The sequence below is a fragment of the Desmodus rotundus genome, chromosome 5, assembly GCF_022682495.2.
Source record: "Desmodus rotundus isolate HL8 chromosome 5, HLdesRot8A.1, whole genome shotgun sequence".
NCBI lineage: Eukaryota > Metazoa > Chordata > Mammalia > Chiroptera > Phyllostomidae > Desmodus > Desmodus rotundus.
Window position 1 is genome coordinate 103,373,080 of NC_071391.1, and position 72,089 is coordinate 103,445,168.

Genomic DNA, 72,089 nt, shown 5'->3' on the forward strand with positions numbered 1-72,089 from the left:
ATGGCTAAAGAAAACCTCAACAAAATGGAAAGAAAACCAAATGTATGGGAAACGTATCTGATAATGACACCTTGGACAAGGGTTTGATCTCTAAAATATATAAAGAACTCACAAGATTCCACACCAGGAAGACAAGCAATCCAATTAAGAAATATGCAACACATATTTTGACCTGAACAGACACTTCTCCAAGAAGGATATATGAATGACCCATAGACATAGGAGGGGATACTCAACATCTGTAGCCATCAAAGAGATGCAAATTAAAAATGCAGTGGGATACCACTTCACACCGGTCAGAACGACCATCATTATTAAATCAACAAACAACTTGTGCCAGTGAGGTTGTGGAGAAAAGGGAACCCTCATAAGCTGTTGGTAGGAGTGCAGACGGTGCAGCCACTATGGAAAACAGTATGGAATTTCCTTAAAAAACTAAAGATGAAACTGCCTTTAGATCTAGCTTCCACTCCTGGGACTATACCCTAAGAATCCTGAAACACCAATTCAAAAGAACCTATGCACCCCTATGTTCATAGCAGCATTATTTACAATAACCAAGAGCTGGAAACCGCCTAAGTGCCCATGAGTAAATGAATGGATAAAAGAACTGTGGTACATTTACACAACGGAATACTATGCAATAGAAAGAAGAAACTCCTACCTTTCACAACAGCATGGAACTGGATGGAACGGGAGCGCATTATACTAAGTAAAATAAGCCAGGCGGTAAAAGACAAATACCATACAATTTCAACTATAAGTGGAACCTAATCAATAAAACAAACAAATGAGGAAAATACAACCAGAGACTTAGAAATAAAGGACAAAATGACAGGGACCAGAGGGGAGGAGGTAGGGGGATAACGGGGAAAAGAAGGGACAAGCAAGGGAACACGAATAGAGGACTTATCAGCACAGACAATGGCGGGGGGTACTGACCATAGGAGTAGCGGGGGAAGTGGGTAGGGGCGAGCAATGGGGAAAAAGGCAGGACAACTGTAACTAAACAATAAAATAAAAATCAGAGGAATTTTTTTCTCATTTCTCAACTGAGGATGGCATTTTTAAGACACAAAAGCCAAAAAAAAAAAGAAAAAGAAAAAGCCTTTTAAAACCTTTATATACTAGAGTATAATACAAAAGATTTTAATTTGATGGGAACAGAAATCTTAGGTCAGAAAACAGATGATAAACTGGGACAAATACATGTGTCTCATACCAAGGGGTCCTACGGACTGACCTGAAAAAGAACGATCCAAATGAAATGTGCACAAAGGATAGAGTTCTCAGGCAGAAACTCACAGCTCTTGAATATGAAGACATTTGGCATAATTCACAAGAGAATGCAAATGACCACAAGGAAATCCCATTTTTCACCTGTCACAGCAGCAAAGGTCAGAGGTACGGTGTCGGTGGAGGCGTGGGGAACAAAGACTTCCATGCAGGCTGGCACAGCCCCTATGGGGGGCAGTCTGCAAATGCTGACACAAAATATTAAATTTTAACCCAGCAATTTTGCTTCTAGGAATTTACAAATATATCACATAACCAAGTTCTTCACAGCTGTTAACAAGAATGAGACCATGCTATATGTAGTTACTCTTTACTATACATTAAGTGGAAAAAAAGCAGAATTCTGTTAGGTGTGTCAAAAATACATAGAAATATGCATAGAAACATTTTAAGAAACTCACAAAACATGGGTTGTGGTGGCCTCTGGAAGGGAGAACACGGAGCGGGAGTGAGTGTAGGAAAAAGCAGTCTACCCTATATGCTTGGATTCTTGAATTGAGCGCTGTCTCAGAGTCGTTTTGCTCATAACGCTACCACAGGAGAAGGGGAAGGTGGAGGGAGGTCAGTTCAGGTTATAGGACCCTTCCAGCTTTAAACATCAATAAATGCTAAGTTGGCTGCTTTAATTTTAGGGCTAATTTAATGAATTACACAGCTTGTGAGACTATTTTCAAGATGCGAGACAGTCCTCTGAGTGGCAATTTTAAATAATGAAGAGGTATAATAGAAGATTTATCCCTTTAGTATTTCCCATAGGGAACAATGAAGAACAGGCAATTAAGGACAGGCAAACTTTGTTCATAACAACCTGAGTCCCTGGGATGTGTTTGGGAATTTTTTTCACACAAATATAAACCCTCAAATTTGGGAGAGGGGGGAAGCTGTTTTGGCCACTTTCTGGCTTGAAGAGAACAGGTCAGTGTTTAAAAAGTGGTTTTAGAGAAAGTTCATATCCCAATTCTTCTCATGAATGTTTATGTCGCAACAGCAGCCCTGCTACACAGGGACCTTATTATGTGTGTTTTATTGAATATTGACAACAACAAAGCAATAACATGAATATATTTTGCAGACTTTTAAAAAGAAACATTTACACAAACAGTGAAAGTGGAGACATTAAGGCTCAAAATGAGCAGGGCAGCAGTTACAAAGTGATTTTTCAGCAGTGTCCATGTCTTATTTTCGAGAACGTTTGTATTCTAAGAGCAGTACAATTAGCCTATTATGGAGGGTCTTAATCTTGTTTGTATAGTGTTGTTGAAATATTTTTTTCAGCTTTTGCCTTAACAAATCCAAAGATGGAAGACGATGACAATCTGGTATATTCAACATTACGTGAAAAAATTCATTCCACATATCCAGATGAGGAAGCCTGAAGAAACAAAATAAAGGATAAAATGTAGCATTCAACATGCAGGGCAACCCCACTCTTGCTCTGACTCCCACAGGCTTGGACAGCCGAATACAACAATTTTCACCCCCACACAACTCAATGCACCAGAATAGGAATGGTGGATCTACTTATAAATAAGAGATCTAATTAAATGTCTACACACACCTTGTTCCCAAAAAGTGATGTAAGTACTCTTAGTAATTACAACAGCTCTTTGGTGGTTAAAAAAGGATGTTGATTTGCTTTTTGCTAACTGCATTTCTGTACTGCCAGGATCTGATAATCTGGTCAATGGCTCCGCTGGCCTCACTGCACAGGTTCCAGGACCAGGCAGATGGGCTGGACCGCCCAGAACAGAGTTCTGAAGTTAACTGTGAAAACTCCAGAACATGGAGATGATGCACTGGGGGAAAATTTGTGTTCCAGGCAGGAAGTCCAGCCCATTATTATCAGGCCTGCTGAGGGTTAACTTGAGGTTTCTCTGGTCAGAGATGGAAGCCTTCTGAATAATGCTCTGTTCCTTCCATTATGAGCAAGAGAATGAGTAAAGTAGTTGCTAAATTTGATGACTCATGTAGAATAAAGCATAGTTGTTATAAGTTTTCTTCTGGGGACCCTAACTTCTGTACAGACGCTCCATTTAATAGAATTACTGCTGACTGGTCTTTTTCTTGTCAGGGTATGTAAAAATCCATCAGGGCTGTACATTTAGGATGAGTATATTTTTCAACATAGTTTTTATACCTCAAAAACATTTATAAGAAAAAGTAAAAATGATACAACGTACATGTACCAAATGCTCAGCTTATACATTACCAACAGTTCACACATTATTGAGAGAGCTGTCCATGTTGAAATGAAGAGTCCTAGTTTAGTCACTAACTTCCACTGATTTAATGGATGAGGAAATAGTCTTTTCCCTGCTAAATATTTTTAATAGATGAGAAAAGTCTTTTCCCTGTTAAATATTTTAGTGTTTATGCTATTACAGTGGCTCAGTTTTCCCCCCTTGTGCCCCTGAGAAAACAGTCTTAGAAGCACTATAGTCATGCAGGGATGGAACCTATAAGCTGTGTATAGTCCCACAGCTTACCCTGTGATGGAGAGCTGCCTCATCTATTTATAATTTACACGGCATTTTCACATGTATTATTTCTCTTGCTTCTTATAATAAACACCTGGGATAAGCAAGATCGTTATTATTTCCATTTACACAGGCAAGAAGACAAACAAGCAAAAACCAGAGGCTCGGTGACACCAGGCAATAGGTGTGTACAGGATGCCAACTACTCAGCCACGGGCTTCCGATGCTTTGATGAGGGCACTGGCTGCCCCACTGTCACCGATGGGAACAAAGAAGTGAAGCTGTGGAACTCGCTCACTGTTCCCAGTGCCCAGGACTGTGCCATGTCACCATACTTGCCAAGGCATGGGTTTTCCATGCAGTGGTAGAGATCCATTTCCCCCCCAGACGGAACTCAACATTCTACCGTATTTACTCTCTTCTCCCTGGAGCGCCTAATGCTAATACCTACCGTCTGAAAAGACCCTCAGGCTTCCAGATTCCTCCTTCATTTTTCACTTTCATATAAGAGCCAAAGAGCATGCAGTACACCGTTGCAGCAACTCCAAAGTAATCAATCTACAAAGAAAGTATAGCTCTATATGTCTAAAATACTAATTCTCATGTCAATATACTAAGATGTCTAACTTAATGAGCAAGATACATAATCACAAGACGTTACTTCTAAAGAATTTGGACATCATCTGGTCAAGTATCCCACTGATGTGGCCTAGGCTTTGCTGGAAGCTTCCATGAACCCATCACCCACTGCTCCCTGAGATAGCCCCTTGGAAAGCTCTGTTCTCCTTGAGCTACTGGGTCCTTCCAAGTCTTTCATTTTGTTACCCACAGACAAAGGCAACACTCTAATCCCCTCTCGCAGGGACAGCTTAGAAGGCCTCCCCACTCCTTCTCCTGGGACCCTGGCCTCTAAAGCCTCTCGCTGTGGAATGTGCTTGTGACTGAACACAAGCATGGCCTAAATCCCAGGAAAGGAAACTACAGCAGCTCGAATTAACTAGATGCCCAAATTCATTTTGAAAATATAATAAGTGTAATGAAGAAAAATATTTCCAAATCTCTCATATTACTTCTATACCTGGTAGTTCCATGGTTTGTTACTGAGCATCTCGGTACACTGAAAACCAGATGTTTCACACTTTGCTGTAAATGTAGTTCCTTTTGGAAAAAGTTTCATATCTATACTCTGACCCAGGTCAATTAGTGCCAAGCCAGCAGAAAAATCATCACCTTCTCTGTCCTGTTCCAAAAATCTGTATTAAACACAAAGAAGGGTCAGGCTGCATAAGCACAAATGAAGTCTGCTGTGCAAATGGTAGAGGAGAACCCTGTTAAAAATGCAACGCTTGCCTGCTTCCAAGTATGAAGTTGTCTGGCTTAATGTCTCCATGGATGATCTCGCAGCCATGAACTTGTTCAACCATGTGCAGCATCCTGATGGCAAAGGACAGCACTAGAGCTTGAGGCATCACTTTCTCAGGGGTGTTTTTATAGAGATTAATGGCATTCTAGAAACAATGGAAAGTGGCATGATGAGTTGGCTACAGAAGATCAATGAAATTTCAAGTCAAGAGCTCTGCCCCTGCCTATGACTCCAATAAAAACATTCATGTCCACATCATCAAAGTAAATACACTTACTAGTAATGTTCCATAGCTATAGAGATCTCCCACTAATACACTGCCGTCCTGGAAGAAGTGAGCAGAATAGAACTTGATGAACATGTGTCGCACACTGGGCTTTAGTCTCTCCATCAGCTGGGTCCCAACGTAGAATTCCCATGGGTTGGCGGGCTTCTGGACCTGCAAACCAGGTATGTGACATTCAAATCCAGGCTCACATTGGGATGGAAGTTGCTTCCGCCCCAGTGAAGAACACGGGGTGGGAAGTAATGACAAGCTATGTACTGCTGTTGCAGTACGGGGCCTGCTGCAACACAATTCTAGTGGCAAGGCAATTCTGAGTCCTTGTAGGATAATTTTGGTTTTTACGTGCTGGCTGTAGACCTAAATGAAACCACTACCGTATTAAAACAGAGAAAAAAAGAAGAAGAAAGAAAAAAGAGGCTGGCTAACCCAAGTTCTAAAGTGCATTTCTATACTGAACAAAAAGCTGCTCAGATCACTTACCTTCAAAACAAATTTCTGTTTACTCTTGGTATCCTTCACATCTCCATGGGTAACTTCATAGACTTGGGCAAAAGCCCCCTCTCCAAGAAGGTGATCAATATAGACCAGCAAAGAACCTTAGGAGACAGATAGGTCAACGTGAAAATAAAGGCTCAAAACATTAAAGACTTTACCAAAATGAAGTATCTATAAAATTGTCTTGGTGCTTGAATTACTTTAATAAACAAACATAGATATAGTCCCTTCAGCAGATGCATTTCTCATCTTGCATGACAGTTAAATACCTGCCACAAAATAGCCCCCTTCTTAAATGATGTGATGAAGGAGCAGGGGCAGCACTGCCAGGCCAGCCCTGTCACTCAGTGGCTGGGACCTGGGCAGCCCCCCTCTCTTCCCCAGGGTGCTCACATTTAAAGGCGTCTTACCTGAGCTGTCTACCTGACAAGACCATTGTGACGCTAGAAAGAAACCCTCTTTACGTGATGCACGTACAGTCCTCTGTCAAGTGCTAAACAAAGCTTTAAACATACCTTGGGAAAATGTATGTTCTAGATTAGAATAAAAAGGACAGAGTGTAATTGTCCCAATGTCTCTAACAGATGACTAATTTTACTGAAGTAAACCTTTGCTTTTAGATCGGTTTTGACATGTAGAAGAGCTGCGCTGGTAGCAGCGATTGTCTGCTCTGCGTCTAGTTCCCCTGTGAAGGTTGACATAGCCGAGGTGTACTTGCCAGAAATAAAGGTCCCATACCGCTACGTTACCATTAACCAAACTCCTTATTCTGTTCGGATATCACCACCTCCCCCACATGTTCCAGGATACGGGCATCAAGTCTCCTCAGCCTCTGCTAGGCTGTTCCTAACTTCCTGTTTTTGATGACCAAGGCAGTTACAAGAAGTACTGGTCAGGCTATAGAATGTCCCTCAAACTGGATCTGTCTTGATATTTTTCAGCAACACTAAGGTTACTGTTTTGGGGAGAAAGACCACAGAGGTGAAGATGTAATAAATTTTTTAATTAATTTAAAAAATAATTCACATATACAAAACCAAAAATAAAAAAGTAAGCTTCTGGTTTCTTTTTGGGCATATAAGGAGCTTGGAAGTCATCACTCCACCTTCACAATATGAAAAAAGCTGAAGCCCTGGCTGGTGTGGCTCGGTGGATTGAGTGCCAGCCGGCAAATCAAAGAGTCACTGGTTTGATTCCTTGTCTAGGGCACGTCCCTGGGTTTCGGGCCAGGTCCCCAGTGGGGGGCACTCAAGAGGCAACTACACATTGATGTTTCTCTCCCTCTCTTTCTCCCTCCTTTCTCCTCTCTCTAAAAATAAATAAATCTTTTAAAAAAGAAAAAAAGCTGAAAAACTGAAGATCAACAATTCTTAGATCCATCGGAGAAGCAAGGTCACAGGCAAACCGTTGTCCCCCAAACCGAGGAGTCAGGCAGGAGCAGTCAAAGAATAAGAACTTGTGAGAGCAGAGGTCCAGGAGCAGCAACCCCAGTACAGGGCGGGTCATGACAGAAAGAAATGACATCTTGGGCCCATATCTAAGAACAAGTCTCTAGGGAACCCCAGACATAATAACAAGACAGTAATAAGAACACAAAGGGAAATTTTAGTTCTGATACCTCCAGTGCCAACAAACAGTAAACACAGCCTAATCCCAAGACAGATAAACACAAACCTTACACAAAGGCCTATTTATCTTAGTTCCTTTGACCAAGTATATCAGGTCTGGCCTCTAATTAAAATTACAAGGCACACTAAAGGACAAAAAAAACACAGGTGGAAGAGACAGAGCAAGCATCAGAACCAGATACAAATACAGCAAAGATTTTGGAAATGTAAGATCAAAAATTAAACAGGATTATGAATAATATTCTAAGGAATCTAATGAAAAGAGCACAACATCTAAGAATAGGTGGGTAATGTAAGCAGAAAAATCGAAACTCTGAGAAAGAATCCAAAGGAAATGCTAGATAGAAAAACACTAACAGAAATAAAGACTGTCAGATGGGCTCATCAATAGGTTTGCACATGGTTTAGAAAAAAAAATCTCTGAGCGTGAGGATATGTTGATAGAAACTCCCAGAACTGACATGCAGAGAGAAATGCTCCAGAACTGTGGGACAATTACAAAAGGTGTAACATGTACAAGACTACAAGAAGGAAAAAAGAAACAGAAGAAATACTTGGGAGTAATTTTGTCTGAGAAACTTCCAAAATTAGTGGCAGACATTGTCAGAGATCCAAGAATCTCAGAGGACACCAAGCAAGATAAATGCAAAAAAAAATCTACACCTAACCAGTCACACTGCAGGAAATCAGACAAGGAGCCAATACTGAAATTAAGCCAGGACAGAACACCACCTGCAGAGGAGGCAAGGATAAGAATCACACCAACTTCTCTGCAGGGCGTTGATGGAGTAAGGGTGGAAAGAAAAACACTACCAATTCTATGTCCAGTCAAGCAATCTCTTCAAAGATGAAGAAGAAACACTTTATTACACAAACAAAAATTAAGGGTCTGTCACCAGTATATCGCCTTGCAAGAAAGAAATATTTTTAAAAAGTTCTTCAGAGAGAGGTACGATGATATAGATGAGAAACTCAGACCAGCCCTGGCTCATGTGGCTCAGTGGACTGAGTGCCAGCCAGCCTGTGAACCAGGGGGTCACTGGTTCGATACCCAGTCAGGGCACATGCCTGGGCTGCGGGCCAGGTCTCCAGCTGGGGGTGTGCAAGAGGCAACCACATTGACGTTTCTCTCCCTATCTTTCTCCTTCCTTCCCCTATCTCTCAAAATGAATAAATTAAAATCTTTAAAAAAAAAGAGAGAGAGAGAGAGAGAGAAAGAAACTCAGACCAGAAAAGTGTAGAAAAAGGGATAAAATAAAACCTCTGATATATTTAGTAAGTATATCTTATAGATAAATGAAATGAGTGACAGGAAATGAAATCACAGGACAGAAAAGAAAACAAATAAGGGCAAGGAATAGAAAAACAGTAACAAATCCAGTAGACACTAATCCAACGACATCACCAATCACTTTAAATTATCAACAGACTAAAAACATACCAATGAAAACAGAGACTGTCACAGTTGATAAAAACCCAAGATCCAACTACATGTTGTCTATGAGAAACACTTTAATATAAAGATAAATAACAAGTAAAGTGATGGAGAAAGGCATGCCATGCTAATATTAATCAACGGAAAGCTGAAGTAGCTATGTTAACTTCAGGCAGAGCACACTTCAGAGCAAGGAAAGTTATCGGGGGATAAAAAGAGGTATCAAATGATGATGCAGAAGTCAATTTTCTAAGAAGACATAACAGTCCTTGATGTGTATGTGCCTAACAACAGAGCTTTAAAACAGGGACACAAAGTCCTAGCTGGGTGGCTCCATTGGTTGAAGCGTCATCCCGTACACCAAAAGGTTGCAGGTTCAATTCCCAGTCAAGGCACATACCTAGGTTGCAGATTCTATCCCTAGTTGGGGCACATACAGGAGGCAACCAAGTGATGCTTCTCTCTCACATCAATGTTTCTGTCTCTCTCTCTCTAAAGTCAACAAACACCCCTGGGTAAGGATCAAAAAAAAAAATAGTGAGGCAAAATTGACAGAACTACAAGAATAAATGAACTCACTGTTACAGTGGGAGATTTTTCTTCCCTTTATCAGGCAGAAAATCAGTAAGGCCAAGGTTGAACTAAACAGAGCCACATATCAACTGATCAAATTGACATTTACACACTGCTTCATCCAACGGCTGAAGACACATTCTTCTCAAGTTCTCATGGAATATTCACCATGATCAACTACATTTTAGGCCATAAAACATACCTTAACAAATTAAAAAATAAACAAATCACACAAAAAGTGCATTCAGACTACAATGGAATTAAACTAGTAGTCAACAGAAAGATAATGGGAAAGCCCCCAAACACTTGGAGATTAAACAACACATGAGTCTAAGAAGAAATTTCAAGATAAATTGAAAAATATTTTTGAACTAAATAAAAATGAAAACACAGTTTATTGAAACTGTTGGATGCAGCAAAAGCAGTGCGTAGAGGGATATCTGTAGCATTAAAATGCATGTTAGAAAAGAACAAAGATCTAAAATCAATAATCTTAGTTCCCACCTTAGAAAACTAGAAAAAGGGCAAATTAAATCCAAAGTAAGCAGAAAAAAAATTAGAGCAAAAATCAATGAAATTAAAAATAGAAAATCAATAGAGAATATAAAAAAACCAAAAGCTGATACTTTAAATCCAGTAAGCCACTAGCCAGTTTACTTAAGAAAAAAAAGAGAGGACCCATATTACTCTTATCAGAAATGAAACAGTGGCATCATTTCGGATACTATGAACATTAAAAGGATAATAAAGAAATATTATGAGCAGTTCAATGTCCACAAATTTGATAACCTAAAAGAAATGGACCAATTCCTTGAAAGAAACAATCTTCCACAATTCACACATGAATGGACTATCTAAATAGGCCTATATCTAAGTAAAGAAATTCAATCGGTAGTTAATAGCGTTCCAAACAGAAAGCATCAAGTCCAGATGGTCTCAATGGTTAATTCTACCAAACATTTAAAGAAGAAATACCAACCTTCTACAGTATCTTTCAAAGGATAGAGCCAGAGGGAAAACTTTGTAACCCATTCTATGAAGTCAGCATTACCCTAATATCAAATCAGGCAGAAACATTACAAGAAAACTACAAACCATTATCTCTAGTGAACATAGATGCAAAATTTCTCAATTAAATATTAGCAAATCGAATCCAAAAAAGTACAAAAAGAATTATACATCATGACCATGTGGGATTTAACCCAGGTATGCAAGGCTGGCGGAACATTCAAAAACCAGTTAATGCAATCTATCACATACAGGGACGAAAAATAAAAATCACATGATCATTATCAATAACTGCAGAGAAAATATTTTTGTCAATACCCATTCATGATAACAACTCTGCAAACTAGGAATAGAGGGGAACTTCTTCAACTTGATAAAGAACATCTACAAAAAACCTACAGATAACGTCATACTTAAGAGTGAGAAACTAGATAAATGTTTCCCCACTAAGGTCAGGAATAAGGTGAGGACATGTCTTCTCCTTACTCATATTCGACATCATACTGGAAGGCCTAGCTAATGCAATAAATAGGTCAAGAAAAGGAAATAAGAGGCATACTGATTGGAAAGGGAGAAATAAAAGTCTTTGTACACAGAAAATAGCATTGTCTATCTAGAAAATCCCAAAGAATCAACAAAAATCTGTAGCTAATAAGCCATTACAGCAAGGTTGCAGGATACAAGATTAACATACAAAAGTCAGTTGCTTTCCCATGTACCAGAAATGAGTAAGTAGTATTTGGAATTAAAAACACAATACATTAACATTAGCACCATAGGTATGCGAGGCTTATTAAAACACTTAGGTATAAATCTAAGAAAACATGACAAAACTCTGATGAAAGAAATTAAAGATTTAAATAGAGATATCCCATGTACATGAATAGGAAACCAATATTGTCAAGATGTTATTCTGTCCAACTTAATCTATAGATTCAATGTAATCCCAATCGAAATCCTAGCAAGTTATTTCATGGATATTGGCAAAATCTAAAGTTTATACGGACAGGAAAAAGGCCCAGAATAGCCAGCACAATATTGAAGAATAACAAATCAAATGACTGACACCACCCGACATCAAGACTTATTATAAAAGCTACCATAATCAGGACACTGTGGTAGCAGTGAAAGAATAGACAATACATCAATGGAAGAGAGAGAGAGAGAGACCCAGAAATAGAACCAAACGAATATAGTCAGCTGCTCACTGACAACACAAAGGCAATTCAATTAAGAAAGGAGAGTCTTTTCAACAAATGGTGATGGAACAACTGGACATCAACAAGCAAAAATAAATCTAGACAGAGAACCTTTCACAAAAGTAGGTCAAATGGATCATACGCCTAAACGTAAAACACAAAGCTGTCAGAGTCCTAGAAGATAACATAGGTGGCCTTGGATTTGCCAATAACCTCTTAGATACAACCAAAGCATAGTAAGTGAGAGAAGAAAATTGATAAATTGGACTTCATTAAAATTACTGCAAAAACTTCTGCCTACACAGTTAATAGAATGAAAAGACAAGCCAAAGACTGAGAGAAAATTTCTGCAAAACACTTTCTGATACGGGACTATCATCCAAAATACCCAATCAACTCTTAAAACTCAATGCTTAAAAAAATGAACAACCCAATTAAAAAGGGGGCAAAAGATCTGAACATATAACTCACCAAAGAGTATATACAGATGGCAAATAAACATACAAAAATGTTCAATACTGTATGTCATTAGGCAATTGCAAATTAAAAACGATGAGAAACCACTGCACACCTATTAGAATAGCTAAAACCAAAAACACCGACAACACCAAATAATGTGAGGGTCGGGAGCAACAGAACTTTGATTTTTTGCTGGTGGGAATGCAAAATGTTACAAAACCTTCTGGAAGACAGTTTGGCAGTTTCTTACAAAAGTAAACATATTCTTACCACATGACCCAGCAATCTAACTCCTTGGTATTCACAGGAATGAACTGAAACTTACGCCCACACAACAACTGCACTGGAATGTTTACAGCAGCTTTATTCATATTCGCTGAAACTTGGAAGCAGCCAAAATGGCCTTCAATAGGTGAATGAATAAATAAATGATGGTACATTCATACAGTGAATGACTACTCAGCCATTAAAAAGAGCTATTGAGCCATAAAAGGCTTGGAGGAAACTTAAACGCATATCGGTAAGCAAAAGAAGCCAGTCTGAAAAGTATACATACTGTATGATAACAACTATATGACATTCTGGAAAAGGCAAATGATGGAGACAGTAGCAAAAAGATGATGGCTGCCAGGATTTAGGTGGCGGGAGCGAGGGACGAGTAGGTGGACACAGGGCCCTTTTAGGGCAGTGAAACTACTCTGTATGATACTGTAATGAGGATGTACGTCATTTCCCACTTCTCAAAACAGAATGTATAATACCGAGAGGATATCCTAATACACACTTTAGTTAATGGTAATGTAACAATATTGGCTCATTAACTTCAACAAATGTACTACACTAATGCAAGATGTTAATAAGGGAGCCTATGTACATATAGGTGCGTGGGAAGTACGTTGTGAGAAGGGCTGTCCCATCGTTATCCACATCCACTGTCCCACTAACAGCCATCTTTATTAGTTTTGAGTATCTTTCAAGAGTTCTCTGGAAATACTATCAAATATGAATATATATCTGAGCTTCCCCATTTCAAGAAAAAATGCAGCACGTAGTCCTAGCCTGCCCTTTCGCGTAACCGCGTGTTCTGGAGGTCATCTCCTGTACGTACAGAGATACAAGTCACTGCAGAGGCGCCGTCCTTTATTGAAGCAGTCCCCTTCGACGTCTATGTAGCTTCCAACCTGCTGCTTTCACGTACACGTTATTTGGAATGTATGTAATTTATCTGCAGGAAATTCTCACAAGTGGTGTCCGTGTCTTAAAAGTATGTGCTTTCTAAATTTTGATTAGGTATTGCCAACTGGCCTTCTGTAAGTTAGAGCCCCAACAGCAATCAAAACGCTACGTTCTGTCACGGCCTAAAAATATGTTCTGCTTAGTCCTATGGATAAAAGGTGGTTGTGGTGCCAGCAGCAGAATCACATGCACACTGGTTACCACTGACTTCCCACAGAGAAACGAGAGTTTAAAGTTTTACTACCACATAGTTCTTACCCAGCTGAAACTCAGTCTTGGGCTTGATGGCAGGAAGCTTACACTGCCACTCAAAAGCGTTTGGATAGGAGCACACTGGTTGAGAAAGCCCGGACAGAAGTTTGAAAATCAATTGATCATCCCATGGATTTTCAACAGTGAAGTCTTAAAGGAATGAAGGAATGGGAACAAAAAAAGAAAAATTCAGTACCAAATATACACAAATAAAGCAAGTGAGACATGCATTAAATAAGCTTTCAAAAGCCTCATTGTAAAAAGCATCGATTTAAATAATAAGCATTTTCAAAAGTCAAAATGGGTGGTTCTGCAACAGTTATTTGTCATTTTAGATCTACAAATTTAGATCAGTATTCAGTTGGGAGAAAGGAAATCAACAGCAAGGTCCTGTTTCTCTCATCTGGAATTGCTAGATACTGCCTTTGGCACAATTACGGGTGCGTGCCTTTAAAGGCAGACTTGGATGTCAGTTACTTCTAACAGGCTCAGATATGTATTCTCTAATTGCTTTTCTACTCATATCTACAAAATACGTTGCCTTTTAACACACTACCTATGTACAATCTGCAAGCATGAGATACTTTGAGTTCACAAAAGAGAAATCTTTTCTAAAAGGAGGAAAAAAGTTAGTGGCAATTGTCAAAGACTAATCCAGCATAATTAACATTTACTTAGTGATAAATCTATGTAGGACACTGTCCTGAGTACTTGGCATTTAGTAGCTCACTTGGCCCTTACAATAAGACTGAAGTAGGTACAACCATTCCCATCCCTTTACAGAAAGGGGGCCGCAAAGGATTGAAATAATCTTAGCCAAGATCACATGACCTCATAAAAGGGGGAGCGAAGATTAAAACCTAGCCGGTCTATCCCCAGAGGCTGTACTTCTAACCACCATGCAAGACATTTCTGTGTAGCCTGGGGTTGGGAGTCCCTTAACCCTAAGCATGGTTACTTTCCTATAAAATGGAGATAATAGCATTATATTAAATGCTTAGCACACAGTAGGCCCTCCAATACCAATTCCCTCTTCCAACAGGTAGTTATTTTGATACTTTCTTAAATTAAAATGAACTTGCCCGCATGCATGTTATTGCTGTACTATTGCTGTACTTTGTGATACAGTATCCAAGTTCTGTCCGAACTTGTGTTCTACCCAATGATATTCGAGTCCCTGCTCTTTGAGCTTTTCATGAAGCAGCTTTTATCAGGAGACTGTCCTTATTAAGGGGCACAATGAGGACTGAGAATCTGTTCATACTTGGGGTATCGACATTGCTAAGTGAACGAGGATGCATCCACTCTGCCTGGAGCCCAGAGCTGGCGTCTGATGGCTCCCCCACAACAGCAAGGTCAGTATCTGTGAGTGTACAAGCCTTTAGGCTCCGCTCTGCTTTGCTGGTCAGCATGCCACCGGGAGCTGGCTGGCTCGGATGCAGCGAGGATGCTGAAGATGCACTGGTGGGCGATGCTGGTTCTGGGCTTTTCTCTTGAATTGTACTGGATACGTAAAAAGAATGAGAGAGGAGGCAACAAAACACCATGTGGTTACAAGTCTACTGGATTTGATCACATGAAAGTCTCAGGAAGCAGTTTCCTTTCACTCTGGGAGTGACATTTCAAAATTGCTTCACCAAGAGTGGAATAAAGCATTTTCTTCAGAAAAAAACACAAAAATATACAAATACACAGTCAGTACCATACTAGAAGTAAATTAAAGGCATGGTACTATATTAGGTAGATAGATGGGTAATGCAGGGGATATCGTTTAGTAGGAAACATTGAGAGGAACAGGCTTATTTCCCCCATACTTAGGTTATCTAAGTATCAGTACTCTCGCCAAGACCGAACACTTATCTTTATTCCAAAATGCCTTCTTTTATAACACTGAAACAAACCAAGTGTGAATCACAATCCAACAACCTAACACTGGTGCATTTCCACATATGTATATATCTACTTGTATAGTCAATCCTCATTACGCATGAATTCCATATTTATAAAGTTTCATTTATGCTAAAACTTATTTGTAAACCCCAAATCAATATTCAACCTTCAGAGATGCAGAGTGGCAAAAAATTTGAGTCACGCAAAAATGTGGTCCCAGGTGAGGGGTAAGGCCTTAAGTTCTCTTGTTTCAGCTCTCATACTGTAAATGTGTCTTTTCACAGTGTACTTAGTGATAGGATTTTTTGTTTTTTGGGTTTTTTTTTTTTGTGATCTCCATTTCACTGTTTAAAATGTTTTCCAAATGTGGAGCCTAAGTGAAGGAAGGCTGTGATATGTGCTGGATGAGCTTCAGCATGAGTTACAGTGCTAGTGGCAGTGAGGTCCGTGTTAATGAGTCAACAATACATATTAAATAAGGTAGCTTTAAACAATATGTGACCAGAGGCTCGCAAGAACCTCATTCTGTATTTCTCCTAGGAGCAATGATTCAGTGTTTACAGTGACTTTAGAGAGAAGAACCAAAGCAAATAACAAGACTCGACTGTATACACAGCTCCACACACATTATCTTCCCCCACCTTTATATCCAATATACATGAACACATGAGTAGGAATATATTTTTATACAGATGAATTTATACACGAAACTTCATTTTGCACTTTCACCTCTTGACACAGTCATTTTTCTTGCTGTGAATTTATAAAAAAAACTAATTTTAGAATAATTTTGGATTGAAAAAAATGTTGCAAAAATAAGAGAATTCCCATATGCTCCTCACTCAATTCCTCCAGAGTTATAGTGGTTCCTTTGTCAAAACCAACAAACCAACATTTGATATGACTATTAACTACCATCCAGACTTCACGCAGATCTCACCACTTCTCCACATTGCCCTTCAGCCTCTCCAGGACCCAAGTCTGGACACCGTGTTGCATCTAGCTATCTTGTTTAACTTACTCTCTTCTCATTTGTGTCAGTTTCTCACTTTTCTAGTTTTCCAAGACCTGTCAGTTTTGAGAATTACTGGCCACGAATTTTACAGAATACCCCTCAGTATGGGTTTCTCTGATGTTTCCTAATGACTGGGCTGTACTGGTTTTGGAGAAAAATATTACCGAGGTGAAGTGCCCTTCTCATTAAATGGTATCACTGGTGACATTAACCTTGATCATTTGGTAGAGGCTGTGCCTGCAAGCTTCTCCACAGTTCCAGCCATGGATTTTAATGACTGTAGACCATTTGATCCACTGGATGTATGCTAGAATATAAAAATTCCATGGTTCTTAAGTATTGAAAATGTTTTCAATATTTTATATTACCAACAAAACAGGTAACAGGGGTAGCCAAACACAGAAAAAGCTGTCTCTAAACGATGTTCATTGCTACTAGCAACATGAGTGCCCCAATTAATATGGGTGCATAAATGACTAACACTACCTTTCTACCTCTCCATGAGAATTATTTTGGGAGTTAACTTTCTAATTCTTTCCCCCTGAAAACTGAAAAGGTAAGAGCATGACTATCATCACTGATTATGGTAAAAAATACCCCTCACTGGTAACTGTTTCTAGACTGGGAGAATTAAAAGTATGTGCCGAGAGTCTGCAGCTGCTGGCTTTGGGTACACTGACTCTGAGGGTCTGTTCCTTCTGGAGCTCAATGTATGGAGAGTACCTGGGTGAATCTTCTTTCCTTGCAACTTGGGCGTCTCATGGGGGCCCATATTTTCTTGGACAGTACTACCTTGCTGGCAACTCTGATCTCTGTCCTGTGAACTTCTAAATCAATCTTTTTAAAAAAATATATATATTTATTGATTATGCTATTACAGTTGTCCCATTTCCGCCCCCCTCACTCCACTGCATCCTGCCCACCCCCTCCATCCCACATTCCCCCCCTATAGTTCATGTCCATGGGTCATACTTATAAGTTCTTTGGCTTCTACATTTCCTACACTATTCTTACCCTCCCCCTGTCTATTTTCCACCTATCATCTATGCTACTTATTCTCTGTACCTTTCCCCCCTTCCTCCTCCCACTCCCCTATTGACACCCCTCCATGTGATCTCCATCTCTATGGTTCTGTTCCTGTTCTAGTTGTTTGGCTAGTTTGCTCTTGTTTTTGTTTTAGGTGTGGTTGGTTAATAACTGTGAGTTTGCTGTCATTTTTACTGTTTATGTTTTTTATCTTCTTTTTCTTAGGTAAGTCCCTTTAACATTTCATATAATAAGGGCTTGGTGATGATGAACTCCTTTAACTTGACCTTATCTGAGAAGCACTTTATCTTCCCTTCCATTCTAAATGATAGCTTTGCTGGATAGTCATCTTGGATGTAGGTCCTTGCCCTTCATGACTTGGAATACTTCTTGCCAGCCCCTTCTTGCCTGTAAGGTCTCTTTGGAGAAATCAGTTGACAGTCTTATGGGAACTCCTTTGTAGGTAACTGTGTTCTTTTCTCTTGCTGCTTCTAAGATTCTCTCCTTCTGTTTCATCTTGGGGAATGTAATGATGATGTGCCTTGGTGTGTTCCTCCTTGGGTCCAGGTTCTTTGGGACTCTCTGAGCTTCCTGGACTTCCTGGAAGTCTATTTCCTTTGCCAGACTGGGGAAGTTCTCCTTCATTATTTGTTCAAATAAGTTTTCAAGTTTTTGTTCTTCCTCTTCTCCTTCTGGCACCCCTATAATTCGGATGTTGGAATGTTTCAAGATGTCCTGGAGGTTCCTAAGCCTCTCCTCATTTTTCCGAGTTCTTGTTTCTTCATTCTTTTCTGGTTGGATGTTTCTTTCTTCCTTCTGGTCCCCACCGTTGATTTGAGTCCCAGTTTCCTTTGCATCACTATTGGTTCCCTGTACATTTTCCTTTGTTTCTCTTAGCATAGGCTTCATTTTTTCATCTAACTTATGACCAAATTCAACCAATTCTGTGAGCATCTTGATAACCAGTGTTTTGAACTGTGCATCCGATAGGTTGGCTATCTCTTCCTTGCTTAGTTGTATTTTTTCTGGAGCTTTGAAGTGTTGTCATTTGGGCCACTTTTCTTTTTTGTCTTGGTGCGGCTGTTACTTTAAGGGGCGGAGCCTTAGGGTTCCCCGGGGGGGCTCCCCTCTCCACCAGATTTCAGTCTTTCACTCCACTACCCACAATCAAATTGGGCCCCTCTGGTGCTGGTTCCCGAGTGGGTGGGCTTGTGCATGCCCTAGGCCCCTGTGCGTCTCTCCAAGGACTTCTCCTGTGAGGCTGGGAGTCTCTCCTGCTGCCACACCAACCCCCACGGGCATTTTCAATCAGAGGTCTGAGGCTTTATTTCCCCGCACTGGTGCCCTGGGTTGCGCAGTCTGCTTTGCTCCCCGCCGTTTGTCCGGTTTATCTGTGCGTGAATGTGGGGCTGTGGGGTGCTACCCGCCGCTCTGCCTGCCCTGTTCTCCGCCACTCTGAGTCCGGCCCTCTCGGTTTATCTGTGTGCGAATGTGGGGCCGAAGGGTCTGCTAGTGCTCGGACTGCCTGCCCCGTTTGTCCCACACTCCACCAGTCTCGGTCCTGCCACGGCCACGCAAGTCCTCTCCACCCCGGTGCCCGTCTCCGCCCCTCCTACCAGTCTGGATGTTTCTTTTTTATTTCCTTGGTGTCGGACTTCCTTGCCGTTGGATTTTCTGTCAGCTCTGGTTGTGCGAGGAGGAGCAGTGTCTACCTACGCTGCCATCTTGGTTCTCCCCTAAATCAATCTTATGCCACGTGTGGCTTATGGTGGTTTTGAGAGTCAAAAATTTAGTTACATGTAGGAAGATTCCTGGTGGGCTATACAGGCTGTGCCCATTGGGCAGAATTTTAAATTAAGGCAGTTTATTTAATTTGCATTAATTTTATTATTCATGAGTTAATTATTTCCCATGTTTATGCATTATTTTTTCTTTTCTAAATTCTGCCCATGTCCTTTATCCAACCATTTATTTACTAGGGTCTTAGTTTAAGAAGGGGTTTTTAATAACAAGAGCCAGTACAGCTTAGTGGTGAGACAAAGGGTTCTGAAATAAAAGTTATGGGTTCAAATTCCAGCACTGCCAATTAGAAGCGGTATGACTTTAGGTCATTTATTTAGCCTTCTAAACCTGGCTTCCTCATCTATAGTGGAAGAAAAGACTAGTTCCTACAACTAAAGTTACTGTAAGATTAATGAAAGGATATAGTACATGAAAAGCACAGCCACTATTCTAGAATCAATGCTCCAAAGACTGTAGCTACTTTCAGTATCTATTACATTTACCAGACTATTCAAATATATTGGACTTTTACTTCTGCAAAACATTACTGTGTAGTAAGTCTGCATTTTACACCAATGCCTAAGAAGTTGAAACACTGTCTTCCTCCTCATAAAAGGGAGTGACCGATTTTCTCAATTACAATGGGTGTAGAGAAGGAATTCTGTTTGCTCAGTTCCACAACAGTCTTTCTACATCTTTGGCTGATAAGAGCACCTGCAGTTCTGCTCCCAGAACGAGCGGAAGTCAGACTCAGAAATTGTTCCCACAGGGATTCTCTGCTGTCTCACTGCTTCTCTTACTGCCGTGAGGTACCCTGTGTTTAGACTGATCGTTGCATTTACCCACAGAGAGGACCTGCTGACTTAAAGCTGCAAGTCCATACAAACCGTTAGTCTTTAAGGATTGGAATTCCATTACATCTGCAACGGAAAGCTAGAAGGAAAATGGAGTGACAGAACCACATGGTCACAATACCTGAACCTTCTGTCTTTTGAGGGCTCCATGTTTTCTTCACAGGTATCTGAAGTCACATGGGTGCACTGTGCTGCCACCACGTTTTCTGAAACATAAAAAATTAGAGGCAGACATTTTTTGAGCACATGTATACACACATGATTCTATATTAAAAAATCCGGGATTCCTTTTTATACTGACTTTTATTATAAAAGTAGTGTTCCATGGTAAAATGTACTGTAAAGTTTTTAATTTATTTTTTATATTTTTCAATTTTTTAATTATTTTTTTGTTGTTCAATTACAGTTGTCTGCATTGTAAGATTTTTTAAATGGGGTGAAAATCACTTTAAAAAAATTTCTACTACTAATATATGTGGAGAATTTAAACTTTATACATCTAATCCATACAATCCTTCCAGAGAACAGGGCCAGGAGGGGGGCAGGCCCACTGAGGGCAGGACGACCAAGCCATGGGAGGTTACTGATACGGGTGGCAGCCACACCCTGCTTTGGCAGAACCTAACAATGAGGACATGGAGCATAAAAGGCTTCCAGGTCTCTCTGGAGGGCAGAGATTTTGGTGTCTTTCAGTCGGCCGACTGGTATTTACTTGATTGAATGATGCAGCATGTTTGTACCAGAAAGGTTCCCAGCAATAGTTATCACTCTCTTTAACTCAAAAACAACAACTATCAATCAACAGACTAGGTAACAGCAGAATACAGAATAAGCTTCTACCAATTGATGTTAATACTATATATGACCAAGTATCAAACTTGATCAGGTACTGCCTCACCAAATAGAGGCTAATACTTTTTAATACCAGATCATTAGCTTCTAGTTATTGAACCAAAGTGGCAAATACTCTTAAGTGCAGCCAATTTTGACTGTTTTGAAAGTCTCCTGACTGATTAGTTTTCCTGAGTGGAAAAACCTTGAAAATTTTTTTTTTTTTTTTACTAAAGTGGCAACCCTGTAATAATACTTGGCAATTGTCCAAGTTTCAACTGCACTGTCCTTTTAAATCCAGAAAATAAACATACCATATTGAGTTAATACTGTACAAAAAGTTTTTACCCCTTTAGTGAAACATTTTTAAGTCTATAGGCTCAAATATGCTTCAATCTATGGGAGTGAAATTCCTTGGCATTGCCTTCACCGTCACGCTTTGGTGACCAATTGCCATTTCTTAAATAGTGCCAGCAGTGACAGGAGTTTAGCTAGTAAATCAGGAGTCACCAAAATGGTAAGGTTCCAGATCTAAGAGTATATATATTTTGCAGGCTGGTTCTTAGTAAGTAATAACTAACTGCGCTCAATGAGAATACTACACATTAAGGTCCAATTCAGATATATAAAGATCTTTGGTATAGAAGTGTTATGTTTGGGAGAAGTAATGATTATTTGAGTTTTCTCATTGCTCTCGTGGAGTCAAATCATGAAAAAGTAAGAAAATTTTCTGAGTTAGTACTTGGCTAGGTCTCTAAAGTAATGAGATCTGTAGACAAATATCAAGGACTAAACTTTGCCATTTGTGACTCTTATAAAATTAAAAATATATAAATGTTCATTATTTTTAGCATTCAAATAAATTAATCTGTCTGTGGTGGCCTTTTTGTTTTGTAAAACATAAAATAAACCTATACCCTATACAAGTAGCATCACACAACCTTTGTCTTCCGGAGTGTGCGCTGAGTCCACTGGAAGTTTGTGGAAAGGAGTAGATGCAAGCCGTGCAGCAGACGTAAAGTGTCCTGGGCTCTTAGGACTGGGCGCCAGTGTCTTGGTGCAGCGGACACCCCACACAGTGGAGTCATCCCAAAACTCTTCAGTATGAGCGACCTCCTGCAATAAAATATGAACTGAAAAAAAGCAGTCACCTCCCTGCGCCGTCCACAAAATTTAACACTTTTTAAGAGTCAGAAAAATGAGGAATTGAAGACCAAACAGGTGTAGCCCTGGCTAACACATAGCCAGGGATGTTGTGGTTCTGATCTTTTCCCCAGAACTAGACTCTTCCTTTTCCTACCACCATGGGCTCACACCCCACACAGGGTCACATTTTTGTTTTTTCAATATTTATACTTTAAAATTTGATAAGTCTAGATTTACACAGGAATTTCTCCCATACCCATATGAGGCTTCTAACATTATCATTTTATTAAACCCTGGTGTGTTTGTGAAAACTAAACAATACTATTAAATACAGACAGTATTTGGATTCCCTCATTCTCCTCATGTTCCTTTTGTTCCCAGACCCAACCCAGGCTGCCATGCTGCGTTCAGCTGTCACATCCCCTTGTCCTCCTTTAGTCAGTGCCAGGCCACTGGCCTTTCCTAGGCTGCCTCACACTGACACTTCTGAATACTGACCAAGTACAGTGTAGAATGCCCCTCCAGTTTAGGTTTATTGGATGCTTTCTTGGGATGAGACTGGGGTATAAATTTTGGGTAAGAATACCAGGGGTGAATGGCCCTTTCTCCTTATGTCGTGTTAGAGGGTACGTGACATTAACAGCTTGCCACTGGTGAGGTATACCAGTCACTGGGTCAAGGCGATGTCTGCCAAGCTTGTCCACTGCAGGTACAGTGTTTCCCTTTCCCTACTCTACTTGTTAGAAGCCAGTCACTAAGTCCAGCCTACACTCAAAGGAAGGTAAACTAAGCTCCACCTAGGATAAAGGCACATCAAAGACTTTGTGAGCAAAGGTTAAAATCACCACAGTGATTAATGATTTAGGTGAGGCAGGCTATACAAATATCCTTCTTCTTCAAGTTTCTTCTAGCTAATTGTAATATTCACCTGGGATCTTGGCTGTAGCAATTACTACTGTGGCCCTAATGGCCATTTTCTATCGCCACTCAGTCCTTTTACCTTACTGGAGCCCTTCTATAAAGATGCTTCATCCTTTCTCCTGTATTTTATTTACAACAGTATGAGTATTTATTTTATTTCTTGCATTACAGTCTAATGCTAGCCTATTCTATTTATTTCCTTGTTCATGTTGTCCCAGCTATGGCCATTGGCTGCTCAGGTTGGCTCCTGTGTTCTCTTCCTGTACTCCATTTTTTTTTTTAAAAGCACTTCATTACTTTCTGATCCTTAATATGCTCATTTGTATTTTCTAGCCCCAGCCTTAGAATCAGCTATTTCTCCAAAAACGCAAAAGTTTTAGAGACTATGACAATAGTTCTAAGAAAGTGCTATGTCAGTTTGATCAAAGCTCTTCAGTTGTCCATAAAAATGCCACCCCTGGTTTTCACATACACTGCAGTCTTCATAAATTCCACCGTATCTCTTCCAGCACTTCAGGGACAGCTGGCTGATGGTTTCTTTAGGTGAACACAGGATAAAGCAATTGGCTTACGCTTAGGACCAGGATAGATGGATAATTCATTGTGGGTTATTTAGTCAATGTACACATAGCTGAATAGCTTCGTAAACTGCACCGATAACATGATGCTACTATATTTGAAATTCAACCTTTTATTTTGGAAAACTTTAAGGTCAAAAAGCCCACCAAAGCATTAGAGAACTGGGTGATAATTTAGCTGAAAGAACCCACTGTGGGATGAAAACCATGACCCAGGGTTTAGCAGAGCTTCTCAGCACCTCCCTGACACACACAACAGAGAGCAGCCTGGGGTAAATGGAAAGAAGTGCAGCTTGGTGACACTCAGGGCTGAGTGGGAGCTGGACGCAGGCTGCAAGCGATGCTGTGGGCCCGCAGCCCGGTGACGCCGGCCTGCTGAGGTGCCCGACGACAGACCATTCCAGTTTAGCTCCAGCAGTCCGCTGCTGGCCTCACATACCAGATGTATGGGAGGTGTGCATTTCTCACCAACCCACCCCAAGGGTCCTCTTGTTTAGAGGGCAGGCTCTTTGAGGGCAAGTATCACACCAAATTCCTTTTTTACTTTCTATATACATCCCAGTGCCGGGCACCTTACTCGATACTCAAATAATTGTAGAATAACGTCCCGCAAACCGTACTCTTCATATGACATTGTATTTTTCATCACACTATTACATACACCATCTAATTTATCAAGTACAACTACTTGGTAAAACAAGGGTAACACCCATTTCACAGATGAAGCAGAGATTACTTACCTTTGGTTTTGGAGAAAACCTGCTTACAGAGCGTTCTCCAAAGGTCCTGGCTCCTGTGGGTTTATTTTTTGGCTGTGGTAATCTAAGAAAAGATTTGCAAACTCATAAATAGCAAAATATGCCAAGGAAATACATGCTACCACTCGAGTGTTAGAAACATTCTCCAGTTATCCTATTTAATTAATTTTTACATACATATTCCTTATTTATGCAATAGTTATAGCACAACTGAATGCAAAATAAATTAATGTGACTATGTGTGTAAGAGTAGAGCTAGTTACTTCAGTAAGTTTCTATTATGCTGAGTTACATGTAAGTCTTAGGAACAAGAGTCAGGACTGTGGCCACAGAAGTGCAGGGAGGCCATGCACTTGATTTATTTCCAGTGCTTGGTTTAGCTGTGGGACTTCTCTCTGAGTTAGCTGGTCAGGCTCCTTCTCCTTTCTGCCTCAGTACAAACCTCTTCTATATTGCCATACCTTCAATCACACCGACACTTCCCTTTCCACAGTTTACACTATTAATAGTGAAATCCTGGAGCTACCCACTCTAATATAGTTTCCCTCGGCCTTAAAACTTATTCTCCCTGCAGCATGACCGCATGTAAGCCACCTCCTTTTCTACTTGATCCATCCTGCAAATATAAACAGAGCACACGTAGATTTCTGGACTGGTGAATCCATTCACATCTACTAAAAGTTCAAACCCACAGAATCCCTCAGTTCTCTGATTATTTATTACTATATGCTTTCATTGTGCAACGTCTGCTTTCCTTTCACTCTTGCATAGGACTGAGGATCTAGAGAACTTCAACAACAATCTCCTGGTCATGTGGTCAAAAGGCTTATCAGTGGTAGAGCTCACTGTGACGCACACCACCTGACTGGCAGGCCACTCCACCCCCACCTCACTGCCTTGAGACGAGGGAACCTGTGCAGCGTTCCACATCACTGTGACAACGGGTACCTCCTATAATGTGATTTTAACTAGGTATTTCTTTACCCATAATTTTCTTTGTTTCCATCTTCAAACACAGAAAAAGCAGATGACAAAGAAGAAATAATCTTATTGACTCCCCAAGCTCCAGAAGATCTTGTGTTTTCTGTAACAGAAAAATAAAACAGCATTTATTTATAGCATCAGGAGAAAAACATTATCCTTTATGCTAAACTTCAACTACAAACAAGAAAATGAAATGAAAGCTTACGGAAAAGAATAACAGCTTTTCAAATACTAGGTAATGAAACAGTCACTTTGTACTGAGAAGAAGTAACCTAACTATGATCACAGGGGTTCTCACTCCAGCCTTCAGGTCTCGTGTTCCCGCCACCTTTAAAACATGGTGTTCATCATTCTCCTAAAACATTGCTATTATCACCTAACTCACTGAACAAAGCTCTCAGGGGCTCTTTCCCAGTCAGCATAAGAATTAACCTTGTAGCTTAGAGTCTAACTGGATTTTACTTAGTTTTATTGTGATCTCTTTCTGGCTTCCAGCAGGAACACCGACTCCACACAAATGGGCTGCTGGTCGCTGGCCTCGGGCACCCTGCCCCGCCATTCTTCTTCCAGGCAAGGCTCAGGTCAGGCTTGAAGTACTTAGCCCTTCCTGGCTGTTTCTATCTATGAGGGTCTTGTCCTTCTTTGGCATTATTATTGTTATTATTATTTTTAAAAAACAAACAAACCAGTTCTATGACACACATCTAGTACCTTGCCAAACATTCTCTGATTTTTTAATTTCACACATTCCCTGCCCTTATGTGGCAAGCTAATCAAAGGTAGGGCCAACTCTTGTACAATCCTTGATATTTCCAGTGACAAGCATCCACAATGCTATGCACTCAGTAGCTTTTAAGCAAATTGTTATTACTTTGAAACTGGGCTTCAAATGCATCTTCATTCTGATCTAGACACGGCCATTCATCTTTGTCATCAGAAACGTCAGGAAGTGTCGGAGCCTGGAACATATTCATGATGAAACCTTAAGAGCAGAAAGAATAATTGTAAGCAGGGCTGCAAAGACCTTTCGTGAATCTGTGGTCAGAGGCTACATATTCCAACCAAAGGCTTTACCTAATGCTTCTTTTGTGTGCACGGTGGGTGACGGCTGCACTTGGGATGGTGTTGCCTGAACCATTCCCAGTGATGTGTTTGGAGTTGTGTGAAAAGAAGTTGTGTTAAAAACCTTATGTGTTTCACATCCTATTAAAGAAATGGGGACAAAATACACTATTAGTAGGGAAATCGGAATAATTGAAAAGGTACACAATATAAGAAACTTACTACAATTAAAACATTTATTATTGTTGGTAATCATCACTAAGGATTTCCATTATTATAGTACTTTCATTTTTATCTTTATGATCTCATGAGGTACGTAAGGCAAGAATTATCCTTTTAAAGAAAAGGAAATGAAAGCTTAAATAGAAAAATGGTTTGGTCTAAAATCATATCAAATTACCAGTCGTGTCATAATAAACCCTTAGCTCCACTATATCCTAAGAAATACATGTTAATAGTTCCATTTTAAATGTTCAGAACTCAGCTGGAGTCCAGGCCCTGCACACGTGGGCCCTGCTGGCCCAGATCTCAGCCCCCTCCCCCTGTGCTCACTCCAGCCCCCTTGGCCTCTGTTGTGCTTAGATACATTGGGGACATTCCCACCTGGGTTTCTGCGCAAGCCTGCAACAGATTTTCCAAGCTGCCCACACGAGCAGCCCCCTCCTGCAGGCCTTGACCCAAATATTACTTTCTCTCTGGGCATCTTCCCTGGTGACCTCCATAGTTTCAATCCACCTCCCCAAAAGCAACATTTCCTTTCCCTTCCACACAGGTGCGTTGTCTTTCCTGTTCATGACTGTACCCCTAACTCCCTACACTAGTGCCGGCACCCAGAGAGTGCTCGGGAAGTCTGGGTCTGATGTAGGGGTCTCTAGCTGTTTTGAGAAGCTCTGCTTCCACAGAACTGTCATTGGAAAAAAATGTCAGTCACATAACATTTTGTGTGGAATGAATGTCTAAACTGTGTGTCTTATTTATAAAACTTGTGTTCAGTGCAAATGCCCCTAGCTAAGTATTAGCAAATAGAAGTATAACACTCCTAATTAAACTTTCAATCATCTTTCCTAGTTCATGACATATTAAAGATGATTATTGCTTTAGGTAAATTCTGAGAAATTTAATAGTAAAGTTTTCAAAAATCAAGTTTCCGAATGATTCTAACTAATAAGATGAGACTAAAAAGCAGATTTCTACCTCTACTTGAGATGATCCAGGGTTCATCTAACCCCTACATTCTAACAGGAAAGCTTACACTCAACTTCATTACACTCTGAAGCCTTAATGACCCACGGCCACCTCATAGTCTTCGGAGCGACCTGGAGAAGTCTGGGCAGACGAGTCAGAAACAAATGTACTGTAACTACACGTCACCTTCTCTTATCTCCGCTCTGTTCTGTGGCTTGAATTCCTGAGCACTTGTAGTCACACATCTGTAAGACAAAACTCTTGAGACACACTAACTCTCAAGAAAGAATTGTACAAAATGTCAGTAACTGCAAGCCTACTGTTAAAATACGGATGGAACCACTTAGGACTACAGTATAAGTAAATGAAATGTTTGTTTTATTTTTTCTTTCATTTCCTTTCAAGGAAGAGAATTCTTACAGATATAGACCAGGTAAGTAATGTTTGCTTGACACAGTGATTATGTGTTTTAACACCATGCTAATCCATCCCTTATGTGGTACAGCAAGATAATAGCTCCCTAACTCAAATGATCCCATTTATCACACAGGCTAAAGGGCCAACAGGCAGCTCTCCAGAGTCCGGTAACGGAAAGCGCTGCTGGGCCTCAGTTGCATAGCCACCACTCGTCATAAGCCAGCAGGCATAGTGCATTGTTCTTCAGACTTTAGAAATTACCAAGAAAGACAGACATGGCACAGAAGACATTTATATCAATTTGTTCTAAATGCAATTATGATAGTAGATTTCATCTACTAAACATTGCTGGAATTCTCTTAATGGACCCTGTCAAGATGTAAAATAAAACGTACTGCACTTTTAATCTTAAAAATCCCCATTAAATGGTGATAAAAAAAAAAAAAAAAACCCAACAAACAAAGCCTAAGTTTTACATGAGATTCCAGAGAAAGGTGTCCTTTCTCTGCCATAGTAAAGCTGTCCAGGCCGCTTGGAATGCCAAGGGGTTGCATTCAGCACCTTGCCTGGGTCAGGGTCAACCTGAAGTACTTCTGATGAGACCTAAATGTTTATTAAAGAGTTTCACAATTTTGTTAGGGCAGCCGTCTCCGGCCTTCACAACCTCACTACGCTATCTCGGTAGGGGCAACTGGACACACAGCACTGGTCTGGGGCCTGGCACTGCCACGGCTCCTAGCACCTCACAGTTGCAAAAACTGACTGTAAATAACCAGTGGAATCATGGCTCCCACACCACAGTCCTCTTCATACGCACATGGTAGAATACAGGACCCAGGTCTGAGTTACTATCTTAATGTGACTGAAACAGCATGATGACTTTAAATCTTATTTTCAGGGGAAATCACTGGTTCCCCTCAACGTCCATCCACCTTGGACGTTGAGGGGAACCAGTACTTCAGAATCATAATGTGGGTTAAGGGGTTTAGCACAAGGCGAGGATATGAGATACACTGTAGCTTTTAATTTTTTCTAATGGATCTATAACATTGTTTTATATTTAGAGAGAGAGAGGAAGAGAAACTGAAGATAAAAATTTAAGTAAAATAAGTGATGTGACACTGTATTTTAGAAATCTAGGAGAATCCCTCAAAATTGGGGAAACCCTCAGCAGTGATGTATAGATACTGTGTAATGGAAATTAATCTTAAACCACTCCCGGGGGGAGACAGAAGGAAGATGAGAACACATGTCAAGGGAACTGTTTGAATTGTAACAATCCCTTTGTGTATTCAATCAGAGTTAGTAAGCAATGGCAGTTTCAGTTTAACAGATGTATATTCTTCTGCTATGAAAAGATAATTGAATTTCAGTGTACTGAAAATTTTAATTCAAGAGAAATTATGAAGTAAACAAAAGAAGCATGATATAAGTAAGTCTGCAAGATTTGGAGTCCAAATTTTGAGAACTTGGTTTAAAAACAGGAACCACTGGTCCTTTACATCTTGCTCCTGATTTTGCAAACTATGTAAGAAACAGACATGATGTTCAGCTCACCTGGCATCCTTCCCGGCCACTGAAAACATGGAGTCTGTCACTGGCTGGGCTGTCGAAGGAACAGGAGGAGCTACACTCTGGCTGATGGCTGAGGACACCAAAGCAGCAGCGACAGCACTGGCTTCAGGAGGAACTGCAGGAGGTGCCTGTCTGGGTTTTGCTCCCATGTTCTCTGAGGTCTCCTGAGTTACGGCTGGCAGAGACGGAGTGCTCAGTTCCTGCTGGGAGCCTACACTGGGCTCTATGCATGCTGCGTTAACCTTTCAGTTTAAGCAAACAAAAGCAAAGCCATGAAGTTCAGAACCTTAGTAACAGGTGTTACAGCTTTTCAAACACTCACATCTGTCTTCATAGATTCCATTACCCTTGAAGCATTCTGAAATGAACAGTCGACAACAGGAAGGGCCATTCTACACAAGGGATGCTTCTGTAGTTTAACCACGGACATAACTGGAAGATAAAACTTCAAACCACTGAAATAACCCTCACTATGGTTTTATCAGTATTTAAGAACAGTCTTATTTCTCTTCACTTAATTTTGAGAGAAGACAAACAAGTCAATTTATCAAAAAGCTCATAATGATGTCCCTTCCATTAAAGTGACCGTGGTAGCTACTTTCTCTCTAGTGAATAGGAAACATAAGCTACAATGATCACTGCCACACCAGCATGGCTTACACAAGACGTAACAAGATCTGCACTTAAAATCTTTGCTTTCCTACTCAATGTAGATTGCAATTGTATCTTCTTATGTTACCGATTAAAAGAAAGGTGAGGGAATTCTTTACCATATAAAAGTATTCTTACAAATTGTTAAGAAAAACACAGAGATATTTAGGGGAAAAATAGTTATTTCACAAACAAAAGAACAAAATACAAAGAGTTCACACTCATGGCTTCTGGTCAAGATGGCAGAGTAAGAAAATGCCATGCAGACCTCCTCCCTTGCCTGTATCAAAATTACAATTAAATTATAGAACCACCCTTGAGAACTGCCTGAAGACGGATTGAACAGAAGCCCTATGACTAAGGATATGAAGAAACCATCTAGAGACTTGTAGGAGGGGTGGAGACACAAAGGGGCTGGTCCCACACTCACACGTGGTAGTTAAGAATCAGGAGTGGTATCTTGGCTGCAGAAGTCCTCCCTGAGGAGTGATGGGTTCCAGTCCCACACCAGGCTCTCCATCCCAGAGCACTGTGCCAGGAAGTACGAATAAGAAGGGGCTCTGTCTGGGTGAGACAGACAGGGGCTAGAGTTTCAGGTGTCCTCTTAAAGGGTCTGAGCACAAACTCAAACTCATTTGTAAACACTCACCCTAAACTCCAGAGAACAGGCAGCAGCTCAAAAAGCGATTGACATACTTGGAAGAACTGAATTATCTGGCTCAAGGGGAGAGCTGAAGGGACAGCTATATCCCAGACAAAAGTGCTAGCAGGAGCTACAACTTCTTTGTTCCTTTGATTTGCCCTCCCCCTGCACAGCCTATAGGCACAGGTTGGGTCCAAATCTGAGCTCTCCATTAACCTGGCTAAAACAACACTTGCCCCACTGTGGTGATTCTCTAAGACCTCAACCTACCAGACTCGCAAATTGACTGAACTTCTTTCGGTGGCCTCCGTTTGCCCTGTTCCTCTTGCTAATTGGCCCCCAGCAGCCTGGGCTCTCAGTATAACCACTTTCAGGTGCCTCCAAGCCCCGCAGAGACAGCTACCAATTGAAGATCACTTTGTAGCTCCTAACAGGTGGCCTGGGCTGGACACATGCAGCAACTGACTGTGGCCCGCACTGGAAATACTTCCAAGAAGCTCCAGAACAAACATGCCTAGTGGTCGACTTCAGAGCACACCAGAGCACTGCCCTATTACGATCACAAACAGCACATCCAAAGGGTGGACTGGCAGGCACCAGAGCTGAACTAAAGCAAATCCTGCTCTGTGGGTTCAGCCCCCTGCACAAAAGCTTGTCCACCATAGTGTCATGGCAAGCCCTCACAGCCAATCAGCCTGAGGGTGAATCCCTCCCATTGAATGCCAACAGCAATCAAGGCTCAGCTACAAAAGGAGGGCACCAAATCTCACACAAGGGATACCCCTACAGCACCCAGCTCAGGTGAATAGGGAGACTGCTCCACTAGACCCCACAGCACCCCCACTACATAAGGTCACCCTGGCCAAGACTAAGAGACATAATAGATATACCTAATACATAGAAACAAACACAGGGAGGTAGCCACAATAAGACGAACATTTCCCAAGTGAAAGAACAGGATAAAACTCTGGAAAAAAAACTAAACAAAATAGAGACAAACTATCTACCAGATTCCGAGTTCAAAACACTTTATTATAAGCATGCTCAATGAACTAAGGGGAAGAATAGATGATATCACTGAGAACTTCAAGAAGGACATAGTAAGCAGAAAAATGGAGAAAGGAAACATAATAAAAAAGAACCAGACAGAAATGAAGAATAACTGAAATGAAGCATATACCAGACGGAATCAACATCAGATTAGATGAAGCAAGGGATCAAATCAGTGATTTGGAAGACAAGGTAGCATAAAACACACAACTGGAACAGCATAAAGAAAAAAAATTTAAATGAGGATAGCTTAAGGGACCTCTGAAACAATACCAAGAGTACCAACATTTGCATCATAGGGGTAAGAAGAGAGGGAACAAAAGATTGAAAATTTTTGTGAAAGAATAATGATGGACAGACAACTTCCCTAAACTGGTGAAGAAAATAGACATACAAATCCAGGAAGCACAAAGAGTCTCAAACAAGATGAATCCAAAGAGGCCCACACCAAGACACATCATAATCAAAACTGGCGCAGCCACTATGGAAAACAGTATGGAATTTCTTCAGTAAACTAAAAATGGAATTGCCTTTTGACCCAGCAGTACCACTGCTGGGATTATATCCTAAGAATCCTGAAACACCAATTCAAAAGAATCTATGCACACCAATGTTCACAGCAGCACAATATACAATAGCCAAATGCTGGAAGCAACCTAAATGTCCACCAGTAAATGAATGGATAAAAAGTCTATGGTACATTTACACAATGGAACACTACGCAGCAGAAAGAAAGAACTCCCACCCACTGCGACAGTATGGAGGGAACTGGAGAGCATTATGCTAAGTGTAGTAAGATAGGCAATGAAAGACAAATACCACATGATCTCACCTATAACTGGAACATAATCAACAAAACAAACAAGCAAGCAAAATATAATCAGAGACATTGAAATAAAGAACAAACTGACAATAACCAGAGGGGAGGAGGAGAGGGATAATAGGGGAAAATAGGGGAAGGTCCATCAAGGAACATGTATAAAGGACACATGGACAAAGCCAAAGGAGGTAGGTTCCTGAGTGGGAGGTGGGGTTGGGGGCCGAGGTGGGGTGAAAAATGGAGACAACTATACTTGAACAACAATTTAAAAAAAGACAAAAGAGAGAATCTTAAAAGCATCAAGAGAAAAGCAGTTAGTTACCGACAAGGGAGGTAAGACTATCAGCTGATTTCTCAAAACAAACTTTGCAGGCCAGAAGGGACTGGCACAAAATATTCAAAGTCATGAAAAGCAAGGACATATAGCCAAGATACTTTAACCAGCAAAACTATCATTTAGATTTGAAGGTGAAATACAGAGCATCACACACAAGGAAGAAGTGAAGGAGTTCATTACTACAAACCAGTATTATAAGAAATGTTAAGGGGACTTCATTAAGAAGAAAGAAAAAAATAAAAAATATGAATAAGAAAATATCGTAAAAAAGAATCTCACTGACAAAGGCAAATACATAATAAAGGCAGTGGACCAACCAACATTAAAGATAGAACAAAGTTTAAAAGGCAAAAGTAGGAAGATCATGTGTAATTACAACAGTAAATTAAGGTATACAAATAAGCACACATATGCAAAAGTAAAAAGTACTGACAGAAACATAAACACGGGGGGGCGGGGAGTTAAAATGATAGTGACTGTAGAATGTGTTTATACCTAAGTGACCATCAACTTAAATAGGCTGCTATAAACATAGCTGGGCATATATATATGAAGTGCATCCTAACCACAAACCAAAAATCTACCTGTGACATATAAGAAATAAGGACAAAGGAATCCAAACACAACATCATAGAAAGTCATCAACATATAAAAGAGCAAGAGAATAAGGAAAAAACCAAACTATAAAAACAATCAGAAAACAATAAAATGGAAATAACTACATGTCTATCAATAATGACTTTAAATGTAAATAGATTAAATGCTCCAATCCAAAGACAAGTGGATAAAGATATGGTACATATATACATGGAATATTACTCAGTCAAAAAAAGAGTAAAATCTTACCATTTGCAACAATACAGATAGATCTACAGGGTATTATGCTACTGCTAAGTGAGATAAGACAGAGAAAGATAAATCCCCTGATTTCACTTATATGTGGAATCTGAAAAACAAAGTAAATACAACAGGAACAGACTTAGGTACAGAGAACATTTTGGTGGTTGCCAGATGGGAGGGGGTTTGGAGGCTGGGTGAAAAAAGTAAAAGGATTAAGAAGTACAAACTGGCAGTTACAGAAGTCACAGGGATATAAAGTACAGCATAGTGAATATAAGCAATAATATTTTAATAACTGTATATGGTGCCACGTGGGTACTAGACTTAATTGAGAGATCAAGTTATATAAGTATATAACCACTATGCTATATATCTGAAACTAATATAATTTTGAATGTCAACGGTAATTGAAAAATAAAAATAATTTTTAATCAAGAAAAAATAAAACTACAAATACTATCTCAGTTCAAACTCACTAATCATGCCTATTTCATGCTCACAAGTCAACAGAAAAGATAGTTTAAAATGACCTATACCATATTCTCATCTACCAACTTAGTAAAGATTAAAAATAATCCTAATATTCAATTCTGAAAAAATATTTGGAAAAATAATAGTTTCTCAGATATCAAAACATATACAAAAAAAGCCATGGTCAATACCTAATATGGAATAATCAGGAAGAAAGCTATTGCCCAAATCCAAGGTACAGATACCTTAACTCCATAGGAATGGCTGAGCTGGTCGATGAATCAGTTAGGGGCAACTGACAATCCATTTGGAAAACATATGGTACCCACACACAAAAATAAGTTCCATGAAAGGAGGCTTAGAACAGTGACTTAAACACATGCATTATTATTTACACCCTCCCAAATCCTCACCAACATCACAGTAAACGAATGCTAACATTTAAAACAGCAGGATGGGGAGGCTGATCTCGGGAGAAGTTCAGAAATTTAGATATATATCAGAATGGAAGGGAAGGTGAGCTGGGAATGAGAACAAGGCAATAGTTTAAAACACAGATCCTGAAACCCACTATTGCAGGGACACATCCCACCTGGAAGCAGACTGAGTTTCCTTTCCAGAGAAACGGAATCCAAAGGTTTATGGTGCTAGGGACCACACTAGAACACAAAGATTGAGAGGCCTGCTTCCTGAACAGCAAGACCTCTAGTCCCTTCCTTTGGCTCCCAGTGCTAGCAGCCCAAGAGTATATTCTAAATGATTCTGCTCTGAGGAATCTATGTGCTAAAGAAAACAGATGTCTCCCAGTGAAGCCTACCAGTCAACAAGGCCCCTGAAGCACCTAGGACTTCTCAATCAGCCTTTTCACGTGTGCTTCTGGATGAGTGGATAGTAAAGGTCATCAGATGTGTTAAGATGATAAGTTTTCAATATGAAGGACAAAGACAAAAACAAATAAATGACACATACAAATGAAAAAATAAAGGATAAAATGACCTAAGAAATAAAAGAACTTAATAAGAGGACAATAAAAGTTAAAGAAATATCATAGAAGTTAGGAATGAAAAGTACAAAGATAGAAAACAGGAGGAAAAAAGTTAAGAATTCCACTTCTGGGGATATATCCGAAGAAACTCGGAACACTCATTTGAAAGAATAAAGCACCCCTATACTCACTGCAGCATTATTTACAATAGCCAAGATATAGAAGCAGCCCAATTGTCCATTAGTAGAAGCGTGACTAAAACACCTACGGGGTATTTACACAATGGAATATGACTCAGCTGGAAAAAAGAAAATCTTACCCTTTGCGACAGTGTGGATGGACCTGGAGAACATTATGCTAAGTGAAATAAGCCAGTCAGAGAAAGACAAACACCATATGATTTTACTTACATGTGGAATCTAATGAACAAACTGAACTAACACGCAAAACAGAGACAGAGTCACAGATAGACAGCAGGATGACAGCTATTGGGAAGGGGGGAGATTAGGGGGTGGAGGGATCAAGCAAAAAGGAAAAATGGCTCATGGACATGGACAACAGTGTGGTGATTGCAGGGGGGTAAAGGGAGTTAAATGGTAATGAAAATATACAACAAAAATTTTTAAAAAAGAAAAAGAGTACTAGAGGATCAGTCTGGGATAGCCTACTATTAAAAAACAAGAACAGAGAATGTAGGTGGGGAAGAAGTATTAAAAAAAAAGATGAAAATTCCACAAAAGTATAGGACGAATATGTTCATGTATTGAATGTAATGGGTGGAAAGTATAATGACTGGAAAGCACATCACCATCATGTCACAACACTGGAGACAGACAACCCCACGCACTGTCAGAATGGAGGCCATTTGAGGAACCAGAAATCCACACAGCCCGAGCTTCTCAACTCCGACAGGGAAACCAAAAGACAGGGGAGCAGTGCCTTCCAGGAATATGAGGGAATATGACAACTTACCTTCCAGAGCATCATGCTCAGCCAAATTATCACCCAAGGGTGAAAATAAAGATGCTTTCATCTTAAAAAATTAACCCTCAGATATGCTTTTCTACAAAAAACTCTTGGAGACTATGTACCACCAAAATGGAGAGGTTAAGGAACAATGGTGACAAGGGACCAGAAAACAAACAGGGATGCACCACAGAAAAGGAGCAAGGGGAAGACAGCTGCCCCAGGCCAGCCTGGAGGATGAAGAGAGAAGGCTCTAGGAGATGTGTGGCCAAGCAAAGTAAAACTAAGAGCGTATCTGATGCATTTGAACATAAGGAACATTTGAACATAACTGAACAGTTTCTTCAGAATGTGGGGATACACATAACTGGTAAGTACCAAGAAAATATAGCAAAAGAAAACAAGACAATTCTTTTAATAAGTCATGCAAGAAAGGAAATCCAAATATGAAATAAGAAATAATTCAACAGAAACATAAACATGGAAATACAGAGTGTGGCAAAGTAGGTTTACAGTTTTCAGTGTGCAAAGTTTATTCTTTTGTTATTATTTAATTATTGTGTTGTTTCCCATATGAACCTACTTTAAAAAAAAATATATTTTATTTATTTATTTTTAGAGAGGGGAAGGGAGGGAGAAAGGGAAAGAAACATCAATGTGTTGTTGCCTCTCAAGCACCCCCTAGTGGGGACCTGGCCCATAACCCAGGCATGTGCCCTGACAGGGAATCAAACTGTGACCCTTTGGTTCACAGGCTGGCTGGCACTCAATCCACTGAGCCACACCAGCCAGGGCCCATATGAACCTACTTTTGCACCACTCTCTATATAAACATAAATATATAAACATGTACATACACATTTAACATGAGAATTAACTAAAAAATAGGGCCTAGAAAGGAGCAAATCAAAATGGCATGGGAAGCGTCAGTGAAGAGCACACACACCTCAGGGCTTTCCTGAAAAGCAGGCAGGCTCTCCCGGGATGTCTCCATCACTTGATGCAACTTCCTATAAAGTTCATCCATCTTCTCTTTCAATTGTTGTTCTTCAAAAGCATTTGCTTCTTTCCTTTTCATATAATTTCTGTCTTCATTTACTTTAGGAAAGATAAAAAATGGTTTGCATGCAAAGTTTAAATTCAAGCCATAGGACTGCAATTTTTTTTACTAGTCTTTTCCTTATGCATTAAGTTATCGAAAATGAAACACGTATTCCTTTATTTTGCTAGCTATTATTTTAATTAGGGTACAATTGACATATAACTATTAGTTTCAGGTGTATAACATGATTCTGTATTTATATATGGTGTGAAATGATCACAAGAGCAGTTAATATATTAGCATATATGGTTAGAACATTTTTTTCCCTTGTGATGAGGGCTTGTAAGATCTACTCTCTTAGCAACTTGCAAATATGCAAGTTTATTAATTATAGTCACCAAGCTATACATTATACTCTACCCCCATAACTTATTTATAACTGGAAGTTTGTACCTTCCCACTCCCTTTACCCATTTTACCCACCTCCCACCCCTGAAACCACCAATCTGTTGTTTGCATATTTAAGGTTGTTTTCTTTTAATTCTGCTATCATACAAATGGTAAGATTACATTCTTTTTCACGGCCAAATAATATTCTAGGGTGTGCACATCTGTAGATGTATCAATCAGAATTTCTTTACCCATTCTTGCACTGATGAACCCTTAGATTGTTTCTATATTATTGTTGGGTATTATAAATATGCTGTAATAAACACAGGGAGCACATATCTTTTTGAGTTAGTATTTTCAATTTTGCATAGTGTTTTGTATATTGATTCTGTATCCTGCAACTTTACTGATTTTATTAATTCTAACACTTTTTTGATGTTTTTCCATATATACATCATATCATCTGTGAAGTGAGTTTTACTTTTTCCTTTCAATTTGGATGCCTTTTGTTTTTCCTGCTCCATTGTTCTATCTAGGACTTCCCATACTATATTGAATAAGTTGTGAGAGTGGGCATCCTTGTTCCTGATCTTAGAAGAAAAACTTTCAGCTTTTCACCATTGAGTATGTTAGCTGTATCTTTATTATGTTGAGTACAAACTGGGTACCTTTATACCCAGTTTGTTGAAATTTTTTTTATCATAAGTGGAGGTTAAATTTTGTCAAATAGTTTCTTTGAATCTATTGAGAAGATCACGTGATATTTATCCTTCATTTTGTTAAGTGATATGTCATGTTGATTGATTCGTGGGTGTTGAACCATCCCTGGATTGCTGGAATGAATTCCACTTGATCCTACTGTATGAACCTTTTAATATATTGTTGAATTTAGTTTGCTAATATTTTCTTGAGGATGTTTGTATCAGTGTTCATCAGATGTATTGGCCTGTGATTCTTTTTTTTTTTTTTTTAAATCCTCACCTAAGGATATATTTATTGATTTTAGAGAGAGAAACATCGATCAGAGTTGCCTCTTGTACACACCCTGACTGGGGGGTTGAACCCACAACCTAGGTATGTGCCCTGATTGGGAATCAAATCCGCAAGCTTTTGGTAAATGGGATGATATTCCAACTAAGTGAGCCACCTGACCAGGGCCTGCCCTGTGATTATTTTGTGATTTTCTTTTCTGGTTTTGGTATCAGTCATGCTGACCTCATAATAAGAGTCGCAAAGTGTTCCCTCCTCTTCTGTTCTGTAGAAGGGCTCGAGAAGATTTGGTGTTAATTGTTTTGTGAATGTTTGGTACAATTCGCCAGTGAAGTTTGATAGAATTCACCTTTTAATTATAACTTTTATCTGTCATTGCCATGGTTACTTTTAAGTTCAGGGCGTGTAGGCCCTGGCCAAGGAGGTCAGTTAGTCAGAGCATTGCCCTGATACGCCAAGATTGAGGGTTCAATCTGTGGTCAGGGCACATACAAGAATGAACCAATGAAAGAATAAATGAGTGGAACAACAAAACTTGTCGTTTCCGCCCCTCTGTAAAAATCAGTAAGTTTAGAAAAAATTAAGTTCAGGGAATGTAAATTATAAAAACTTTACATGTCAATCAACAATAATATCTGGTAATAGCACAGTATGATACTAAACACTTCTTAAACAAACATGACTAGAAAATAGAATAACATCATTATAAAACAGTTTGTAAAAGAGGGAAATCTTTAGGTGCTCTCTAAGAAACAAAACTAAAGTGCCCTAAAGAATTGGTACATCAAATATATCCCAGGTAGTCCCACTTCTAACGACTGGTTAACATAACCAGATCATATACAAATCAAATCACCAGGCTAGGACTTTGTCATTCCCATGTGAGAGAGAAAAGCACCTGTGCATGGCCCAAAATGGGTCCTCCAGGAGTATGGACTGACTGTCCTCTCAGGTGTCAACCCAATAAATAAGGAACAAAGAAGAAAGTCTGACAGAGTGACTATGGTACAGACAACTGAGATGGTGTAAGTCCTGAGTAGAGCAAAGGCTCATTTTCCTGAGGTCCACATCACTACAGCAAGAAAAGTGCAAATGTTGGTGTTAACGTTCAGTTTTCCCAGTGAGGACACCTTGGCCCACTCGAGAGCCATAAATATGTAACATGGCACTTCATCAAAGGACTCCTTCTAAAAGTCTTATTTGTAGCATTGCAGATCTTGAAAAATCTCCTCTCAACTCCAAATCCTAACTTAATCCTTTCACAGAACAAATAAGTGACCCAGTGATTTAGAGTTGTTATATATAGAAGTTCAAATTCATACAGGTAACGTTTACAAGTTTTAAGATACCTATTTCACTAACAGCTAAAACAACACTGGTATGGATATCTACTTTAGTGCTGTTTCATCTCTAGGCCCTTCGACAACTAAGTTGCCATACTAGCACTGAACAAAGATTCTAGGCTTCTGATAGGATGAGCTGGAGACATTTTTTGCAGATTCTTTCAGCATAGTCAATTATCTGTTTAAAAATATTAGTGACTTAGAAATGAAGATTATTTTAATGACATAAGAATAACTCAAATAAGGCCACAGTACCCCACTGCTCATGCTTTCTCCGTTGATTGTATTTCTGGGCTCTCAGCTCTTCAAAGGAGAATTCTGACTCTCCACAAATAAGCTTCTCCTTGCAGTACATAACAACCTGCTGAACGTCAGCTCTGGCCGCCAGAGAGGGCTGTGCAGAGTATCCTGACTTAGAAATCATGATCACCCTTTGTTCCCTGTAATGGGGAAAATTATATTATTTACAACACTGTACAAGAGCAGCTCTTGATGGAAACTAAGGAACAGATTAATGTACTTGCATATTTGACTCTTTATCACACTCTGAAGATGTTACTTTAGAAGCTTCTGAACCCTAAAAAGACAAAAAAGAAAGAAACATAAGCACTCACCTGAAAAAAAAACATCATCACCCAAATTACTTCACAAAACAATATGAAAACTCTTAAAGGGCCTCTCTATCATTGAACAGACTATTTATGCTCTTTTAAATTATAATTAATACCTGAAGCTTTAGTTGGGATTATTAATCTCATAACTTTTGCAACTACGAAGTCCAACAGAGCCCTGCCCAATGTGGCTCAGTTGGTTGAGCACTGTTCTGCAAAGCGAAGGGTCACCGGTTCAATTCCCAGTCAGGACACATGCCTGGGTTGTAGATTCGTTCCCCAGTTGGGGAGCATGTGGGGGGCAACCGACTGATACTTCTCTTTCACATCAAAGTTTCTCTCTCCCTTCCCCTCATGCGCCCCCACCAAAAATCTTTTTAAAAAATCCAATAGAAAGTGATTTAAAAAATTTCCACTTGGTAGTAGAGAAGGGCACACACTTATGTCCCTTCAGTCTGCAGTTTAGGAGCTGGGCCACAGTGCCGAAGTGTTACGGGATTAGCATTCTAAAATGCCACATTAAAAAAAAATCATTAAGATTTTCTATTCTATCCTTAGGAGTTTCCAACGCTAACATGTGTTCACTAAACAAATATTTACTGCACACCTCATACATATCCTGTCCTGACCTAGGTCCTGGGAATGTGACCATAAACAAGGCCCAGCACTGCTGTCTAAACACTGAGTAGGGGCCAGATGGCGGGGAGGTGGTGGTGGTACAAACAGACTAGATGGTAACAAAAAAAAAATACAATAAACAATAAATTAAAAAAAGTAAACCCAGAGGGCAATAGGAAGCAATGAGGCTGGCACACATTGTAGGCTATAAATTGGAATAGTTTGAGCATCTATCAAAATTACAAATTCATATTCTACTCCTAGGAATGCATTAAATTAATAAAACTTGCCCGTGTGGATTAAGAAGACCCATTTCCATTGGATTTAGCTTAAACAGGGTCCCAGCAAACTCTCAAAGAGCAGTTGTACCAGGAAAGATGCTGAGCAACAAGGCAAAGGGAAAATGAGCATTTTTACACATCAATGAGCCATTAGGGCAAAAGAGATCTTGATAGGGCAAAAGCCTTGAGGAGGATAAAAGATAATTTCAGGTGGAAGGCCACCTTTCTTCATTGAGATGGCAGGAAAGGGTGCAGTTACATTTATGGGTTGGTGGCAAAAAATTGACAGATGTCATCTGATGGCTTCTGCTGTTGTCACTGAAACAGTATTTTTGCCAGCTCCTAAGGGAGAGGTTAGAGTCATGCCTCCAAGTCCCAAATTTGAAGAATGTGAAAACAAGTTTAAATTCACTATAATTTAGCATTAAAGAGTGAAATGGGAAACCTAAGAGATACACATAAGACGTAAAAAGTGACTGAGAAACTGGAAATACTGCCTGTAGTAGTACAGCCTGGGCTGAGGCTACAGACACCAATGTTTGAAGCTGAGTTTTTAAAGCAGGGCTCAGGAGCCTCCAGGTGGGTGTGGTCCAGGGTAGGGGCTCCTGGGAATACGAGAAAGAGGCCAGCAAAACAAGAGAGAGAAGCTGCTGGAGAGCATCTCCACTTATTAACACAGGAGGCTGCACAGTGGGGATCCCTAGGTCAGATAAACCAGGACAATGTGGATGGTCAGTAAGTTACTTAAATTTAGCATTGGAGGTAAGCAGTGGTAGAGGAGGACGGGCCAAACATTGCCACAGGCACAGGTGGATGACACGGAAGCTAGAGTCACAAGATATAAAAGGCATAGGTGACTGTTCAATACCATTCGCAGTTTGTACAAATGTTATTATTACCTGATTCTTAGAAATACAGGCTGAGTTATTTCCTGGATTTGATTTTGATGTCATCAAAACCTGAGCATTATGCAGAGGTCCTAAGGTTCTAGCTATGGGACAGTTCGGGGTGGGAAATAAAGAAATAAAGAGACATAGGGGTAAAACCCATATTAAAAATTATTACAAACACATTTCCCCGATCTTCAATAAGTAGCATTATGAAATAAGTCAGCTCATTCAATAATGCCTCACAATGTAGAACTAAAAGACTTTTTAGATAAGAAATTGATTACATTTCTCTTAAAGTTGCATTAAACACATTTGATTCAATTCAAAGTAGACTCTACAGTAAATACCGTCCTCAATTTGGGACAACTTAATTTTTTTCAAAAAAAAAATACTAAGAATACAGTGAAATCACCAAGTTTTGATTGTGGGTTTGCTCTTTTAAAGTACCAAGACAGAGTCCCTGATCTCCAGGGCTATTTAGTGGGCCTTACTCTGATCAGAACACCTTCCCCATTATCTAACACAATACAGTCAATAAAACTGGACAAATGTATTTAAGGGAGGAAAAAAAGCAGTGCAAGTAAGAGACTAAATTATCAACAATTTAGAAAGCATTATTCTACCTTGAGATGGCAAATGGGTTCTGGTGACACGTGTCTGAAATAACCTAAATGGCAGTAGAAAGGCATCAATCATCAATATAAATTATAAACTTCAGTTTAATACATATTTTCAAAAACTACATATAATAAATAGTGTATTTATAAAATAGCGTATAAAATTCTGCTAGTAAAGACTGAGGCCAAGAGAGAAGGTAAAGTTGAATTTTAGAGTTGCTTCAAAATTAAAAAAAAAAAGGGGGATTATCTTCATACCCAATATACTTTTTTAAAGAAAATTCATCTGTTTACCTAGTTTGTATCAGTATTTCTCAAACCCATGTAGCAAATGTACTCTTAAACTCTCTATTTAAGCACTCTATACACCCAGAACAAGACTGCTCCTTACAAAGGCAGATACAGAATTACTCACGCTGGGAGACCTTAAATGTCATTTCAAGGCATCTTTGTTGCACATCAACTCAAACTGTCAAGTCACATGCAACGTCCACACCTGACATCCTTGGCTGATGTGAGCAAGGGTACACAGGATGAAGAGACTAAGAGACATACAGCCAAAGGCAACCAGATGACAACTCTAACTTACTCTTCATTCAAACAAACCAATGGTTAAAAAAAATTACATAATAAGGAATGACTGGTAATTAAATAACAAAGAATTACCAATAATTTTGTTAGTGAAAACAGTGTAAGGTTCTGTAAGAAATCACCTTTTAGAGATGTTTAAGGAAGGGTTTAGAGTAAAATATTTTGCTGTCTTAGAATGCATAAAATTCTGCATAGAAAAAACAAGTTCAACTGTCAAAATTATTATTAAAAAGAGCATGAGGAGTGTAGGAAAGCTGAAAAAATTAGTATATTAAATGCTGGATGCAGTGAGATAAGCTCTCTCATATGCTGCTAAAGAGGGGCCCGCAGAACTCTGGTGTAACTTCCCAGTAGGCAATTTGGCATTATGTATCACAAGCCTTAAAACTCTTCCTATACCCTTTGACTCAACAGTCTCAATTCTGAGAAAATATCAGAAGGGACTAGCCAAAAACAGAAAGCATATCAGGAGAGACTTTAATGAAGAGGGAAAAGATCTCGACACAAAGATGCATATGTATGTAAAGCATGGCTACAATCCTGTAACAAGTAGAGAAAAGTGCCAACTAAAACGCCAGGTTTCTTCTGCTTCTTTAGTTTTCTGTATCTCTCAAATTCTATACATAAGTATATTTAAACACAGAGAAAGAAAAAATTGTGCAAACCAAAATTATTCATTAAGATACTATGTTGTTCTTTATAACAATCACGATGTTCAACTGCAGAGCAGTTAAACTGTGAAGTAACTCGTAGACCCTGGCCAGGCAGCTCAGCTGCTTAGATCAGCAATTTCCAACCTTCTTCATCTCATGGCACACATAAACTAAAACTGCTAAAATTCTGTGGCACACCAAAAAATATATTTTTTGCCCACCTGACTAAAAAAAAAAAAAGGTATAATTTTGATTCCTTCACACTAGATCGCGGTTGTTGTGTTGGCTACTGTCATTTTATTTGACTTATCTGTGAGAAAAGAGGTCAGTGCCCCTGACTAAGTGTCAGGTATTACATGTTTTAAAAATTCTTGCAGTTGAAAATCACTGCGTCAGAGCATCATCCTGATACGCCAAGGTTGCGGATTCAATCACTGGTCAGAACACATTCAAGAATCAACCAATAAATTAATGCATAAATAAGTGAAACAACAAATAGATGTTTCCTTCACTAGAATCTTTCCTTCACTAGAAAATTGTGACATAACTCTGGGACAGATTTCACAATCACTTTACAAGCATATAAAAGTTCCTAATTTCTTAAGAGCAGTATAGAGCTCAGTATATACAACTAGACACACAGTACAACTTTCTGTTAAAATACAAAAACACAAAGGCACAGAGGCAGAGGAAAAGACATTGGAAGCAAATGCACCAAAATGTTAATAGTATTATTTCTGGGCGAGTCCTTCCCTTTCCATTCTTGTGTATTACCCACATTTTCCACAACAAGGAGATGATGATAACATAGCCCTCAGAGCAAACATTACATGTCAAAGCAGCGAACACCATGCAGAGCCTCATCTCCAAATTACCTGTACTGCTGCTGTAGAAGCTCTCCGGGTTGCGCCTGGTTCTGAATTCCTCTCTGAAAAACAGCACTGGCATGTTGCAGCTCTCCTTGGGCCTCCAGATACCCAGCCCAGGCTACGTACAGAGGAGAGGACAGCGTCCCAATCCCGTGGTTGTACAGAAACTCAAAAAACTGATGACGGTCACTGTTGCACTCAGCCTACAGAAACCCAAAGCACAGAGAGGTGAAAACAAAGGCACCCCTGGTCTAGGTCTGACCCAAACCCACCACAGCCCGCAGGCTGTATTGCTTAGGGGAAAGCCCTCGCGACAAACCTACCAAGTCAAGCTCATTCCTTTCCCTGACATTATCATCCCATAATTATCCACACCAGTTCCCAAGGTAGCGAGCTCTGTAATAATCCACTATATAAAGTATTACTTTTGTCTTAATCTGAGCATGCACAAGTTCCACTGGGTGACTCTATGCTAGCATTTTGTAATTTAGTGGACAAATCCATGTTTATTCTAGTCATTGAATTTATGGTTTTATCACTAGAATTCATGTCCCCAAACCTTTATATCAAGTTTGAAGAGACTCAACCTTTTAAAGCCTAACTTTAGGTAGCCTTCTCCATTTAGTACTAATTTAGTTTCTGAGAGCTCATATATTCTTAATTATTTCTAATGAATATAATATATTCTCAGGAACCCTTCCCTAAACACACTTCCAAAAACCCTTCTTTTAATTGGCTTCTACCTTGTGCTGTAACATTTACAGACCTCACGAAGAGAGAAAGAGGGTTTTAAAATTAAACCATTGACTCCGCTGTAACACAGAAGCCAAAAGGTTCTAAAATCTCTGACTGCTAAACTTTTAAAATTTATGTCTGAAAACATAAGGAATTAAAAGACCGTTTAAAACAATCTTAAAATCTGGGGGGAAAAGCAAAGTACAACATGATTATGGATTTGATTATACCTGAAAGTATACTTACAAATTTTAAACAGTAATTGATGAATCTTGGGTCACTGTGGTATTTCTTCTTATCTAAAAATTCCTTCATTAAACGTTCTAATAGAGTTGTCAAGTATTCTTTATTTTCAGGAAAGTTATCTTCTACCCACTGCATATAACTAGAAAAATATGGATAATATTTATTTTCAAGGCAACATGTAGCTTGTTTAAAGGAAAGAAATACACTAAATGCTAACCTTTCCCATTCACCAAGCGGGTCACTGCCCTTGTAGTTCTGCATGTGGGCTTCAAACATTCTAGAAAAGAGAAAAATTGGCACATGGAATATTAGAGATAATTCCTGAAAGCAAAAAACTGTACTCTATTGTAGCCCTAGAAAGACCCAGCTGGAAGAGTTCCCGGCTCCACCCCCCAGTCCCCTTCCCTCTGCGGACCCCCACTGTCACCACCACCATGCCCACAAGGTTGCTGCTTCCCCTCCTAATTGCAGGAGTCAGGTGTCACAATGACTCAGTCCCCTTCCCTCCCTTGCTGCTCAGGGGGGTGGCTGAGACCAGATGGACAGAGATTTAAAGAGGGCTTGTCCCACCAACAGGCAAGTGGATAAAAAAGTGGTGGTACATACATACAATGGAATATTACTTAGCCATAAGAAAGAGTAAAATCTTACCATTTGTGACAGCATGTATGGATCTAGAGAGTACTATGCTAAGTAAAATAAGTCAGTCAGAGAAATACAAATACCAAGTGATTTCACTTACACATGAAATCTAAAAAGTAAAATAAACGAACAACAACAAAAAAATAGACTCATAGATACAGAGAACAGACTGATGGATGCCAAAGGGGAGGGGAGTTGGGAGGCTAGGTGAAAAATGGGAAGGGATTAGGATGTACAAACTGGTAGTTATAAAATAGTCCTGGCAATGTAAACTACAGCGCAGGGAATACAGCCAATAATATTGTTAATAACTATGTATGGTGCCAGGTGGACACCAGAAATATTGGGGGGACCACTCTGTAAGTATGATTGTATAACCACTATGTATAACACCTGAAACAAATACAAAGTGATATTAAATGTAAACTGTCCTTGAAAAATAAAATAAAAATAATAAAGAGGGCTTGTGAGCAGGTATGAGAGCGCCCAGGGCACCACCAACAGGGGTTTCCAGACCACCTGCTTCCCAGCCTCAACAGAACACACTGTCCTGAGGAAGAACACAGGAAGGGGATGCTTGTAAGTCAGTCACTCTCGCTCCTAGAGAACCCTGCTTGCCTCTATTTCTACACACCCAACTACAACTTCAAAAAACACCAACCAGGCAAAGCAACCTCTCCACAGGCACTCAGCTGCTAGTGGGGAAAACAAACAGGAAACTGAAAGATAATGTCAGGTTTAATGCAAGACAATAAGCACTTAAGGGGAAAAAACAAGAGCAGGGGCAAGAGTGTGCCAAGACTTCCCAGTTCAGATAGAGTGGTCAGAGAAGGCCCGTGTCCCCGCAGGGGGCCTGTAATCACCCCAGGGAGCCATGGTGAGCTAGGAGAAGGGTAAGGGCGACACGATTTAATTTGTGCTTTAAAATGTCCATTCAGTCTCGCCAGGTGGAAGGGGGGTGAAATTGAGAACAGAAGTGGGAAATCAATTAGGAAGCTACTTTAGAGTCCCAGTGACAAGGTATGTTGGACCACGGTGGAACAATCAAAGTGTGGAATTTGGAGAGTTTTTGGAGAAAGAAATAATGGGACTTGCTGATGGGATTGCACACTGGGTATGAGGGAGAGTCAAGCTAAGAAAGACTTCAAAGGTTTGCTATCAGAGAAATTACATTATTTTTGGTAAAAAAGGATTTAAAAGCAATAGTTCTAGCTATCCATCATCTCAGTATACAAATGAAATCAATGTTTATGACTCAAAATCCAGGAGCCATGAAAGAAAAGCTAAAGTCAACTAAATATAAATAAAAAGCTGTATTTCTGTTACACAAAAATTTTAACTTCCATGGCTAAAAGTCTTTTTATTATGTAATTTCTAGCAAAAAAGATGACTGGTCTGGGGTCATGGGGCCTAAATTACCAGCAGCATGGCGAGAAAAGACATGTCCTTCCTCCCTGAGTTCTGCAAGTGCTCTTTATACAAAGTGTTTTTGTACAGTGGGAGGGAGATCTAAGCCCTTCTGAAAGGGCTTACCCGATCTACAGACGAAAAGGATGGGAGTGAGCACAAATTAAGTTAGTTCCGGGATGGGAGCAGCAGACTCTGCAAAGCTCCTGTCTAAACGAGAAGCTGAGGTTCCTAGGGTTCCATGGCACCTGGCTAGTCCCTCTTTTTAGATAATCTCATAAAGAGCAAAGTATGAAATAGTTAATAATTCCAACATACACTAAGGAAGGTGAGCAGTCTTTCACTGATTTGCATATAGCTGTTCACGAACTCCTTTTTTGTCTCTTCCTTCTACCCTCCAGCCTGCTGTACTTGAATTCAGGACAGCTCAGGATTTTCCCCTTGTCATGCTAAACACAGCACCTCGCGTAGTCAAGAGAAATGATTAACTGGGATAAAAAAACAGAGCTTCCAGAAATTGAAAAAACAATCAGCCCCTTTAAAAAATGAACACAAGGTATTTCACAGAAAATTACTTAACCACTCGTGTAAGAGAAATTCACCTCAGTGAGGTACAATTTCTCACCCACCAAACTGGACAAATGTGACAAGTGTCGAGGTGAAGCAAAGGAAGCAGGTAGTCACACATCTTGCTTGCAGGTGAGAGTGCTCTCAATCCTGCTAAGGTAATTGGTAATATCTACCAAAATTACAGATGAATCTACTTTTTTAAAAAAGAGAGTTTATGTATTTACCTTTAGAGAGAGGAAGAGAGGGAGAGAAACAGCAATGGGTGAAAAATACATTGTTGCCTCTGGCGCGCGACCCCCCCCCCCCCCCCGCCCCCCCCCAATGTGGGACCTGGCGGGCAACCCAGAATCAATTGCCGACCTTTTGGTTCTCTGCCCAGCAATCAATCCATTGAGCTACACCAACCAGGGCTACGTTTTGATTTAGCGAACCCACTACTGAAAATCTAGAAGACAGATACATCTGTGTATGTACACGATGCCCCAGGTACTAGATTTTTCACTGCCCCACAATCCATAATGGCAAGAGGCTGTCAACAACCAAGTATCCACCAACGGGGGACTGTTCAGATCAATTATGATACATGAACTATGCAATTGTTAAAAACAATGAGAAACAGCTCTACGTATTGATAGAGAAATCTCCAAGGATAAAGTTTAAAAAAATTAAAAGGAGTATATACTCTGCTACATCCTAGACGAGATAAAAGTAGGAATTGTACACACATAAACGTAGAGATATATTAATATATTATTTAAATTAAGTTTATATTTGCAAAAAAACTTGAAAAATAAACTAGAAAAATGGTTAAGTATGAGGTGGTGGGACAGTAGACAGTGAACACTTTGTAACTATATAAATATATTATTTTAAAAGTTAAAAATTGTTTCTAAATTTTGAATATCCGTCTCATGCCTCAAAAGTAGATAAATCCCTACAATGTCAGATCCAAGGTAAACATTTCATGTTGTGATACCAACCTCATTTCCCTAGAAACATGGCCAAGTACATTCTATACTAAAACGTCCAGTTCATTAGAGCAAATTAGTTTTCTTAAAGTCAAAATGTCCGAAATACCTGATTTCTCCTTTAAAAGAGGGAAAAACAAGCTTCTGAAAGTGAAACCTTTGGCTGGCTAGACTGAAGGCTGAAGAAAAAGTCTTAGAGAAAAGAGACTGTTTTGGGTTACTTAACGACCTCAGTCTTCCAATTGCAGAGAGGAAGATCCCCCTGGTGCTGACAAAACTCATAAGCTTTACTTCCTGTCGCATAGGTTTAACTGTTTTAAATGTTTTTGAAACCGTCAGTAGGAGTCGCCTAAGCCATAGAAATGCGTGTGAATTTTAAAAACTGTAACCAGACTTACATCAATGGCAGTAAGTGTAGCTTTTATTCTTAAAGTAAACGTTATTCAAAGAGTTTTAAAAGTTGACTATGGGATGATGGGTAAGAGCTATTTTAAGTCCTCCCCCTTCTGTGTATTTTTTTTTTTTTTAAATGAGTGGCCTTGAAAGTTTCTCAGCAAATCTGCTCGCAGGTTAAGGTTTTGGTTGGGTTGGGAGTTTATGCTCCCCAGCCGCGCAGGCCCAGAACGAGCTCCTCACGGAGGATAAGCGGGACTCTAAGGGTCTCACAACGGGTCAGATCCCCGCAAATTACCACTGCGGCCGCGGCCCGCCGACTTGCCGACTTGCCGGGGTCTGGGCCGAGAGCGCGGGACACACAGCGAAAGTTGGCCCACGACTCCCGAGGGGCCCACAGCCTGAACCGGGAACGCTTGGTTGTAACAACCGCCGAGGAAAGGGGTGGGAGGGGCAGAAGAGACAGGACCAGGAGGGCCAGGACCTGCAAACCTCAGGCTGGAACCCAAGGCGCCCCAGCGCCCGCCTGGTCACCCACCGGACCGGACCCGACCCAAACTCACTGGAAGACATTTTCCCGCTCGTCCATGGGGAAAGGAGACACCAGCCAACACCAGCCCACCAGCACAGCAAAATAGGAGCCGCCGCCGATTCGAATTTTCGGCGCAGCCGCAGTCGCCGCGACGAGCGTTTGCCAGGTACCCAGCCATTGGCCTTGGCTGCAGTCGGGTTAGCCAATCGCTAGAGAGGTTGCCAGGAGACTAAGTCCCGCCCCCCCACGGGACGCAGCTCCTCCCACTTTGCGTGGCTACAGTTGAACCCGATTACCGGTTGCTACGCCTTAATCGTTTTCTAAATTGGCTCAGCCTTCGGGAATTGCTTTTTCTAAACTGTCCAGATTGCAACTGGATTTCCCAGGGATCACCCCAGTGAAGGCACTGTGGGAAATAAATACGTAACCTGAAGCCGCCACTACCACCACCCTCCCCCCAGCCGGCGGAAAAATGGGACCTCGGCCTCTAATCTGAAAGTGGTGCCTCTTCGACCCCTTCGCTCAAACATATGAACCAGAATCACTATGCCTGGTTCATGGAAAGAAGGATAATACGTGTGTGGGTGCAGACCCTGGTGTTGTTTGAGGCCACGGAGCCCGGTGAATGGGAGATGGGCAGGTGGGATGAACCCAGCGCCCCTCAAGGGCACGCACCCAACTTCCTGCAGCTTTCTGTTCTGCCTTGGCCACTGTAAGAAAAGAAAGCAGATGCTAGCTTATGCCAGAAAAGTTTAGTCCCACTACCTATAATGCGATGGCGAAGAGGGCGTGACTCATCAACCACCCAGGAAAAAACCCTCTCGGTTTTTGGCTTAGCGAGGGCAGCGCGAGGGCACTTCCGGGGTGGGTGCACTGGGGACAGGTTCCCGGGAGACTTCTGGGCTGGATTGAACGCATCTGATTGGACTGATATGAAAGTCTGTGTGGGTGTCCTGGAATGCCAGCTTTCAACATCTTTTGTGGAACTAGGAGCTCTGGAAGTTCTTAGGAAGTATAAAATAAAAAATAAAGAGACGTCTTTGTAAATGAGGCCAGATGCCCAAGAAGTGTGTAATCTGCTGATGCTTCCTACCTAAGAGTGAGTAGGAAGAGTGGGCCTAGCACTCCCTGCCCTTGCTCTTTCATAATTTCTCATTCTACCTCTCAAAGATGTTTTAAGAGCCACTTGACAATGCAAATAAAATATTAAAGGACTAGTCATGTGATTATTCCTTCTAGAGAGGCTGTGTAGATGTTTTGCTATCTTAGGGCTTTAAGTTAAATACCTAAAATACGATGATGATGGTGATGATGATAATGATGGTAATTAGTAGGTTCTAGAGATGCTGATGGTCTCAGAGTCCACAGTTTCTTCCAAGATGTTGTCCAATTGGATCTACACAAATATCTGATTTCTGGGGCTTATTGCTTAGAGGATGCTCATTCTTTACATGAGGGTTAGGTTTTGCCAGTCATCACAGGAGTTAATATATTTTTAGTCCTACCAACTCAGGTTTCATTGTGCTTGATAACGCCTCAGTCATCAATTAGGAAATGTTCATTGAACATCCATCGCATACTAGGTGCTCCTAGATTTATACCTAATTGCAAACTTGTCTAACTCAGTAGCCAGGTGGTCCTGGCTACTGTGGGCAGTTGAGGGAAGCCACATTTTATTTCTTTTCCTTCCCTCCCACTCTAGGTACCTAAAACAGTTACATTTCTCTGTGCCTTGGTGCAGGTATAGCAAGTGAACAGACTGGTGGTTGTCACTTCCCAGACTTGTGCATGCCAGTCTCTTGTGCTCTGAAGCTGCGACAGCGATGCTTCAGGTGAAGTAAGAGGTGACTTGCTGGGCATCCCCCAAATCCCGCAGAGATCTTAATAGGAGCTCCGGTCAGACTCTTGGTTCTACCCTGGTCACAAGTAGCAAGGGGTAGAATTTGAGTTTCCTGAGTTTTAATTGGCCTTTGTTGCTCCAAATGCATCTCATTTTTATCTCTTACTGACAGGACAAGGCAAGCAGTTGCCTCTTGCAATTCTGAAAGTCCCCGAATTTGTGGGTTCTGTTCCCTTCCAGCCCTGCTTACAAACCAGTCAGTTCTTTTCTAAGCTTGTCTCGTTCTTATAATATCTGTGGAGTGAAGCCAACTGCGGCTCACATGCAATGCTGACACTTACATCCGCATCTTCTCCTGGGACAGTGCACCCACTGGGTATGTCATGTGTTGGTGAAGGTTTTATCACATGTTTGCCTCTTCATAACATGAACCCCCTTCCATTAGGGGGTTAGCCGCATCCTCACTGCCCCTCACAGTCCCTCAGCCAGTGCACATATTTTATTTTTTTATTTCAGAAGCAACGTTCTTCCAGTGTCTTCCAGAATAGGCTAGGTTACAATTGGGTAGCAAACAACTCTCCAAAAAGTCTCAGTGGCTTTTAACAAAGCTTTTTTTTCTCACTTGGAAGGTAATTTGGTGACTTACGTCTTCTAGTTTCTAGGTCTCTGCATCAGGAGGAGTCACATCTTGACTTGATGCAGAGACCACTGTGCACCTGTGGCCTTGGACTTGATATGGTGACTGTGGGAATTTGGTTGCCTCCCTTGAGGAGGAGAGAGTGTATTTTGCCTGTGGAAGGGAGAGTGAGACACATATTTGGCTACCAAAAGGGTGGATTTAGTCGTCGCTAGTACTGCTCAGAGTTTGTTTGGATGTTGTCCTACTGATGTGTTCAGGACGGTACTTCCCTTCTCCCACAGAATCAGGACTGAACTGCTGTGGCCCATGGATTGTGAGGGGAAGTTGCATGTGTCCTCTCCAGCTGCAAGCCTGAAGAGCCTGTGTGACCACACAGTGGTGGCTGCTCTGCCAGCTGGGAGCTGGAGTGAGAGCACATGGAGCAGAACCCCCTTCGGTGTGGCTGAGGAATAATTCTTGTCTTTATAAACCCTAAGGTTGGGAGACTGTGACTGCAGCGTACCTGGACTTGTTACACTCTCCTGTCCTGACTGGCATGGAAGGGAACAGCCCCCTTCTGCTGGGCACCATGTGCGCTTGGAGCTGCAGCATTCATCTTATGACAGAGAAAAGGCAAGTTAAAAAAAAAAGATAAAGAAAATACTGAGGAAGGGTGGTGGAGCAGAGAGATGGAAGGAAAAGCTGGGTCCCTGGGGTCGCACAACTGAATTAGGCCTTGGGACTGCCCTGCCTTCAGCCTGCCACTGTGGGAGAAAACAAAGCCCTTACGCATCCGACTGGGCGACGGGTTGGTATTTGCACTTGCACAGATGGCGCAGAAGACAGAATAGTGGCCCACAAAGGATATTCACATCCTAATCCCCGTGTGTACGTTATCTCACATGGGAATAGGGATGTTGGTGGTGCAATTAAGTTATGGGTTTTGAGCCCTGGCTGGTGTGGCTTCGTGGGTTGAGTGCCAGCCTGCAAACCAAAGGCTCTCTGGTTCAATTCCCAGGCAGGGCACATGGCTAGGTTGCGGGCCAGGTCTCCAGTGTCAGGGGAGGGGCAACCACACATTGATGTTTCTCTCCCTCTCTTTCTCCCTCCCTTCCCCTCTCTCTGAAAGTAAATAAATACAATTTTTAAAAAGCTTTTAAAAAGTTGTGGGTTTTGAGGTGAAGAGATTATCTTTGATTATCCTGGCCAGCCCAGTGTCATCACAAGAGTCCTTCTAAGAAGACCAGAAGGTCCAAGTCAGAAGGAGATGGGCAAGGGAAACAGCGTTCTTGTGATGCACTTTGCAGATGGAGCACGGGACCAGGACCCAAAAAGGCTTCTCAAAGCTGAATGAGATTGAGAAAAGGGGTGTTTCCCTGGAGCCCCCGGGAGGAATTCAGCTCTGTTGACACCTTGATTTTAGGCCTGTAAGATCCCTTTTTGATTTCTGACCTCCAGCTGTGAGAGAATAAATGTGTTGTCTTCAGCCACTCAGTTTGTGGTATTTGTTACACAGCCATAGGACACTGATATACGTAGCATCCAGTAACCTAATGACAGTGGACTGCACCCCCATTACCCCACCACATCCCCCAGTCTTCTCCCCCACGGAGTGGTCTTTGGAAGGGAACAAGTAACCTTTCCTACATATTTAAAAAGCAAATCAGTAAAGTACCTGAGAGTTAGCCAGAGGGAAGGAGTAAACATGTGCCATGTAAGCTGTAACTCATTTCCTACTGGCCACAGGACAAAAGGAGGGTCCTGGGAGATGAGTCAGTGTTCATGGTCATTGCCTGTCCTGTCTGGTCCCCAGCTACCGGGGACTGTGGGTCTGCAGGCTTGGGCCTTCTCAGATTACAGTAATATTCAAGTTCCCTGAAACACCCAGTTTGGGAGTGGTCAGGATTTGAGTGGAGATGCAGCTGAGTTGGGGCCATAGCAAGGACCAGGCCATCTCAGTTCTTGGAAGCCAGGTAACCCTGTGCCTTTGTCCACCGATCAGCCTCCCCCCGCCCCCGCACCCCTCCCACACCCCCCAGGTTCTAATACTTGCTTGCTGAGAGATTCAAGGACAGCCTGTGTTAGGCAGGATAGAGAGTAAACCAAGGCAGGGAAGCGGAGGGAGACACATCTCCCGGGTTGATTCAGCAGTCCTGAGCCGGATCAGATAAGATTGTCAGGTGATCTGAACGTCAGGAGCAAAGATAGCACAGGAGAAGGGAAGTCCTTGAGCCTCTGCAGCAATCTCACCAAGACAGAAAGCTGAAAAAGAAAGACTGTAACTGCGTATTTTGATCCCGAGGTCTGGAAGCTGACTGAAACGCGTATATAACTCCTGGAGACCCTATAACCAGGACACTGAGATTAGCTGGGTACCTGCTTGCAGTTTTTTGCTCAAGTACATTTCATAAATAAACTTGCTATCTCATCTCCATTATACGTGTAGTCTCACTTGAATTCTTCTCTTGGGAGCAAGACAAGAACCCAGGAGGTAGGCCCCTTGACTCGTCTCACCCCCGTAACGGCCTGGACGGACAACTGAGCAGAGGGAACAAATAGCAGAAACTCAAGTCGCAGGGCCCGGCGGTGGGGACTGGGGAGGAGACCGCTCGTTGCCGGAGTCCCCAAGCCCTGACCCACTCTTCACTCCGGGCTGGGGCTGGGTTGGCGCCGCGGGCGGTGCCCCAGGTGAGGAGGGCGGGGCCGGGTCCCGCGGGCGGGGCTAGAGGGCTGTCCCTGCGGACGAGTGACTGCGCCGATGTGAGCCGCACCCAGGACCCCGAGGAGACCCGCCTGGGGGCACGCGGAGACTGGGGCGAAATGGAGCAGACCCGGGACCTGGGGACTCGGAACTTGGTGACTCGGCCCTGCACCGCTACCTAGACTGTGAGTTCCGGCGCCTCAAGAACCAGCTGCTCGGGCTTCTGGGCGGCTGCCCCCTCTTCCCGCCCAGGTACCGCGACCGCGCCTGTCCCCTCAGCCCCCGCCCCAGGCCCTGTCCCCTCGGTCCCTCTGCGTAGCGGCGGGGGCGAAGGATGGCGTGTGCCGAGCCCGAGATGGACCTCCTCCCTAGACGTGCGGGCGTTGCACACCGCCGACCTCAGCAGACGGTGAGGGTGTTCCTCGGCGCGCCCTCCTGCCTTCAGAGTCGGGGTGATGGTTGGCCCCGCGGCTGTCGTCGTGTTCAGCTGAGAGTCGTGCTGGGAGTGCCGGTCTTGCGTCTGAACTTCGGTTAACCGAGTTCCCACCCTTCCGTGTCCACCCTGGTGGGGAGAAGGCAGAAATAGTGGAATGCGTGGGCGTGGAAGTCCCCCAGGGCCACCTCGTGACTGTGTCGGGAACAGGCGCAGGTAATCTTGGCAGGACGGAGTGAGGGAGAAGAGGGCGCAGTCGCTGCCCCAGGAAGGACTGTGTGTGCGTGGTGGGGGCGGGGAGGGGGAGCGCAGACTCTCTGGGGCCCTGCAAGCGCAGGGCTGCAGAGCTGTGGCAGAACAGCCGCAGGGTGTTATAAGGACTTTGGGTATAAGATGGCTCAGTCCCCAGGCCACGCGATGCCATGACAGCCCGAGAAGTGGGCAGAGGGTCTGGCGCAGCCCCAGTTCGCAGACGAGGAAAGTGGCTCAGTGACCGGCCAGGTCGCACCAGAGCTCAGGAAGGTGTGTGTGTCATTGGGTCTCTTTCACCTGTGCTGTGCGGAGCAGCTGACCCCTCTTAGACCCACTCAGAAGAGCCCACTCGGAGAACAGGTCTTGGAGTTGTAGCTTAAAAACGCCTGTTAGAAACACCAATTACTTAGCCACGTCTAGTTAGCCCACCTTTTAGTTCATCTCTCTAGAATGAACTGGGCTGGGAGAGTAGGAGATACCTTGAGTAACAGTAGGGTGTCCTTGGAAAAGAAGCCGTGGTTTCTACCCTGAAAGTACCTAGTGTGTGTGTGTTGGGAGGTGGGTGGGGGACTTAGGGAAGGCGAGATGTGTGAGGTGGTGGTGTTTTCCCTGAGTGAGTCTCCTCTTTCCCTTTCTCTCACACAGCTCATTGTGTCATTGTTCTCAGAGTGTGGTCCAGGGACTCCTGGCTGTAGCCAAGACGGTTTCAGGAGATTCATAAATTTTAAAATTGTATATAAAAGTTATCAGAATTCTATTATAAAATAGTATTTAGACTAACATTGTTATTTTTATGATAACACTAAGATGTTATTGGCCTTCTCATTCTCATCGCCTCACGATTGTACACGGGTGGTCCCTGGACACTGCGTGCTGTGTGGTATTCCAACAGAGGAACCGCAGAAGCAGACGTGAGGGTCTGGCTGTCTTTTCTTAAGGCAGACGTGAAAGGGACTTGTAGAAATGCAGAACGATGCCACTCTTCCTACTGAATTTTCTTTTTGTTTTGCAAAATATACTTATTTGCATTAAAAATACTTAAAGAGTTTATTGCTGTTATTTTCAAATGATTTAATTATATTTAAACCTTTTTTCTGTTATAATTCCTCATATGGTAAATATCAATAGATATTTGGGGGGCCTCAGTAATTTTTAGGGCAGTTTTAGGGTAACGACAAAATTGAGATGGAAACACAGACATTGCCCATACACCCCTGCCCCACATGTGCATAGCCTTCCCCAGTGTCAACATCACTTAACAGAGCGGCACAATTTTTTTCCCAAGGGCGGGCCTACACTGACACATCACAATCACCCAAAGTCCGAGGTTTACATCAGGCCCGACTCTTGGTGTTGCACATTCTGGGGTTTGGACAAACGTACGGTGACGTGTACCCACAGTTATGACATCCACAGGCTATTTTCACTGCCTGAAAGTCCTCTGCACTCTGTGTATTTATCTCTCCTCCTCCTCTCACTCCTGTAACTACTGATCTTTTTTGGTCTCCATACTGCTCCCTTTTCCAGAATGCCATGAAGTTGGAATCATATGTTATGTAGCTTTTTCAAATTGACTTCTATCATTCAGTAACATGCATTTAAGCTTCCTTCATGCCTTTTCCTGGCTTGATAGCTTATTTATTTTTAGTGCTGAATAATATTCCATTGTCTGGTTGTGCCGTAGTCCATTTATCCATTTACCTACAGAAGGACATCTTGGTTGGTTCCAAGTTTTGCCAATTATGAGTAAAGCTGATATAACATCTGTGTGCAGTTGTGTGTGGGGGGGGTAGGGGGAGTTCAGCAATTTTTCAGAGTTCGGAGAAGCCTGCTACTTTAAGTCCTGCTTCGTTCCGTCACATCCCTTCATACACATAGCTGCTCCTACGTTCCTCAGTCTTTTTCGTTTAGTTCCTGGGCTGTTGTCTCTCTGCCCTTTCAGTGTAGATAGCTGCAGTTTAAAACATGGAACAGAACTGGAACAGCCAAACTACTGATCTGAGCCGAGCAGAGGGTACTCTCCTGTGAACTGCACACCCTGCTTAGGGGCAGAGGGGCAGGCAGCCTGGCTCGGAGAGCCAGCAGGCTCCTTATTTCCTGTGACTGTCATCCAGTGGGTTTGCCTTACTGAGCTTGTATTTGCTCATCCATTGAACTGGGAAGATATCTGTGCTATTTAGTTGGTGTGAGGCTTAAATGAGAGAGAAACTGTTGAGTTGTATTCAGTAATGCTGGCCTTGGTACGGCACCACAAACCCCCCCCTAAAACAAGAACAACAAGAACAACAGAGTCCCATTACCTTAACCAACACATTTCCATTCTTTCCAGTTCTTGTTTATTGAGTCCATAATTTCCGAGTTTTAATAGAAGGATACACAAAGTTTTCTATGTTTTTTCCAAAGGATTAAAAATGCTATCTGTTTGAAAGTTCACATTATATTCTCAGGTTTGATCTTTCCATATGCTAGAGGACATTGATCCTCATTTCTCAATGTTTTGATATTCTGCCAAAATACAATGCTCACAGGAGACCAGAAATAAAACTTCTCTGTTCACCGAGTCTGGGAGGCAGTGTGAGGCCTCTTGCGGCTGGTGCCTCCACGCCCAGGCAGTGAAGTAGGTGTTATGTGTGTGGGGGGGTGGGGGGCGGTGGGGGTTGAGGCAACATAGTTCTGTGAGTGCTCTGTGTGTCTGGTGGGAAGCTGGCACAGGATCAGGCACTCTCAGGACGGAAGAGCCCAGGAAATGGTTCCCCTCTGAAAGAAAAGAGGTTGTGCAGTTTCCCGTGCAGGTAACAGGTGCCCTCTCAGCTCAGGGCTTCACCCTCCACACTGCTGCTCCCAGGGCGGGGGCCCTCAGCCCCACTGCCCACTGAGGCGTGGCTCGCTGTCCGTCCCAGCGACGAGCTTCAGGCCGAGTCCTCACTCTCCCACTCATGTCAGGGAATGACACGATACGAAAAACCTGAGAGCATCCCAAACTGTCCCCTCCCCCAGATATTTTTAAAACTTGTGGTAAAATACAATAATACAATAAAACGTACCATTTTAAGCATTTTAAAGTGTACATTTCGGTGGCGTTAGGTACACTCCCAGTGCTGTGCATCCACCGCAGCCCTCCCTCTCGGAGCCCTTTTCACCTTCCGCACTAGAACTCGCTCCCCACGCCCCTCCTCCCCGCCCCTGGCGCCCACCATTCTATTTTCTGTCTCTGAATTTGACTACTCCAGGTCTCTCATGTAAGTGGCATCATCCAGTATTTGTTCTGTTGTGACCCGCTTATTTCACTAAGCAGGGTGTCCCCGAAGTTCACCCGTGTTGTAGAGGGAAATTCAGAATCTCCTCCCTTTGTAAGGCTGAATAATACTTGCCTGTACGCATGGGCCATAGTGTGTTTATCTAGTCATCAATAGATGGATGCTTGATCACCCAACCACTTTTAATAAGTATGTTGTAGGGTTTTTTTCTAGCTCTTTTTCTATGCGTCCGTATACACATGTGAACATTATGTTTTATGTAAACAGGATCATACTATGTGTTTTGTTCTGCGGCTTTCTCTTTTACAGTTTAATTCTTCTTTTCCTGGATGTACGATATGAATATACTTGATACAAATCATACTATGAGGTCTGTAAGGGAAGGCAGCCCCCCCTGGGTACCCCCTCTACCCCTCACTCCCTTTCCTCATTGACAACCATTTCTTTCACTGGATTCTTCCATTACTTACCTCCGCATTTCTAAATAATGTGCTTAAATGGTCATATTTTTTGTCTTTCTTGATTTTATTTTAAAAGTACACAAGGTCACAAAATTAGAACAAGTTTTAGGTTTTTTAACCAAACCTTGTTCTTACAACTTTCAAAATCTGCACCGTTGGATAATTAAGCCAGAAACTTGGGCTAGGAGAAACTAGTGCAACTGGAGCTGCACTGTGTCGGTTCTCTACTTGTGTATTCGAACTGTCAAGATACTGTTTTCTCAGTGATACAAGTGTATTTATTATAAAGACTTACAGTTAGGGATGAGAATGAGTGAATCAGTAAATTGAGCTTCTCTTAAACACTTGTCATTAAATAAGTTAGCGGAAAACATTAAGTTCCTACTTGATTGGAGCTTTTTGTGTTTATGACCAAAACCAAACCCAACTGATGTTCACCACACTCTTAAATTATGAAATAGGGTATTTTTTTTAAATGTGATTTTAATTAATAGTAAGAACTATAGATTCCTGATGGCCACAAATTCTTGAATGCTTCTTCCATTGAGAGCCGTGGTTTATGTCCTCTCCCTTGAACCTGGGCAGTTCTGTGGCTGCTTTGGGCAATGAAATATGGCTGACGTGCCAGAGTGACAGGCTTGAAGAGAATGGCACCTTCCCCTTCCTGACTCTGAGGCCCTGAGCTCCCACACGCACGTTCTTCTGTGCTGCGGCTGCCACACTGGGAGGAAGCCCAAGCTGGTCCCTGTGGAGAGTTGCTAACCATTCCCAACCCCTCAGCCCCCAGCTGGTCCCGTCATCTGATCTGGTACCCCGGACACTGAAGCAGAGACAAGCCATCACTACATGTCCCTGCCTGTCCAAATTCCTGACAGATAAGAGGAGTGAGATAAAATAAGACTGCATTGCTGTTTTAAGCACTGAGTTTTGGGGGGCATTTACATAGCTCAGGATAATCAGAACAGTCTCATATCTCATAGTTTCCTGAGACAGGGTACCAGAGAATTAACTTTCTGAGAGTTTTGAGATTTTCATGTCTGATACTGTTTACTATCCAATTAACTAAAGGTTTGTCTGCATGTAGAATTCTAGGCTGGAAGTAAAATTTTCCCCAGAATTTTAAAGGCATCATGCCACTGCTTTCTAGTAGCCAATGGTGTTATTAATGAATCTGACCCCTTCTGCACTTTACCCATTATAAATGACTTGTTCTCTTCCTCCGTCCTGGAAGCTTCTGGAACTTTCTCTTTAGCACTGGTGTTATGGAATTTCATGGTGGTGTGGCTCCATGTAGCTCTCTTCCAGTGTGCTGGGTGTGCAGTGGGCTCTTTTAATCTGCAAATGTGTGTTCTTCACTTACTTGTCCTGTTCTCTTACTTGGCACTCTTTTGTTCTGATGTTGGACCTCCCGGCCTTGTCCTCCAATTTTCTTATCCTTTCTTATTTCCCATCTTCTTGTTGTCTACTTCCTGGGAGACTTCCTCAACTTTACTGTCTAACTATTCTTCACTTGTTTTTTAATATCTACTGTCATATTTTTGATTTTCAAAAGGTCTTTAAATTATTTGCTCCTTTTTAATAGCATCACTTCTTGTGCTTGGTTGTGGAAACTCTTATTTTGGGGGAATTGTTGGTGGCGATTTTTGAGATCTTCCTTTCCAGTTTCTCCTTTGTATCATTTATCTATTTGTACTTCGGCCTCTATATTTTGTGTTTGAGGCTTTCATTAAATGCCTGGTCAACCTTGGGTGTTTGTTCACAGTAGAAGCAAAATGAGTTACATGAGTAAATGCTGATTATAAATGAGCAGAGTTGTTGACGGCAGGCTTTCCTGATCACAGAGTAACTTTCCATTGGCAGGTCAGCCCTGGGGGTTTGGTTTAGACAGGGTTAATTTGTCCAGAGATGAGCCTGTCAGTCTCCTGAGGGACGGCTGGGTGGAGGATGAGGGGCAGGTCATAATTCCAGCTGCTGGAAGGGACTGTGAGCAGGCTCCTTCACTTATGACTTTAGGTGGAAAACAGTGCTCCCTTCTCGGCATTTGATGCCATTTGCCGGGAAACTCTCGTTAACTGATTTGTTAGAGCAGGTCACTCTAGGTCATGTGCTGGGAGGTCACTTCAGCTGTCCACGAGGCAGAGGCCACTACTACTCATGGTGGGGAACCCCTGCATGTTGGTAAAGGGAGGGCCTTGATGAGGGGTCTCCCACTGGCCCCACCCAAGGTTTTCAGTGTGGGGCCTCCCTGATGGCCTCTCACGTTCCCCTTTCCTTACAGTGACCCCCACTGTCTGTACTATCTCCTCCGGGCTGCCAGTGAGAGTATCAGCTCAACCTCTTCTTCTCCCTTCAGGGACCTCAGGCCTTGAAGTTCAGGTTGTCCCTGGCTGCTGAGGGAATCTCCTTATTCATCTTCTCTGTTCCCATTCACTTGTAACTAGACAGGTAGAGGGACAGATGGCTCTCAGGGTCCAGCAGGGAACCCTGGCTCCTGTGCGTGTTATCTGACTCATGTAGGGTGCTGCCTACACTACCATTGAGTGGATTTATTGTGGAAAATGATGGATTTTCAGGATTTGTGAGTAGTAATGTTCCACCAAAGACATCTGTTGGCAGACCAACAGTGTCACATTTATGCTACAGTTGGAAACAAGGAGCTCCCCAAGCAGCCGACTCATGGTCTTGTGGGCAGAGCATGACCTCAGGAGGGAGCCAAACTGGCCATTCCCATAGACCACAGGACTGGGCGTCCTCCAACACACTGACCTGCTGGTGCTGCACCCCCACTTCTGCTTTCTCAGCTAACCTCTCCCGTGCCACCCCAGCCTCAGCACCTCCAAAGTACACTCTAAAAAACAACCCTTATTATTTTGAAGCATCAAGTCTCATTTCTAAGCCATAACTGTCCTGGAGGTTAGGATCACAGCCGTAACTTGAACCAATCAGGATCCACCCTTTGGGCTAGGCTGATGCAGTCTCGGAATCCTGTGGGGGAGGAGAGCCAGCAGCAAACTCTCACTTACCTTTACCTAATGAAGTAGCATGTCTGAGTTTGTGTTTTTGTCTTGGGAGATTGTGCCTGTTGCTACCCTCTGCTCATTTGGTCCTGTTTCCCCCCTTGACTGATTCCTCTGCATTCCCTTCCAACCTGTTCCTCTTTACCACCCGCCCCGCTTCCTCCTTCCTGGGACTTCCTCCCTCTGCCCACAGACACCCTACTTCTCAGCCATCCTACACAACGATCGATCCTCGCTCCTCGCTCCTCTGTCTTCCCCTGCAGCTCCTCCTGACAGACCCAGAAAGGTAACTGCTAATCCAAAAGCTCTCTCCTCCAGAAAAAGGCCCTAGGCACTGGGGTCTAGTGACAGTGTGTGAAATTTACCTTGTCACACCACCTGGGGACCCTTCTTATCTTCCTCTGTCTTCCCTGCTAGAGTCTGAGCTCCTTGAGGGTGGCAAGGGCTGGGCTTGTTTGGAATTCCTAGTACTCATCATAGTACAGGTGCTTACTCAGGAAGGAAGGAGAAAGCAAGGATGGAGAAGGGCCACCTCTCCCCGAAGGGCCTCCATAGGAACTCAGGTTGCAGAGCGACCTGCCTCAATCAGGGGTTGTTGTCAGGTGTTGTCTGGTGGAGGGTCTTTCCTTCCTCTTCTTCCCTCTTCTCTGTTTCCATAAGTGTGTCCTCCTGCCACCTTTGTAGACTCGCCAGTTAGCAAGGGTTGGTGTCTGCTAGTGAGCGTACTTCTCTACAAGAATCAAACCGCAGTGCTTAGAAAGCCCTCCCTTAACATTTCCTGTCAACCTTGGTGTTTCAGGGCCTGTCTTCTTTGACAGTGACCACAAGATGACTCAACAGTTTCTGTTTCCATTCACGGTCAGTTCATGGAGGCCGAGGTGGGGACCCTGAGGCGGTGCCCAGGCTCTGGGCACGTGGCAGGCTGGGCTCTCACTGTGGTGTTTAATGGAAGGAGCTGGTGTCTCTGGTGCTGCCTCTGGAGTCCATTCATGTGAGTGATGACAACGGGTTGCGCCTCAGTCTTTCACGGTTATGTAACCCTGTGACTCTTGTTTTCAATGCGAAGGGATTGTTAGAGTGACTTGGTCCTGAGCTGAGCAGGTGGTATCTACTGAAGCAAAATTACAGAGACCAGGAAGGGTAAAGGGGCGGGTTCCTGATGCAGAGCCATGCTGGAAAACCAGGGCTGGTGTTCAAGTTCATATTTTATTCCAGAACATGGAGTCCTGTGGCAGTCAGGGCTAGGCACCAAGGTGTCCCTTGTCACGAGGGCATTCACGTTTGGTATCTGAAGATGTGTTTTCCATGAGACCCAACTGGTTTTTCATCCAGGTTTTGAGAAAAACACACACAACCACTTTTTAAATGTGGCTTTTAGTTTGTTGTTGTTTTTTAAACAAGATTTTTTAACACAAAGTTTTTTGTTGTTTGCTTGTTGTCTTTTTTTACAATTAAGTTTTTATTTTGGAGTAATTTTAAGTATATAAAAATGTTGCATGGATAAAACACAGAGAGTTCCCAATTACCTCTCGCCAGGTTTCCCCATCGTTAACTTCTTACCACAGTATAGTCATCAAAGCTAAGAAGGCAGCCCTGGCACGTTACTGTTAATTAAATTCTGGACTCTATGTGGACTTCTTAGTTCTTCCACTGGCGTCCTGCTTCGTCCCAGGATCCTGTCCAGGGGCCACATTAGGTTTCATTGTCCTGTCTCCTTATCTCCTCTGGTCTGTGACAGTTCCCTAGTCATTCCGTGATTCCATGACTTGGGCACTTTTGAAGAGTATTGGGCAGGTATTTTGCTCAGTTTGTGTTTGTCTGGTGCTTTTCTCGTGTTTAGATCAAGGTTACGAGTTTTGGGGAAGAGTGTCACAGAGGGAAGTGTCCTTGTCATATCACAGTAGGCTGGTACATGCCATCAGCATGGCCTGTCGCAGGGTGGTGGCCAGATGTTTGCACACTCAGCTCCCTGCTTCCCTTGGGAGCCACTGACATGCAGGGATGGTGGCGGTGGTAAGGGTTTGGTTAAGTTCCACCTTTTGGAAAGGAGAGTAGCCACACATTATTTATTATAGGAGACTTGTCTCTTTTTCCTCATATATTTATTTATCTAAACTGTTTATTACATTAGTATGGACTCATGTGTTTATTTGATGCTTTGGGCTATAATCTAATAGTGCTATATTTATTTTGTTGTTTAAATTGTACCACCTTCTGCCACCAGGAGCTTCTTCAGCTGTTTCATATGTCCCGTGACATGCCCAGTCCCCACCTCCCCTTTTTTTTCTTTCTGCACTTCCTCGCTTTCTGACACTAGAAGATACACCAGGCTCATCTTGTAGTTTCCCTACCCCTGCCCCGGAAGCAGCCATTTTTCCAAAAAAGCCCTTGTTCCTTTTATTTGAGAATAGTCTTAAGAAACTAAGGTAGTGCCTGAAGTTCTTATTTTTATGTAAAGAAAACAATGGCCTGGCCACAATTCCCTTTTGTGTCATCTGTGTTCTTCCAATATTTTATATTTAAAACTGTACACATATGGCAAAATTGAGGGGCTAACATTGAACACCCATATCCCCACCTCCTAGATTCCACCATTAACATATTACTACATTTGCTATATGACATATTGGTTCTTTTGCCCATCTCTTGTTCCACCATATTCCACTTGGATGGATTTCAAAGTTGCAGACATAAATGAGCACTTTTCCCTGTGGTAGTTGGTCATCGAGAGGACATGACTACTGGTTGACCCTCTAGCTGGAACTGGGCAGTCGGAGGCTCCTCTCCCCTCCTCCTCTTTGGAATGTACGTCCCACCCACCCTTCCCAGACCTGGAAGATGCAGCCTTGAGAGAACAATGTAGTGTTGAGATCAACTGCACAGTATTCAGCCATCCCCAACCTTTTTGGCACCAAGGACCAGTTTCGTGGAAGACAGTTTTTCTTCGGACCATGGGTGAGGGGGATGGTTTCAGGATGATTCAAGTGCCATTACCTTCAAGCTCACCTCCTGCTGTGTGGCCTGGTTCCTAACAGGCCTGGGCCTCTACGTGACTTTTAAAACTTGGCAGGTGGGTGCAGAGATATACAAGGTCTGTCCTGAAGGTATCCAGCCATATAATATGAAAAATAGAGACATTTATTGAAGATACAACATACAAGAAACATTGTACACAGGGCAATGACACCTCCGTCCCCTTCAAAGTAGGCACCTTTTGACCTCACACAGTTCTCCCAATCACCATCAGCCACCCTGTTGTGTTTTCCTGAATCTCATTGACGGTCTGAAATCTCTTCCCTTTCGAAGGTGATTTTAGTTTTGGGAAAAGCCAGAAGTCACAAGGCACCAAATCTGGGCTCTAGGGGCTGCTGAGTCACCTGGGAGATTTGATGTTTCACCAAAGAACTTTGCAGGAGACCTGATGCATGAGTGGGCATGTTGTGGTGGTGAAGCTGCCAATCACCAGTTGCCCATGGCTGTGGCCTTCTGAATCATGTAAATAGTTTCTGTGGAGGAATGTTCAAACTTAATGCAAAATTTGATGCAGATTCGTTGCTCTACTCTCCAAGTCATTTTGAATACGATGACCACGCAGTACACATGCTCACTCAACAGTGTCTACTGCCCCCACTGACTAGTACAGTGAAGTCGTCATCATTCACACATGCGCATTCTAGTCCACTCTCCTTGGCTGCCAGGTTACATCAATGTCACGCAAACTGTTCTCATCATATTAACAATGACGGACTTTTCCTGGACAGACCTCGAATACTGGTCTTGTGGTGGCCAAGCCTCTTAAGTACCTTCCTTTGCTTGTTAAACCTGCCACTTACCTACCTGGTACAGTCTGCCTGTTTCTTCTGCCTCTTCCTGCCCTTGTACGTAAGAGGGCTGGTTTGGGAAACTACATCCTGCTAAATAATTTGGTATGCACATCATTAACAAGACTTCACATATATGTATATATATATATTTTGCTGTAAAATACAATGAAATGCAAAAAACTTAAGTGGGCACTCTCAGAATTTGACAAATACACCTGTGTAATCCAACCCCTATCAAAATATAGAGCAGCACCCCAGAGAGTTCCCTCATGTCTCTCTCTCAATCTCTGCCTTACCCTCCCAGAGGTAACCGCTGTTCTGTTTTTCCCTCTGCTTCATTTTAGTTTTGTTGGTTTTAGGATTTGATATAAGTGGAATCCCACAGTATTTTCATTCAGCATATTTTGGTGGTATATTAGTTCAACTCAACCCTGTACGCCAATGAAAATTAATTAACCACCTGAAAAACAGACACTGAAGATGAATCAGATTGGCCATCTTGAGTGAAAAACAGACACAAAAGATAGATAGTGTCTAGTCCTGGTCTTTAATATTCAGAAGCAGACAAAAGTAGTTTATGGAGTTACCAGCTGGGCAGAGGAGAGGAATAGTGAGTGAGGGGTGGTTCTGGGTGCTGGTGATGAGAAGTCATTTTCTTTGATGTGGGTAGAGATGACCAGATGTACTTTCTTTGTGGTAATTCGTTGGCTATACTTTTGTGACTCATGCTTTGTTCTTGGTGTATTACAGATCCAAAAGTATTTTAAAAATAAGATACTAGTTTATGCTCTGCAGTGTGTATGTATGTGACAATACCATATCTACTAGTTATCTATTAATTTGTGACTTTACCTTAAAACTCAGCAATCTACAACAGTAATACTTACTATCTTCATAATTTCTGTGGGTAGGGAACTTCAGAGCATCTTCATCAGGTGGCTCTGGGTCTCTCATAAGGTTGCATTTAGGATGTTGGTGGGGGTGAAGTCATGTGAAGGCTTGATTGGGGCTGGAAGGACCTTTTTCAAGATGGTGCACTCACGTGTCTGCTGTGGGACTCTCAGTTCTTCCCCAGGTGGACGTCTTCATGAGGCTGCTGGAGGGTCCTCACGTCATGGCAGCTGCCTTCCTCGAGAGTGAGTGATCGAGACAGCTCAGTGTAAGCTTTCTACATTAATACATGCCATTTATGTGTATTGGTCGTGCGTGCTTTTTTTTTTTTTAATCCTCACCCGAGGACATGCTTATTGATTTTAGAGAGAGGGGAGGGAGGGAGAGAGGGAGAAAAACATCGGTGTGAGAGAGAAACATCGATTGAGATTGCCCTGAGCAGGAACTGAACCCACAACCCAGGTATGTGCCCTAATTGGGAATCAAACCCGTGACCTTTCCGTTTATGAGCTGATAGTCTAGCCAACTGAGCCACACGGGCCAGGGAGGTAGTACATTCCTTTTTACTGCTAAGTAATATTCCATTCTATGCCTGGACTATTGTTTATTTATCTATTCTCTAAGTGATATGTGCTTGGGCTGTTTCTAGTTTGGGGAGATTATGAGGAAAGCTGATCTGATCATTCTTCTAAAAAATTTTTGTATGTCATTTCATTTCTCCTGGGTGAACACCTGGGAGTATAATTTTAGGTAAGGATAGGCATTTGTTTAGCTTTATGAGAAACTACCAGACTTTTTCCAAAATGATTGTATCATATTATGTTTTTACAACAGAGTACGAGGGCTTCCCTTGCTCCATATCCTTGATGACATTCAATTTGTCATCAAAATTCTTTTTAGCCACTTAGGTGGCTAAAACCTTGTGGTTTAATAACATTGAGCACTTTCTCATGTGCTTATTGGCTGTTTGTATATTTTCTTTTGTGAAGTATCTACTTGAAGCTTTTGGAGGGTGTGTTTGTGTGTAGCTCACATGTATACTTTTGTGTAACCACCACCACAGTCAGAATACAGAACTGTTCCATCACCACAGAGAAACTTCCTGTTTCCCCTTTAGAGTCAGATACTTCCCACAACCCTAACCCCTGGCCACCACTGATTTGCTCTTCAGTACTGTAATTTTGTCACTTTGAGAATAACATTGGAATCGAATAGTATGTAATCTTTTGAGGTTGGCTTTTTTCACTCAACACAGTGCCTTTGAGATCCATCCAGGGTGTTGTGTGTACCAGTAGTTTACTCCTTTTCATTGCTGAGTAGTATTCCATTGTATGTATGTACCACAGTTTATTGATCTGTTCTCTTGATGAAGGACATTTGGATATTTCTAGTTTTGGGCAATTGCAAATACAATTGCAATAAGCATTCATGTATATGTGTTTCTGTAAGCAAAGGGTTTCATTTCTCTTGGGTAGATGCCAAGGTGTGGGATTGCCGAGTAGATGATAAATGCATGTGTAACTTAAGAGACACTGTCACACTTTCTCAGAGTGGCTGCACCATTTTTTATTCCCACCGCCAGCGAATGAGGAATCCTGAGATCCTGTTGTTCTGCATCCTCCTTAGCACTTAGTGGTGTCAGTATTTTTTATTTTAGCCATTCTAGTAGGTGTTTATTATTTTTTTTAATTTAATTTTTATTTTTTGATTTGTTGTTCCATTTATTTTTGCATTCATTGGTTGATTCTTTTTTAGAAAATATATTTATTGATTATGCTATTACAGTTGTCCCATTTCCCCCCCTTCACTCCAGTCCATCCTGCCCACCCCCTCCCTCCCACATTCCCCCCCCCCCTTAGTTCATGTCCATGGGTCATACTTATAAGTTCTTCAGCTTCTACATTTCCTATACTATTCTTACCTCCCCCTGTCTATTTTCTACCTACCATTTATGCTACTTATTCTCTGTACCTTTTCCCCCTCTCTCCCCCTCCCACTCCCCTATTGATAATCCTTCATGTGATCTCCATTTCTGTGGTTCTCTTCCTGTTCTAGTTGTTTGCTTAGTTTGCTTTTGTTTTTGTTTTAGGTGTGGTTGTTAATAACTGTGAGTTTGCTGTCATTTTTACTGTACCTATTTTTAATCTTCTTTTTTCTTAGATAAATCCCTTTAACATTTCATATAATAAGGGCTTGGTGATGATGAACTCCTTTAACTTGACCTTATCTGAGAAGCACTTTATCTTCCCTTCCATTCTAAATGATAGCTTTGCTGGATAGAGTAATCTTGGATGTAGGTCCTTGCCTTTCATGACTTGGAATACCTCTTTCTAGCCCCTTCTTGCCTGTAAGGTCTCTTTGGAGAAATCAGCTAACAGTCTTATGGAAACTCCTTTGTAGGTAACTGTGTCCTTTTCTCTTGCTGGTTCTAAGATTCTCTCCTTTTCTTTAATCTTGGGTAATGTAATGATGATGTGCCTTGGTGTGTTCCTCCTTGGGTCCAGCTTCTTTGGGACTCTCTGAGCTTCCTGGACTTCCTGGAAGTCTATTTCCTTTGCCAGATTAGGGAAGTTCTCCTTCATTACTTGTTCAAATAACTTTTCAGGTTTTTGTTCTTCCTCTTCTCCTTCTGGCACCCCTATAATTCAGATGTTGGAATGTTTCAAGATGTCCTGGAGGTTCCTAAGCCTCTCCTCATTTTTCTGAATTCGTGTTTCTTCATTCTTTTCTGGTCGGATATTTGTTTCTTCCTTCTGGTCCACACCATTGATTTGAGTCCCAGTTTCCTTCTCCTCACTATTGGTTCCCTGTACATTTTGCTTTGTTTATCTTAGCATAGCCTTCATTTTTTCATCTAATTTATGACCAAATTCAACCAATTCTGTGAGCATCCTAATTACCAGTGTTTTGAACTGTGCATCTGATAGGTTGGCATCTGTTTGCTGCTTAGTTGTATTATTTCTGGAGCTTTGATCTGTTCTTTCATTTGGGCCATTTTTTTTTTTTTTTTGACTTGGCGCACCTGTTATGTAAAGGGGCGGAGCCTTAGGTGTTTAAGGGGCGGGGTAACACTGGTCGCTGTGCTGTGACACTGTACATGGGGGCGGGGCTGAGAGGGAGCAATGGTGCCTGCTCCACTCTCTGCCGGATTTCAGTCACTCCCTTTGCTACCCACAATCAAATTGGGACCCTCTGGTGCTGATTCCCGAGTGGGTGGGCTTGTGCACGCTCTAGGCCCCTGTGAGTCTCTCCAACGAACTCTCCTGTGAGGCTGGGAGTTTCTTCTGCTGTCGCCTCAACCCGCATGGGTGTTTTCAATCAGAGGTTTGAGGCTTTATTTTCCTGAGCTGGAGCCTTGGGTTGCGCAGTCTGTTTCGCTCCCCCGCAGTTCCTCCCGGTTTATCTATGTGCGACTGTGGGGCTTTGGGGTCTGCTAGCTGTCACACTGCCTTCCCTGTTCCACAATCCGCCACCTCTCTGGGTCCAGCCACGTTGCCGCAAGGCCTCTCTGCTCCCGCTGCCCGTCTCTGCCCCCCTACTGGTCTGGATGAATGTTTCTTCTTTATCTCCTTGGTTGTTGGACTTCCCTGCAGTTCGATTTTTCTGTCAGTTCTGGTTGTTTTTTGTTTTTAAATTGTTGTCCTTCTTTTGGTTGTGTGAGGAGGCACAGTGTGTCTACCTACTCCTCCATCTTGGCAGGAAGCCAAATTTTATTTTTATTTTTAACTTAGTACCTTGTAGTTGGTCCTGATTCTGTGTTAGATAGGGCAACGGTCTCAAGGTCTGGGCCATTCTTACTAAATGTTATCCTTGCTAATGTTGAAATGTAGCATGGTATTTTGCAGACCAGCTCTAAATTGGGTAAGCAACCTGATAAGTGTACCCAACTGCAAAGAAGAAATTAACATGTAA

General features: G+C 41.9%; 1 protein-coding gene across 1 annotated transcript; it reads right to left on the reverse strand.

Moving 5' to 3' along the window:
- Positions 1-1,166: 1,166 nt before the first annotated feature.
- On the reverse strand, positions 1,167-51,039 carry BUB1 (BUB1 mitotic checkpoint serine/threonine kinase). The gene is made up of 25 exons (XM_024576723.3): positions 50,914-51,039; positions 46,588-46,647; positions 46,371-46,509; positions 45,396-45,592; positions 43,283-43,326; positions 42,669-42,760; positions 40,784-40,836; positions 40,515-40,699; positions 37,441-37,592; positions 29,714-29,973; positions 27,926-27,984; positions 26,567-26,695; positions 26,364-26,474; positions 25,493-25,592; positions 24,491-24,572; positions 22,047-22,221; positions 20,396-20,480; positions 14,972-15,210; positions 13,714-13,857; positions 5,903-6,018; positions 5,414-5,575; positions 5,124-5,281; positions 4,852-5,026; positions 4,225-4,331; positions 1,167-2,668 (listed from the first exon to the last, which is right to left on the reverse strand). Exons 1-25 carry the CDS (start codon positions 50,937-50,939, stop codon positions 2,473-2,475), a joined length of 3,246 nt encoding a protein of 1,081 aa, XP_024432491.3. The 5' UTR covers positions 50,940-51,039; the 3' UTR covers positions 1,167-2,472.
- Positions 51,040-72,089: the final 21,050 nt, after the last annotated feature.

Coding starts and splice junctions, on each gene's coding strand:
- BUB1 (XM_024576723.3), bottom strand. CDS start 50,939: ATGGACGAGCGGGAAAATGTCTTCCA. Junction 29,974..37,440: donor CTTTTCAGGAAAGCCCTGAG/GTGTGTGTGCTC, acceptor TTAAACTGAAAG/GTTAACGCAGCATGCATAGA. Junction 13,858..14,971: donor TAGCAATGTCGATACCCCAA/GTATGAACAGAT, acceptor CATTCCTTTAAG/ACTTCACTGTTGAAAATCCA.